Genomic DNA, 72,089 nt, shown 5'->3' with positions numbered 1-72,089 from the left:
CGTAAGCGGCTGCTCGTTCGCTCCGAGCGATGTTCGCACATCTGCGCATGCGTATGGGTTGTAATGCGCATGCGCCAACCAGTCAGTGCGGTCGGAAATCATGTGCTCGCAAAATAGCGAATGCCTGCTAATTTGAGTGACAGGATGAGGCGTTTGTGGGTGGTAACAGGGGAAGGTGCTTGAAAACAGGGAGTGGAGATCCGAACGCAGGCGTGCCAAACGGTCAAAACGGGCGTTTTAAGGGTGTGCATAATTAACAAAGCAGCGTCATCGATCACGTCACTTGGTTGTCTTTTAGCCTGAACTGCTCGCATGATTGCAGTAGGAAAATGCTACCACAAGCACTGCGAGCAGTTCATACGCCTTTCAATGTACTCGATGAATGATGCGAGCGGCCAGGGGGCGTCTTTACAAAATAGCGAGCGCATGTTTCGTTCGCTCGTTCAGACATAGAGGCGTCAACAGACTGCAAAGAGCGAGCGCTCAATTTAAATATCCGGCCCCTTTTTCAGAATGACCGTCCGCAAATAGCATCCGGCTCTGAATCAGGCCCTATATGTCCTGCAGTCTTGCAGCACCTCGGCAGCTATCATTAAACGGGAAAAACACTTCACTTGGAGAGTGATATGTAACAAGTTAGCGTAAAGACATACTATGATTTAAAAGACACATGTCCCGCAGTCTTGCAGCACCTCGGTGGCTATCATTGCACAGGACAAGCACTTCACTTGGAAAGTGATATGTAACAAGTTAACGTGGAGACATAATATGATTTAAAAGACAGAGAGCACGCTATGCATCGCGTGTCTGTGTATTCCTGCGTTTCGCCCGTCGGCTTAATCATAGTACTCAAACTCGGTCCTTAGGACCCCACACAGCGCATGTTTTCCAGGTCTATTCACAGAATCAAAAGTGAAATAATTATAAACAACTGTGGACCTTTTAAAATGTGTCAGTGAGTAATGAATACACCTGTGCACCTGCTGAGTGACCTGGAAAACGTGACCTGTGTGGGGTCCTGAGGACCGATTTTGAGAACCACTGTTTTAGACTAATAAGAATGTGTAGTAGCTTGATGTAGTTAGAATTCACAGGCTTTATCTGTACGAGCAGATGGCTGAATAGGTAAGGTGACTGACTGTGGAGCACAGAGGTGCTAAGTTTGATTCCCAACTATGGGACGCATTCAGTTAGTTTCGTACCCATGTTAAAGTATTATGTATTTTAGGCATGGAAACTTATCATGCGCGCCCCCGTTATTCACCGTATTCAATTCCAAAAGACGCAAAAACAGACACGCAAAGTCAGAACAGGCGAAAAGTGGTGTCAGAATCGGGTAAATTAGCTTGTACCCCCCAAAAAAGATGCAGAAATATTGGGGATCAATGTAGTAGTGCCCGATTATCCCTAATGAAACTGTTTGGGGTACTTAAGTTTGCACAATTGCCACTAATTACTGTATTTGCACAAGTGGTGAAGAATGGCATAAAGCAGTATTTTTAGGAGAAAATAAGTAGTCCTGGCAAATTTGGGGTACCTGAAAATGGGTGCTAGCATATTTTAATGTCTCTAAAGTGAACTTTTAAATAAAGTGAAATTCTACCCCCAAAAATGCACCTGCAATCCCCAAAACTCTTGACCCCCTTCTTAGAGCACCCCCAGAACCTTATTTCGCTAGTTTGCGAACTTGTCCCCCCACTTTGCACTTTCACCCCCAAATTCAAAGTACTTTTTTGGGGTGTTCTTAAGTTTTTTTTAGGAAGTTTTTGACGCAGCCGTCCCAAACCAAAATGTTGCACTTCTTTTCTCAACCTATTCAGAGGCAAATCTTTTTCACCTATTACATTCCATTGAGTTTTCGCGTACGTTTTTCGCGGATCTCGGCTTTTTACGGCTAATTGAATATGGGCCTATGTCTGTATTTTAGATTACTAAGAATGTGTAGTAGCTGGATATAGTTAGAACTCACAAGCGTTCTTTATAGTAGTAGGTGGCTCAATTAGTAAGGTGACTGACTGCAATGCATGAAGTGATGGGTTCAAATCCCAACTATGACTATATTTTAAATTAAGGCGAATGTAAATTAGCTTGATTTATTTAGAAGAGGCTTCCCATGTAACAGCAGATAGTTCAATGGTAAGCTGTCTGATTACAAAGCATAAGTGTACAGGTTTGATTCCCAGGTATGACTGTATTTTAAAATGTGAATATGACCGAAGGGGAGCAGGAGGCTAGAGGGGACACGGGGCGCATTTCTGGTTGAACTTCTGTTGTATGATGATGACATTGATTATATTCCTACACAAACAGGCATCTTCCGGACCATGTGATCTTCAACGTGAATAGTGACTACTGATTGAAGACACATAAGGATCATTCAGATCCAGTCGCAAGCACCGATGTGCTCGCAACCGGGTCGATGGGTAGCCCTGTGCAGCGACTGCACGTGCGCAAGCCCCGGAGCGCTACAAAAGGGGTGGCTGTCGATCTTGATCGACAGCTCGCCCCGTTTTGTAGGCGGGACGGGAGGTGGTTTCCAAAACGGAGGCGTTCCTAAGGAACGCCTACCGTTTTGTGGGCAGCCGCACTGACATCATCATCATCAGTGCTGTCAGTGAGGAGCTTCCTGCTTGATCAGAGCAGGAAGCTCCCTGGGGCTTGCGAGTGTCCAGACCTTAGGGTCTGGTCGCAAGCCCCGATGGTCGCGATGGTCTTGACCATCGCGACCATCACCCTGGTCGCTAGCTAAGCTGTGGGTGGTAACCCACAGCTTAGCTTGTGACCAGGAAGCCGCACAAAAAAAAAGAAGCGCCCGTCCTCATTCAGAGAGAGCGATCGCTTCTTGTGACCGCCTCAGAATGAGGTCCACTGTCTGCCCACGGAGGATTAATTTCTTCAGACGTTCCCCATTGCCGAGAAACCACCATATAGGTAAGGTGAGTTTTTATTTAGTACACACAAAAACAGTATTGATTTTTTTGACCTTTTCAGTTGGGCTCCAAAGGAATTTTCACCCTGGGTTCTACTTGGTCTAGAACCGGCCCTGATATGACACTCAAGGTCCCCCTCCTACAGGTGACTAAATCCGGATTAATGAGAAGTCTGAGGACATTGATGATGGACGGATCGCCGACGCGGTGGCAAGCACATCCTTGCCACCACTGCACATACACACACACCGCCCCCCTTAAAGCAAGAGTCTAGATCTGCCCCTGCATTGTAGGCCATCAGGACCTTCTTAAGTGTCACAGTTGGTCACTGTACTTAAGGCGGAATGGCAAAACATAGTCCAGGAACTTGTGGACAATTTGCCAAGAAGGGTGTCTGCAGTAATCACTGCACGTGGTGGACCTACAAAGTACTGACGTCAATATAATCTCGTTCAATGGCGTCCCTTCTCCCTTCCCTCGGTGACACCTGTTGCGGGGAGGGACAGAGCCGCGCACTGACAAAAAAGTGGCATGGCCACGTGTGCAGCGCTGCAGGCTCCCTCACTGTGACAGGAGGTGAGTGCTGCACTTAATGATACAGTGCAGCACCCGGCTCGTGTCACTGAGAGGAGTCTGCATCTTGGTGTCACCCCTCGGCGGGTGACACCACTGATCTAATTGATCTAGTTTCAGTCAGTGTCCAATCACTTTTGTCTACATAGTGTAATAATAAGCATTTTAGACCTAATTTTTTATTCTATAGATCTTGTATTTTTGGATGTTTACTTATGTCTATAATCATCTCCCTTAAAACACCCATGAGGGGTTATGCCAGAGGCGTATCTATAATGGGTTCACACGAGCCCGCATTGCACACTCCGTGTACCCATTTTTTTCAATACCGCGTCAGCGGTGCAAAAGTCACCAAATAAATGGTGCAGTGGCCATTTTCCTGGCATATTGCGCATTGCCAGATAAATGGCCGCCATGCAATTTCCCCAAAGATATGCGCATGTACAGTAGACTCTGGCACAGCGCTCACTTGCGCTGCAGTTGCGGACAGAGTGGAGGGGGCTGGACAGAGAATCTGCACACTGGCACCCTGCTCTCTTAATACGCCACTGGGTTATGTTATCTATTTTTCAAAAGCACAAAATATGCATGTTAGTAATATGATGATGTATCTTTTTTGTGCCCATATATTGTTGTAAGTGCATTGTTTCACAGAGGGTGGGTTCTCCATTTGAAGCAATGCAGAATTTGCATGCATTTGTTGTAACTAGCAAAACCTTTTATTGAAACTTTTTTGCTGGTGTTGGCATTTTGCAATATTTTTGGATTGGATTCTTGATATTTATTAATATTAATAAAATATTAACAATATCACAGTTTGTTATATTACTTCGGAACAGAGGTGTACTAGATGGATTTATAGAAAACTAACCTGCCATCTTGTGAGCATAAAAGGTACTGCAGATAATGTCCTGGTTTTCCTACCCGTCTGTCGTATGAAAAGACAGATGGCGACAAAAAGGAGATTTTCTTTCCTGAATGAAACTATGGGATTGTTGGTACAATGTGACAGAAAATATTAATAGAAAAATAATTACGACATGCTGTAGGATGGGATAGTCAGCACAGCTATAAAAAATATGAATCTAAATGTAATAATACCCAAAGAAATTAGTTGCACACTGAAAACAAATAGGAGAGGGAGAGAGGGAGGCCTTGTTTATACACTGATAATGGAACCACCTTTTCCATCCCCATCATTCTGGTCCAATACACTGTTTGTTCCAAATTCCAGTACATGGGATTCCCAACATATGTGATTTTACATGACCATTCGGCACTTACTTTGATATCAGGATAAAAGATAGACAATGAATAGGTTCATAGTCAATAGGTCGACACCAGATGGTCAACATGAAATTGGTCGACATGGACAAAAGGTCGTTAGGTACAAAATGTCAACTGAGAAAAGGTCGACAGTGTAAAAGATCGACTTTGTTAAAAGGTCGACAGGTTCAAATGTTCAACACATTTTTATGGTTAGGGTTAGGCACTGGGGGAGGGTTAGTGTTAGGATGCCAGAGGGGACGGTTAGGATTAGGCACCAGGGGGAGAGTTAGGGTTAGGCTAGGGTTAGGTACTATGGGGAGGGTAAGGGTTAGGCACTAGTGGGAGGGTTAGGGTGAGTATTAGGCTTAAATTACAAATAAAACATGTTGTTGACAATTTGTGTGTCAACTGTTTGTGTGTTGACTATTTGGACCTGGTGACCTTTTAACACTGTTGACCTTTTGCACCTGTCGACCTTTTTCCCTGTCGACCTATTGCATGTCAACCATTTAGTTCCAACCTATTGACTCTGCCGACTATTATATTGTCGATCTTTTATACAACAACCTTTGCTTTATATGTGAGGAAGTGTTGGGACAGATACAGCACCAAATATTTTTCATTTATATACTGCTGATCTAATAACTTATTTTTTTATATAATTCTTCAACTGCACAAACACTATTAATAGAGTAATTTTCTTAGGGGTATATTTACTAAAGGTTGATTTTAATTGATTTTAAATTGATTAAATCGATAAAAATCATCTTTTAGTAAATATACCCATTACTGTAGCTTCCAGATTTGTTCTCGGTGGAACAAGATAAGATTCTTGAATACAAAAACCTTAATCAGGCCACACAAACAAATATCAGTTAAAAAGACATTTATGATCATATACAGCTTCATCGGAAAATATAAAGAATTTACATTGTAGTGACTTAACTGGCCTTAAACCTGCTTATCCACAAAATCACTTACAGGGAAAAAGGAAACATTCCAGGCAAAGAAGTGGGAAACTCAGAAAATTCAAGTACAAGTGTTATATAGGATTCAATATGATTTCACTGCTGCCGGGATGCGACTGAGGCATCCTGGCAGCAGTGAAAATTCTGATCGTCGAGAGGTAAGTATTGACTAACTTATTCTGTCCCCTAACCCTCCCCCTAAGTGCCTAACCTTGGCGGCGGCCATTTTCCCAGTGATCTGCGCATGCGCAAAAAAAGATGTCCCCGGGAAAGTAGGAGCGGGTACCATGTTACCGGAGATCTGCGCATGCGCTGTAGATTCTGGCATGAAGCCAGAATCTACAGTGCTCAGTGCCGCTGAGCTGCCGTCAGAGAGGAGGGGGCCCAAACGGGGGCTGCACACGGGCCCCCACCTCTCTTAAAACACCCCTGTATAGTTATAAATAAAGTTATAAAGTTCAACATAGGAGTAGACATTGTAATACATGTTATGATAGGTAGTTTGAACTCTCAATGTTAAATATGTGAATTAATAAATATTTGCACCGATTACTACAGTTCAAATTTCTTTATACTTTCTTTGAGTAGTAAATTGATTAAATCCTATGATTTTATCTATTTTTTTATCTGAACACAAATATACAATATTTCTTAAAGAAGTTGTAAGTCCTCTGTCAATTAATGATTGAGGGGTCTATTCATTATCACTTAATTTTTACAAAAGCAGGTGAAAATTCACATTTTCACCTGCAATTGTAAAAATTAAGTTATCGGGCCATTCGTCAAGAAGGTAAAGCAGGAGATATCACAGATAACTTCTACTTACCTTCCTTTTGCAGATATCTCCTACAAACCTTCCTTTCACAGATATCTCCTACTTACCTTCCTTTCACAGATATCTCCTACAAACCTTCCTTTCACAGATATCTCCTACTTACTTTCCTTTCACAGATAACTCCTACTTACCTTCCTTTCACAGATAACTCCTACTTACCTTCCTTTCGCAGATATCTCCTACTTACCTTCCTTTCACAGATATCTCCTACTTACCTTCCTTTCACAGATAACTCCTACTTACCTTCCTTTTGCAGATATCTCCTACTTACCTACCTTTCACAGATATCTCCTACTTACCTTCCTTTCACAGATATCTCCTACTTACCTTCCTTTCACAGATATCTCCTACTTACCTTCCTTTCACAGATAACTCCTACTTACCTTCCTTTCACAGATAACTCCTACTTACCTTCCTTTTGCAGATATCTCCTACTTACCTTCCTATTTTCGGAGCTTCAGATGGCGAATGCTCATGCTTCGGACTCGCAACCCGCTCCTTCCCAATGGGAAGGATGTCCGGGTTGCGATGAGGGATGCTTTCGGATGCCTCCGCCCCTGTCCGGCTACTTTAGCCGGACGTCGGGGCTCTTGTGCGCATCGTTGACCTGTAGGTGGCGCATGCGCAGTCCCGTCACTGCTCCGAAAGGATAAATTTGCTTCTAGAACCAAAAACGTACACAAATTACCAAAGGTAAGGTACAAAATCTCACCAGTCACCGGAGGCAGCACAGCACCTAATTTTTCAAATACTGTACATAGGGTTTGCATCTCAAGCAACAAAAACAAACCTACCTACCGACTGGTATCCATACACTCCAATTGTCCAGAGTTGGATGGGATAGTCCTGCTTCTTGGGCCATGAAAGGAGCGGAGTTTCAGACAAAAATTGGCGCTACTGGTCAGATTGGTGGGGTTTGGATGAATCTGAATGGAATTGGGCATATCAGGGTTGGGCGTATTTTGGGGCTGATTCAATACGGATTGCAATTGCGATCACAATAGTGATTTCACACACAGTCTCACGGCAAAGATATGCTAATGTCTGTGATTGCTATGCCATAAGCAGCCTAACATAAGGACGTCCACTTTACCTTACACACATCCGTAATACTTAGCAAGACTGCGAAACCATCGGTAGCATTGAGTACAATCGCAGCCTCACACACACTTTCACAGGCTGTGACCTTATGTAGGAATTCTAACCTCGTCGCACGCAGTGAGTACACAAGCTGCGTATGGCATTGCAGTGGCTAATCTATGCACGCCCCTGCAATGGCGTTCAAACGCACTGACACGCCTGTGTTTCGCCAACCACCCTCCCATCACCACACCCAAACAGTACTTCCTGTCAATCACTCTGCAATGGGTCTGCGTAGTCACTCGCAGTGGAGTCATACGCATGCGCAGAATGCAAAAATCCTCCGATTGCATGTGTAATCGCAGTTGCGATCGCTGCTGAATCAGCAGTCGATAATCAGGTCCTGTAGACTGTCATGTCATCTACATCCATTCTGTCAACAAGGCAATGACTACATTGAGAAAAGGACTGGATTTAATGGAAGGGTAACCAGGATAGAGAGTTTTCTCTCCATAAACAAAACTAAAGTAAAACTAAAGTAAAGCTTCAGTTTGCATCTGAGTGAAACACAAACTTATGACTTATAGAATAATGTCCACTGGATAGACACCACTTATATAAACTTCTTTGGTCTTAATACACAAAACTATAATAAAAGCTAAATAGCAATCCAGCACCTTTTTACACTGCTGAAGTAGATTTCCCTAGCAATGATAATACTTTGCTCAGAGTCGGGGACAATGGGAGATTTCTATGTGCAAATACCGGGGCTCTCTTTACATACAGTACTGCAGGGGGTGTTGCCATGCCAACTTTGACACCACTTCTCAGAGGCATGATTTGCGACTGAGCCCTGGGAATCAAAACACATTAATAAATGTTTGAACACCTGCCCTGTGTTGGAAATATGTGTGTACATGTGCGGTGGTATGGCAGAGTTATGTACACAACAGTGGATTGCCCCTTGTGCAATGAATAGCCCTTGTTCCTCAACCAGTGGTTTATTTACATACAATGCGGTGCAATCGTACTCACAGTTACACTGGTTGATGGAGCGGAGCTTGATCAGAGATGGAGTGATATACAGTTCTACATATATACAGTGCATAAACTGTAGCTATACGGTAGCACTGCAGGATGCTGGAACAGCGGTATTGCGTATTACACACTGAGTCTCTCTGGAGCCTTTTAGGAGATGTCCGTCTCCCACACAGTGGCAATATTGCGCTGTGTGTCTGCACTAGTTACGTCGGCGGCCATCTTAGTAAGGTAATAAAGCCTCCCCTCAGGAACAAACATGAGTCTGCGCAGCATTGCACTCTATTCTCTACACCCTGGTCCCTCATGTCGCTGCAAATTAGGGCTGTTACATCACTATAGGCATGGCCAAAAGTTCTGAGAATGACAAGTATTGGTTTTCACGAAGTTTGCTGCTTCAGTGTTTTTAGACCTTTTTGTCAGATGTTACTATGGTATACTGAAGGAAAATTACAAGCATTTCATAACTGTCAAAGGCTTTTATTGACAATTACATTAAGTTTATGCAGAGAGTCAATATTTGCAGTGTTGACCATTCTTTTTCAAGACCTCTGTAATTCGCCCTGGCATGCTGTCAATCAACTTCTGGGCCACATACTGACTGATGGCCGCCCATTCTTACCTAATCAATGCCTGGAGTTTGTCAGAACTTGTGGGTTTTTGTTTGTCCATCCGCCTCTTGAGGATTGACCACAAGTTCTCAATGGGATAAAGGTCTGGGGAATTTCGTGGCCATGGACTAAAAATTTCAATGTTTTGTTCCTTGAGACAGTTATCACTTTTGCCTTATTGCAAGGTGCTCCATCATGCTGGAAAAGGCATTGTTCATCACCAAACTGTTCTTGGATGGTTGGGAAATTGCTCTTGGAGGATGTTTTAGTACCATTCTTTATTCAAGGCAAAATTGTGAGTGATCCCACTTCCTTGGCTGAGAAGCAACCCCACACATGATAGGTCTCAGGATGCTTTACTGTTGACATGACACAGGAAGAAGACTTTTGGAGGATGGCTTGGTGCCAAGAAGGGCAGCAAAGATGCCACGTCTCTGCAGGAAAGACATCAGGGACAGACTGATATTCTGCAAAAGGTACAGGGAATGGACTGCAGAGCTGAGGCAGGGCCGCAACTAGGGGGGGGGCTAGAGGTGCACGTGCACCGGGTGCCAGAATGCAGGCGGTGAAAAAGGGCTGACTCGCGGTGGCTTGGGGGCTACAGATTCAGAAAATGGCCATCCAAAAATGGCCACCGCCAAGGAGGAGACAGATGCTAGAGGTCCTTACTGGACTGGTGTCAGGTTAATATGTAAGTGGCACTTTGGTAATAGGCATTACAGTGTGTGGCATAATGTGTAATGGGCATTATGGTGTATGGAATAATGTAAGTCACTATACCAGGGACGTCTGACTAGTGCACTGCCTTATGGAGGAGCAAGGACAAAATCCAGGTACGGGAAGGGAGGGGGCGCAAAATTACTGCTTTGCACCAGGTGACAGATATCCTAGTTTCGGCCCTGGCTGAGGACTGGGGTAAAGTTATTTTCTCTGATGAATCCCCTTTAAGATTGTTTGGGTCATGCAGAAAGGATCATACTGACACACTGTGATTCGTAGACAGACAGCACGGAAACCACGGGAATAGTCCTAATATATGTGTACAAGTAGTGGTGTAATCGTGATAATTGCCCCAAGATATGTGTGCATGTATAACAGTGTAATTGTGTGGGAATAGCACTTTGGAATGAGAAAGATTAAGAAACTAATGTGATTTCTATGTCTAGAAGAAGAGACTGATTAGTGTGTGTGACATATATCCACCAATTTAGAGCTTACCCAAGCTAAGCAAAAACAGCAGGGTGAAGTCAACTAATTAACATACAGGGAGCTATGCAAATATCGTTTTCCCTGGCTGCAGGATAAGTGCATTCATGCATACATAAAACCGCACATGTAGTTTCTCTTACGGAGAACTGCTATTCTTTAGCTTAACTACGTATGTACTAAACAAATGACTTGTTAACCCAGGAACAATCTAACTCTGTTGATGTCATAAACTGTCTGTGTTAAACATATGGGAATCATTAACTGAACGGACACCACGAAGAACCCTATGAACATAGCTCCTTTTTAAAGCTGCTTTCAAAGACAATGTGTTATGCCTAGAAAGGACTAAATATTCTGATTACGGTTTTCAGGATAAATGTGTCTAGCAACATAGGCCCTGATTCAGAGCCGGACGCAAGTGGCTGCTCGTTCGCTCCGAGCGATGTTTGCCCAACTGCGCATGCGTACGGATCGTAATACGCATGCGCGAACCACTCAGTGCGGCCGAAATTCATGTGCTCGCAAAATAGCGAATGCCTGATAATTTGAGTGACAGAAAGAGGCGTATGTGGGTGGTAACAGGGGAAGGTGCTTGAAAACGGGGAGTGGAGATCCGATCGCAGGCGTGCTTAAAGGTCAAAACGGGCGTTTTATGGGTGTGCATAATTAAAACAGCAGCGTCATTGACCACGTCACTGGGTTATTTTAGAGCCAGAACTGCTCGCAAAATTGTGGTAGCAAAAACCAACCACAAGAATAGCGAGCAGCTCATACCCTGGTCGATGTACTCGATTAATCTAATAAATAGCGGACATGACGTAGGATGCGAGCGGCCAGGGGGCGTAGTTTCCCAAAAAATGACCGCAAGTTTTGTACGCTCATTCAGACCTAGAGGCGTGAACAGACCGCAAACAGCGAACGGTTCATTTGAATAGCCACCCCTATTTTCTTGACGAGCGAGCGCAAATAGCGTCCAGCTCTGAATCAGGCCCTTAGTCGTATCATATATACAATAAAAAATATTTTCAAATATAGACACATTAGCGGGTGCAGCAGTTAACATATGGATATGCATTAAGTGAAAGTATATTGTCATTACTTCAAGCTTTTGGATCATACACACTCGAGCAGCAATATATCTAATAAGGAGATATACAGTCAGGTGCATAAATATTGGGACATTGGGCCTGATTCAGACCCACTCGCGAGCGGCTGTACGCTCGCAAGTGGGTCGATGGTCTGCACTGAGCATGCGCACGACGGAGGGAGCTCCGTCGTGCGCATGCGCCAGACACGACGAGCGAAGGACTTTCCTTCGCTCGTTGTGTCCGATCAAAGGGGGCGTGCTGTCAATGTTGATTGACAGCACGCCCCCTTTGGTGGGCGTGCCGGGGGCGTGCCTCCCTGACGGGGGCGTTCCCACGGGAACGCCTCCCGTCAGAAGCCGGCCCACTGACATCACTAGTGATGTCAGTGGGAGTGATTTTGGCTCTGATAGAGCCAAAATCACTCCGGAGCTTGCGGTTGAAAACCTCAACCGCAGGCTCCGGCTCGCAATTTCGATGGTCGCGATGGTCACGACCATCGCGGCCATCAAAATGCACGCTCGTATAGCCTGTGGGTGGTGACCCACAGCTATACGAGCGTCCAGGAGGACGCTCCATGAAAAAGGAGCCCGGCCCTCATGCAGAGCGTGCGCTCTGCTCAGAGCGTACGGCTCTGAATGAGGGCCTTTGACAGAATTGTCATATTTTGGCCTCTATTCACCACCACAATGGCTTTGAAGTGAAACAAACAAGATGTGCTTTAACTGCAGACTTTCAGATTTAATTTGAGGGTAATTACATCCAAATCAGGTGAACGGTGTAGGAATTACAACGGTTTCTATATGTGCCTCCCACTTTTTAAGGGGCCAAAAGTAATGGGACTATCAACTCAAAAGCTATTTCATGGACAGGTGTGGGCTATTCCCTTATTATTTCATTATCAATTAAGCAGGTAAAAGGTCTGGAGTTGATTCTAGGAGTGACATTTGCATTTGGAATCAGTTGCTGTCGACTCTCAATATGAGATCCAAAGAGCTGTCACTATCAGTGAAGCAAGCCATCATTAGGCTGAAAAATCAAAACAAACCCATCAGAGAGATAGCAAAAACATTAGGTGTGGCCAAATCAACTGTTTGGAACATTCTTAAAAAGAAAGAACGCACGGGAGAGCTCAGCAACACCAAAAGACCCGGAAGACCACGGAAAACAACTGTGGTGGATGACAGAAGAATTATTTCCCTGGTGAAGAAAAACCCCTTCACAACAGTTGGCCAAATCAAGAACACTCTCCAGGAGGTAGGTGTATATGTGTCAAAGTCAACAATCAAGAGAAGACTTCAGAAGAGTGAATATAGAGGGTTCACCACAAGATGTAAACCATTGGTGAGCCACAAAAACAGGAAGACCAGATTAGAGTTTGCCAAACAACATCTAAAAAAGCCATTACAGTTCTGGAACAACATCCTATGGACAGATGAGACAAAGATCAACTTGTACCAGAGTGATGGGAAGAGAAGAGTATGGAGAAGGAAAGGAACTGCTCATGATCCAAAACATACCACCTCATCAGTGAAGCATGGTGGTGGTAGTGTCATGGCGTGGGCATGTATGGCTGCCAATGGAACTGGTTCCCTTGCATTTATTGATGATGTGACTGCTGACAAAAGCAGCAGAATGAATTCTGAAGTGTTTCGGGCAATATTATATGCTCATATTCAGTCAAATACTTCAGAACTCATTGGACGGCGCTTCACAGTGCAGATGGACAATGACCCGAAGCATACTGCAAAAGCAACCAAAGAGTTTTTTAAGGCTAAAAAGTGGAATGTTATGCAATGGCCAAGTCAATCCCCTGACCTGAATCCGATTGAGCATGCATTTCACTTGATGAAGACAAAACTGAAGGGAAAATGCCCCAAGAACAAGCAAGAACTGAAGACATTTGCAGTAGAGGCCTGGCAGAGCATCACCAGGGATGAAACCCAGCGTCTGGTGATGTCTATGCATTCCAGACTTCAGGCTGTAATTGCCTGCAAAGGATTTGCAACAAAGTATTAAAAAGTGAAAGTTAGATTTAGGATTGTTTAGTTTGTCCCATAACTTTTGGCCCCTTAAAAAGTGGGAGGCACATATAGAAACCGTTGTAATTCCTACACCATTCACCTGATTTGGATGTAATTACCCTCAAATTAAATCTGAAAGTCTGCAGTTAAAGCACATCTTGTTTGTTTCATTTCAAAGCCATTGTGGTGGTGAATAGAGGCCAAAATATGAAAATTCTGTCAATGTCCCAATATTTATGCACCTGACTGTATCTACTACATAAAAGCGAAAATTTGTACCTCTGTCTTTCTATACAAATCCAGTTTACAAGTCAAGATCGTGAAATTTTACATACGAGTGTATTAAAACTAGGAGTGTGCATTGGCCACTTTTCGTGTTTTGGTTTTGGATCTGGATCTTTCTTCATGTTTTGGATCTGGATTGGTTTTGCCAAAACCACCCTTCCGTGTTTTGGGTTCTGGGTTTTGTGTTTTGGATCTGTATTTTTTTGAAAAAAAGCATATAAACAGCTAAAATCACATAATTTGTGGGTTTTTCTGCTCCTATGCTATTATTAACCTCAATATCCTTAATTTCCACTCATTTCCAGTCTATTCTGAACACCTCACACCTCACAAAAGTGTTTTTATGTCCAAAAGGTTGCACCAAGGTAGCTGATGCTAAGCGGCATGAGTGGGCGGCACAAACACGTGGCCCATCTAGGAGTGACACTGCAGTGGCAGACAGGATGGCAGTTTGAAAAACTAGGCCCCAAACAGTACATAATGCAAAGAAAAAAAAAAGAGGTGCAAGATGGAATTGTTCTTGGGCCCTCCCACCCACCCTTATGTTGTATAAATAGGACATGCACACTTTAACAAACCAATCATTTCAGCGCCAGGGTCTGCCACACGACTGTGGCTGAAATGATTGGTTCGTTTGGGCCCCCACAAAACAAGCTGGCAATTAATCTGTCCCAGCACAAACTGGCTCTACGGAGGCAAGATGTCGTCCTCATCCACCGATTCCTCACCCTCTTCAGTGTTGTGTTCATCCTCATCCTCACAGAGTATTAATTCGTCCCCGCTGGAAACCACCACCACAGGTCCCTCTGTATGTTCTGGAGGCTGGTCTCCCTGGAAGAGTTGATAATTCATTTTTATGAACATCATATTCTCCACGTTTTGTGGAAGCAAACTCCTACGCCTTTCGCTGTCAAGGTTCCCGGCTGCACTAAACACTCTTTCGGAGTACACACTGGAGGGGTGGCAACTCAGGTAAAATAGAGCCAGTTTGTACAGGGGCCTACAAATTGCCTCTTTTTCCTGCCAGTACAGGTACGGACTGTCTGACATCCCTACTTGGATGCTGTCACCAATGTAATCCTCCACCATTTTGTCAATGGTGACAGTATCATATGCAGTGACAGTAGACATGTCAGAAATTGTTGGCACGTCCTTCAGTCCAGACTAGATGTCCAAACCGGCCCTTGACTTATGACACAGGTGCACGCTTGGCGCTGCTGCTGTGTTGATGCACGTGCGGCTACTGCGCATACATTTCGCACACAAACACAGATAAAAGAATTGTTTATTTTTTGTGGAGCGCACTTTGGGGGTTACACCACCCTTTAACAGACTTATGGGACACAGGCGCACACTAGGCGCTGCTCCTTTGTTGATGCACGTACAGTACATACAATTGACAAACACAGAAGAAAATCTTTTATTTTTGTTGGAGCACACTTTGGGGGTTACACCACCCTTTAACAGACAGACGCACGCTTGGCGCTGCTGCTTTGAGGATGCAGGTGCGGCTACTGCGCATACATTTCACACACAAACACAGAAAAAAAGTAGATTATTTTATTTTGTTGGAGCACACTTTGGGGGTTACACCACCCTTTAACAGACAGACACACGCTGGGCGCTGCTGCTTTGTGGATGCAGGGGCGGCTACTGCGCATACATTTCACACACAAACAGAAAAAAAGTAGATTATTTTATTTTGTTGGCGCACACTTTGGGGCTTACACCACCCTTTAATAGACAGACACACATTTGGCGCTGCTACTTTGAGGATGCAGGTGCGGCTACTGCGCATAAATTTCACACACAAACACAGAAAAAAAGAAGATTATTTTATTTTGTTGGAGCACACTTTGGGGGTTACACCACCCTTTAATAGACAGATGCACGCTTGGCGTTGCTGCTTTGAGGATGCACGTGCGGCTACTGCGCATATATTTCACATACAAACATAGAAAAAAAGAAGATCATTTTATTTTCTTGGAGCGCACTTTGGGGGTTACACCACCCTTTAACAGACAGATGCACGCTTGGTGCTGCTGCTTTGAGGATGCAGGTGCAGCTACAGCCTATGCAATTCACAAAGACAGAAAAAAAAAGAAGAATTTTTTATTTTTTGTGGAGCGCACTTTAGGGGTTACGCCACCCTTTAACAGACAGACGCACGCTTGGCGCTGCTGCTTTGAGGATGCAGGTGCAGCTACTGCGCATTCATTTCACACACAAACACAGAAAAAGATTATTTTATTTTGTTGGAGTGCACTTCGGGGGTTACACTACCCTTTAACAGACAGAAGCACGCTTAGCGCTGCTGCTTTCAAGTTGCAGGTGCGGCTGCAGCCCACACAATTCACAAAGATAGAAAAAAAAGAAGAATTTTAAATTTTTTGCCGAGCGCACTTTGGGGGTTACACCACCCTTTAACAGACAGGCGCACGCTTGGCACTGCTACTTTGAGGATGCAGGTGCGGCTACTGTGGATACATTTCGCACACAAACACAGAAAAAAATATTTTTTTATTTTTTGTGGAGCGCACTTTGGGGGTTACACCACCCTAAAAACAGACAAAGACACGCTTGGCGCTGCTTCTTTGAGGATGCAGGTGCAGCTACTGCGCATACATTTCACACACAAACACAGAAAAAAGATTATTTTATTTTGTTGGAGCGCACTTTGGGGGTTACACCACCCTTTAACAGACAGACGCACGCTTGGCACTGCTCCTTTGTTGATGCACGTGCAGCCACAGTGCACTCAATTCACAAACACAGAAAAAATTTTTTATTTTGTTTGGAGTGCAGTGTGGGGGTTACAGCACCCTTTAACGGTCAAGCCAGCCGGCCCTTTACTTATGACACAGGCGCACGCTTGGAGTTACTTTGTCGATGCATTTGCGGCTACTGCGCACACAATTCACAAACACAAAAAAAATATATATTTTTTTTTTGGAGTGCACTTTGGGGGTTACAGCACCCTTTAATGGACAAGCCAGCCGGCCCTTGATTTATGACACAGGCGCACGCTTGGCGTTATTTTGTTGATGCACATGCGGCTACTGCGCACACAATTCACAAACAGAAAAAAAAATTCATTTTTTTTGGAGTGCACTTTGGGGGAGCACCCCTGATGCACAGTTCACCCCCTGGACAACACTACAGCACCCCTCTAAGACTACAGCCTTTATGAGATACTGCACAACACAGTCCAGCCAGCCCCTATAGACTTTGGAGTGGACACAGCCCCTATGGACAACTGACTGCACAACACAGCCCAGCCAGCCCCTATGGACAACAGCAGCACAACACAGCCCAGCCAGCCTCTATGGACAACAGCAGCACAACACAGCCCAGTCAGCCCCTATGGACTGAGTGGTCACAGCCCCTATGTACAACAGCAGCACAACACAGCCCATCCAGCCCTAGCTCCCACCCTCCCTCTTCAATGTCCACAGCCGGAGTGAGAAATGGCGCCAACGCGGGGACCTTTTATAGAATCCAAAACCCGCGAGGTCCGGAAGGCGGGATGATGACGTTTTGCCTCGATTTCAGATCCGAGTCAGGCGGGAAAAGTCGAGCCTGACTCGGATACGACTCAGATCGGGGGGCTCGGGGAGGTTCGGATTTCAGAAATCCGAACCCGCTCCTCCCTAATTAAAACACGGCCAAGGCAACAAAAAAAATGTGAAAATCGAAATTAATTACTGTTAATTTTTAATTCATCAAAAACCACAATTTTTGCTGTATGCTCATTGTGGGGCCTTGCACTCAGTACTGCTGTCTGCTGCCTCCAGTGGTGATATTTAAGAACTTTCTTATCTCTACTATTTATACTATTTCTGTCCTTCTGTCTAGGGATGGACATCGGAAGCCCACCATCATATGATGGCAGTGCTTCCACCATTGAATCTTTTGATGCAATGGTAACTAACCATCGCATCAAAAGCATTCAATAGTAAAAACTATTCATATGAATAGAAAAGGGGCGGGTTTGGGGGAGGGGCTCGGACACGAAACAGCAACAACAAAAAAAACCCAGGCAAGGCAGGCAGAGCTGACTGAGGACGAGGAGGAGAATGAGACACACTGTCACTGCCATGCTGCTGCTGCTGTGGGCACTAAAGAAACAAGAAACTGAAGTCTAAAAACATTATTAAATATACTTATAACACACAGAAAACAAAGCTCTTAAAGCACCAGCAGAGAAATCACTCTCCATCTCTGCTGGTGTAAACGTTGTTAGCTGTCACTCTGTGTCTGTGAGTGACTGCTGGTGCTTGGCCAGGGCTGCACACTGATTGGCTCTCACAGTCTCAGAGAGCCAATCAGAGCTAGCAGAGTGTGGAGGGAGGGACAGGTCTGAGGCAGTGAGAGACAGCCTCCAACGATCCCAGCAGCATGAGCCAGAAAGGTTATCAGAGGCAGAGACACAGCACACAGCAGCCAGGGGAGGCAGAGGTTATAGTATTTATAGAAAAGAAGCCACCATCGAAACACCGTTGAATGATTACCATTCGATGGCAGCAAACATAGGAATGCTGCCATCAAATGGTAAAAACACTAACATCGGAAGAAAAACATTGAGGGTCAGTAAACATCGACCATCAATGTCCATCCCTACTTCTGTCCTTCTGTCTTTCTATACAAATTCACAGTTTACAAGCCAAGATTGTGAAATTTTACATACGAGCATATTAAAACACGGCCGAGGCAAGTAAAAAAATTTGAAATTGAAATTAATTACTGTTCATTTTTAATTAATTAAAAACCTTAATTTTTGCTGTACGCTCATTGTGGGGCCTCACGGCATATGGGTAGGGCCTCGGAGCAAGCGTTTTGTGTTGTCATGTTTTGTCATGATCTTAATGTTTATTATGGAAGAGAGCTTTAGCAGGCTTTGCCAGCATTCTCAGCTCTCTGACTAGACCAAATTACGAAACAACATTCACTTCTTTCAAAATATTACACATGGAATGCTTCTCGAAAAGTTTTTATGCGCAGAAAACAGGGAGTCGCTGTAGATGGTCATCCTGGTATCAGAGCAACAGAAGCTCTTGGTCGTGTTTACGCTGTACATCCGACAAATTTTGAATGCTTCTATCTCCGAAGTTTGCTTTACACCATTGCAGATCCTAAGAAGGAAGACCTTAGGACTGTTGATGGGGAAGATTGTCACACTTTTCGTGAGGCCTGCCTAAGGAGAGGTTGGTTGGAGGATGATGTGTAAACAAACATTCTTAAAATCCCAGGCACCGCCCGGTACTCCAGCTAGTAAATATATATATATATATATATTAGGGGTGAGCGGGTTCGGATTTCTGAAATCCGAACCCCCCCGAGCCCCCCCGATCCGAGTCCGATCCGAGTCAGGCTCGACTTTTCCCGCCTGACTCGGATCTGACATCGAGGCAAAACGTCATCATCCCGCCTTCCGAGTCTCGCGGGTTTTGGATCCTATATAAGGTACCCGCGTCGGCGCCATTTTCTCACTCGGCTGTGGACAGTGAAGAGGGAGGGTGGGAGTTAGTGCTGTGTAGTGTAGTGTAGTGTAGTGCTGCTGTTGTCCACTACTTCAAAGTCCATAGGGGCTGGCTGTGTTGTGCTGTGCTGCTGTTGTTAATAGGGGCTGTGTCCACTACTTCAAAGTCCATAGGGGCTGGCTGGACTGTGTTGTGCAGTCAGTTCCAAAGTCCTGTGCAGTGTCCCAGTCCTAAAGGGGTGCTGTAGTGTTGTCCAGGGGGTGCTCTGTCCATCAGGGGTGCTCCCCCCAAGTGCTAAAAAAATAATATATTTTCTGTGTTTGTGAATTGTGTGCGCAGTAGCCGCACGTGCATCAACAAAGTAGTGCCAAGCGTGCGCCTGTGTCATAAGTAAAGGGCCGGCTGGCTTGACCGTTAAGGGTGCTGTAACCCCCGAAAGTACACTCCAGTCCAAACCAAAAAAAAAATTATTTTCTGTGTTTGTGAATTGTGTGCGCAGTAGCCGCACGTGCATCAACAAAGTAGTGCCAAGCGTGCGCCTGTGTCATAAGTAAAGGGCCGGCTGGCTTGACCGTTAAGGGTGCTGTAACCCCCGAAAGTACACTCCAGTCCAAACCTAAAAAAAAATTATTTTCTGTGTTTGTGAATTGTGTGCGCAGTAGCCGCACGTGCATCAACAAAGTAGTGCCAAGCGTGCGCCTGTGTCATAAGTAAAGGGCCGGCTGGCTTGACCGTTAAAGGGTGCTGTAACCCCCGAAAGTACACTCCAGTCCAAACCAAAAAAAAATTATTTTCTGTGTTTGTGAATTGTGTGCGCAGTAGCCGCACGTGCATCAACAAAGTAGTGCCAAGCGTGCGCCTGTGTCATAAGTAAAGGGCCGGCTGGCTTGACCGTTAAGGGTGCTGTAACCCCCGAAAGTACACTCCAGTCCAAACCTAAAAAAAAATTATTTTCTGTGTTTGTGAATTGTGTGCGCAGTAGCCGCACGTGCATCAACAAAGTAGTGCCAAGAGTGCCCCTGTGTCATAAGTAAAGGGCCGGCTGGCTTGACCGTTAAAGGGTGCTGTAACCCCCGAAAGTACACTCCAGTCCAAACCAAAAAAAAATTATTTTCTGTGTTTGTGAATTGTGTGCGCAGTAGCCGCACGTGCATCAACAAAGTAGTGCCAAGCGTGCGCCTGTGTCATAAGTAAAGGGCCGGCTGGCTTGACCGTTAAAGGGTGCTGTAACCCCTGAAAGTACACTCCAGTCCAAACCAAAAAAAAATTATTTTCTGTGTTTGTGAATTGTGTGCGCAGTAGCCGCACGTGCATCAACAAAGTAGTGTCAAGCGTTCACCTGTGTCATAAGTAAAGGGCCGGCTGGCTTGACCGTTAAGGGTGCTGTAACCCCCGAAAGTACACTCCAGTCCAAACCAAAAAAAAATTATTTTCTGTGTTTGTGAATTGTGTGCGCAGTAGCCGCACGTGCATCAACAAAGTAGTGCCAAGCGTGCGCCTGTGTCATAAGTAAAGGGCCGGCTGGCTTGACCGTTAAAGGGTGCTGTAACCCCTGAAAGTACACTCCAGTCCAAACCAAAAAAAAATTATTTTCTGTGTTTGTGAATTGTGTGCGCAGTAGCCGCACGTGCATCAACAAAGTAGTGCCAAGCGTGCGCCTGTGTCATAAGTAAAGGGCCGGCTGGCTTGACCGTTAAGGGTGCTGTAACTCCCGAAAGTACACTCCAGTCCAAACCAAAAAAAAAATTATTTTCTGTGTTTGTGAATTGTGTGCGCAGTAGCCGCACGTGCATCAACAAAGTAGTGCCAAGCGTGCGCCTGTGTCATAAGTAAAGGGCCGGCTGGCTTGACCGTTAAGGGTGCTGTAACCCCCGAAAGTACACTCCAGTCCAAACCAAAAAAAAAATTATTTTCTGTGTTTGTGAATTGTGTGCGCAGTAGCCGCACGTGCATCAACAAAGTAGTGCCAAGCGTGCGCCTGTGTCATAAGTAAAGGGCCGGCTGGCTTGACCGTTAAGGGTGCTGTAACCCCCGAAAGTACACTCCAGTCCAAACCTAAAAAAAAATTATTTTCTGTGTTTGTGAATTGTGTGCGCAGTAGCCGCACGTGCATCAACAAAGTAGTGCCAAGCGTGCGCCTGTGTCATAAGTAAAGGGCCGGCTGGCTTGACCGTTAAAGGGTGCTGTAACCCCCGAAAGTACACTCCAGTCCAAACCAAAAAAAAATTATTTTCTGTGTTTGTGAATTGTGTGCGCAGTAGCCGCACGTGCATCAACAAAGTAGTGCCAAGCGTGCGCCTGTGTCATAAGTAAAGGGCCGGCTGGCTTGACCGTTAAAGGGTGCTGTAACCCCCAAAGTACACTCCAGTCCAAACCAAAAAAAAATTATTTTCTGTGTTTGTGAATTGTGTGCGCAGTAGCCGCACGTGCATCAACAAAGTAGTGCCAAGAGTGCGCCTGTGTCATAAGTAAAGGGCCGGCTGGCTTGACCGTTAAAGGGTGCTGTAACCCACAAAGTACACTCCAGTCCGAACCAAAAAAATTTTTATTTTCTGTGTTTAGCCGCACGTATATATCAAATCGATATAACATAAATGGAGGACCAAACTTTCTCCGATAAAAATAAAATAGAGAAAGATCAAGAACCACTTCCTCCTAGTGCTGAAGCTGCTGCCACTAGTCATGACATAGACGATAACATGCCATCAACGTCGTCTGCCAAGGCCGATGCCCAATGTCATAGTAGAGGGCACATACAATCCCAAATGGCAAAGTTCAGGAAAATGACCTTGAAAAAGACATTTAAATCAGCTGAAGAGAAACGTAAACTTGCCAATATGCCATTTACGACACGGAGTGGCAAGGAACGGCTAAGGTCGATCCCTAGTATGTTCATGACTAGTGGTTCAGCTTCACATGACGATGGAAGCACTCCTCCCACTAAAAAAATCAAAAGAGTTAAGCTGGCAAAAGCACAGCGAAGAACTGTGCTTTCTAAGAAGATATCACAAATCCCCAAAGAGAGTCCAAGTGTGGTGGTGGTTGCGATGCCTGACCTTCCCAGCACTGGACGGGAAGAGGTGGCTCTTTCCACCATTTGCACGCCCCCTGCAAGTGCTGAAAGGAGCACCCACAGTCCACTTGCTGATATGCAAATTGAAGATGTCACTGTTGAAGTACAACAGGATGAGGATACTGGTGTAGCTGGCGCTGAGGAGGAAGTTGGCGAGGAGGATTCTGATGGTGATGTGGTTTGTTTAAATCAGGCTCCGGGGGAGACAGTTGTTGTCCGTGGGATGAAAAAGCCCATCACGGTCATGCCTGGGCAGAAGACCAAACATTCCACCTCTTTGGTCTGGCAATATTTCTATCCAAATCCGGACAACAACTGTCTTGCCATATGTACCATATGTAAAGGTGAAATAAGTAGGGGTAGGGACGTCAACCACCTAGGAACATCCTCCCTTATACGGCACCTGCAGCGCGTTCATAAAAAGTTACTGTCAAGTTCAGAAACTTTGGCTCAGACCGTAAGCAGTCCAGGGACACCTAAATCCCGTTGTCCTGTTGTATCCAAGCGCCTGCAAACCACACCGTCAACTCCCTCCTCGTCAATTTCCTCCTTAGTCAGGATCGGAAGTAGTCCTGCAGGCCATATCACTGGCATGACTGACTCTCCTATCCGGGATTCCTCCGGAGGATCCTGCATTGCTACGCCTACTGCTGCCGCTGCTGCTGTTGCTGCTGCTGCTGGGAGTCGTTCATCATCCCAGAGAGGAAGTAGGAACACCACTACTTTTACTAAACAATTGACCCTCCAACAGTCCTTAGCGAGGAGGATGAAGTACGACAGCAGTCATCCTGAAGCAAAACGTATAACTGAGGCCTTGACTGCTATGTTGGTGTTAGACGTGCGTCCGGTATCCGCCATTAGTGCAGTGGGATTTAGACAATTGATGGAGGTAGTGTGTCCCCGGTTCCAAATCCCGTCTAGATTCCACTTCACTAGGCAGGCGATACCGAGACTGTACAGAAACGTCAGAAAAAGTGTCCTCAGTGTCCTGAAAAATGCCGTTGTACACAATGTCCACTTAACCACGGACATGTGGACAAGTGGAACAGGGCAGACTAAGGACTATATGACTGTGACAGCCCACTGGGTAGATGTATCACCTTACGCAGCAACAGCAGCAGCGTCACCAGTAGCAGCATCTCAGAAACGCCAGCTCGTTACAAGGCAGGCTACGCTGTGTATCACCGGTTTCAGTAAGAGGCACACCGCCGACAACCTCTTAGAGAAACTGAGGGAAATCATCGCCCAGTGGCTTACCCCACTTAGACTCTCCTGGGGATTTGTGATATCTGACAACGCCACCAATATTGTGCGGGCATTACATCTGGGCAAATTCCAGCACGTCCCATGTTTTGCTCACACAATAAACTTGGTGGTGCAGAATTTTCTGAAAAGCGACAGGGGCGTGCAGGAGACGCTTTGGGTGGCCCGAAAAATTTCTGGCCACTTTCGCCATTCAGCGACTGCGTGCCGAAGACTGGAGCGCCAGCAAACACTCTTGAACCTGCCCCGCCATCACCTGAAGCAAGAGGTTGTGACGCGGTGGAACTCAACCCTCTATATGCTTCAGAGGATGGAGGAGCAGCAAAAGGCCATACAAGCCTATACATCCACCTATGACATAGGCAAAGGAGGGGGTATGCACCTGACTCAAGCGCAGTGGAGAATGATTTCCGTGTTGTGCAAGGTTCTCCAGCCCTTCGAACTTGCCACACGTGAAGTCAGTTCAGACACTGCCAGCTTGAGTCAGGTCATTCCCCTCATCAGGCTTTTGCAGAAGCAGCTGGAGAAAGTGAAGGAGGAGCTAAGACGGAGCGATTCCGCTCGGCATGTGGGACTTGTGGATGAAGCCCTTCATTCGCTTTGCCAGGATTCCAGGGTGGTCAATCTGTTGAAATCAGACCACTACGTTTTGGCCACCGTGCTCGATCCTAGGTTTAAAGCCTATGTGGTGTCCCTCTTTCCGGCCGACACAAGCCTGCAGAGGTGCAAAGACCTGCTGGTGAACACACTGTCAGCTGAAGCGGAACGTGACACGTCAACGGCTCCTTCTTCATTTTCTCCTGCAACTGGGGCTGCCAGGAAAAAACTTAGGTATCCTAAGCAACCCGCTGGCGGTGATGCAGGGCAGGCAGGACCAAGTTTGGACATCTGGTCCAGACTGAAGGACCTGGCAACAATTTCTGACATGTCTACTGTCACTGCATATGATACTGTCACCATTGACAGAATGGTGGAGGATTACATCGGTGACAGCATCCAAGTAGGCATGGCAGACAGTCCATACCTGTACTGGCAGGAAAAAGAGGCAATTTGGAGGCCCCTGTACAAACTGGCTCTATTTTACCTGAGTTGCCCCCCCTCCAGTGTGTACTCCGAAAGAGTGTTTAGTGCAGCCGGGAACCTTGTCAGCGAAAGGCGTAGGAGGTTGCTTCCACAGAATGTGGAGAAGATGATGTTCATCAAAATGAATTATCAGCTCTTCCAGGGAGACCAGCCTCCAGAAGGTACAGAGGGACCTGTGGTGGTGGATTCAAGTGGGGACGAGTTAATACTTTGTGAGGATGAGGATGTACACACTGAAGAGGGTGAGGAATCGGTGGATGAGGAGGATGAGGATGACATCTTGCCTCCATAGAGCCAGTTTGTGCAGGGACACATTAATTGCCAGCTTGTTTTGTGGGGGCCCAAACGAACCAATCATTTCAGCCACAGTTGTGTGGCAGACCCTGGCGCTGAAATGATTGGTTTGTTAAAGTGTGCATGTCCTGTTTATACAACATAAGGGTGGGTGGGAGGGCCCAAGGACAATTCCATCTTGCACCTCTTTTTTTTCTTTGCATTATGTACAGTTTGGGGCCTAGTTTTTCAAACTGCCATCCTGTCTGCCACTGCAGTTTCACGCCTAGATGGGTCACGTGTTTGTGCCGCCCACTCGTGTCGCTTAGCATAGTCATCCAGCTACCTCGGTGCAACGTTTTGGACATAAAAAAACTATTGTGAGGTGTGAGGTGTTCAGAATAGACTGGAAATGAGTGGAAATTAAGGTTATTGAGGTTAATAATAGCATAGGAGCAGAAAAACCTACAAATTCTGTGATTTTAGCTGTTTTTATGCTTTTTTAAAAAAAAATACAGATCCAAAACGCAAAACCCAGAACCCAAAACACGGAAGGGTGGTTTTGGCAAAACCAATCCAGATCCAAAACACGAAGAAAGATCCAGATCCAAAACCAAAACACAAAACACGAAAAGTGGCCGGTGCACACCCCTAATATATATATATATATATATATATATATATATTATTATATATGTACTGATTATCCTGGGCAGTTTACAACATAATAAGACACATGACTCTATGAGTTGAATGACCATAATAAACAAATGTCACAAAATATGAGTGCACAGTCTGGACTGAATAAAAACAGCCTGAACTACATTCTGGCTGACAGAGTGAAAATGGAATCCAAAATGACCTTGTAACAAATGTATCGAGCTTGAAATAATAAATTCATTTTTGAACACACACAGTGGAAAGACTACATTATATGTATAAATAAAGACAGCACACATCCGTAGTTTTAAATATCTCTTTATTCACTAAAATTTCTTTTCTTTATCAATCTATGGGGTAAATTTACTAAGATGGGAGTTCTATTAAGAAGTGATGTTGCCCATAGCAACCAATCAGATTCCAGGTATTATCTTCTAGAAGGCGCTAGATAAATGAGTCGAATCTGATTGGTTGCTACTGTATGGGTAACATCACTTATTAAATAGAACTCCCATCTTAGTAAATTTACCACTATGGGCCATATTCAATATGTGACGAAAAGTCTGAATTTATCGCCGATTACGTCATTTTCGCCAGTTTCACTTATCCCCATATTCAATTTCAAAGACTTTTCACAGGCGCAAAAAGTCTTTGTTAAAAAATGGGTATACTGTAAGTTTTCTCCACTGAATAGGTGGCAAAAAAGAGTGCAGAACTGGGGTTTAGGGGTGCAGAATAAAAAAAAATAGCCTGCAGCCTTTGGAATGTCCCCTTAATGTAATCTGTGTAAAAAAAATTCCTTAGGACACCCCAAAAAAGTAACTTTCATTTTCCAGGCTGAAAAAAATGTGGGGGTACAAACTTTAAAACTAGCAAAATTGACTCAGGGGTGGTCCCCAAGTATGCGGCAGGTGTTGTCTAGATTGCGGGTGGTAGCGGCAGGTGGATTTTTGAAGAATTTTTAAAATGACTTTAGGAACTTAAAAATATGCTTACACCCATTTTCATGTACCCCAAATTTGATGGGACTAGTTATTTTTTGCAAAATAAAAACCTAAGTGCTATTCTTTACCCCAACTACCTTCAACAGGCCAAATCGGGGAAACCCATAGTGATTCCCCATGTCAGAACATCTTTTGGGGGGTGACAGCATGATTTGCCCAAAAACTGACAAGACTTTTCGATACTTACCTTTCCACCGGGTCCAGTTTGCGCCGGATACTAAAAGAATACGGGGATAAGCAGGCACGCGCCCGATACTTTATCCCTGAAAAAAATGTCGATGATGTCGAAAACTCCTCTGACTTTTCGCCTCAAATTGAATATGGCCCTATATCTCTACATAATTTTTAACATTATATTTCGCTTGATGACCTTATTTAAGGACATACAGTTATTATAGAAATAAAAAAAAAATTTCAAATACAATAAACAGTGGAACATTAGTACTATTGTCATTACATGTGGACAAGAGGATACTTGTTTTTTAATGCATATCCAATAAAAATTGTTTTTATGCACAGTGCTATTTGAGGATTTGAGTGCACCTAATAAAACTGATTCTCTTTTCTATTGTTAAATCTTGGTCTATATACTTGAATCAATAGGTGGCACCAACAATATTTCAATAGAATTAATACCCTAACTATTGGAAAACATGATATTTAGGATCCTCAATTTGTAATTATTATTTATTTAATAACTTGGTGTGGGAGCACTCTTTCTTTGCAATCTCCAAGCATTGATTAGTTAAGAATGGGCGGCCATCAGTCAGTATGTGGCCCAGAAGTTGATTAACAGCATGCCAGGGCGAATTGCAGAGGTCTTGAAAAAGAAGGGTCAACACTGCAAATATCGACTCTGCATAAACTTAATGTAATTGTCAATAAAAGCCTTTGACACTTATGAAATGCTTGTAATTTTACTTCAGTATACCATAGTAACATCTGACAAAAAGGTCTAAAAACACTGAAGCAGCAAACTTTGTGAAAAACAATACTTGTGTCATTCTCAAAACTTTTGGCCATGGCTGTACACTCACCTGGAAAGCTCTTCCCACTAATACTCTCTCCATTATTCCAAAAGGTGTGCAATCGGGAAGCCGACTGCCTAAATACCGGCAGCCGGCTTCCCGACTGTCATATTCCGGCAAGGGTGAAATGCCGGGCATCTAGATGTAGACGCCCGGCATTTCCCCGACGCCGGGAGACCGATCGTAGTGATGCCGGGCGCCGAGAGCGGACAGCCGCGGGGGGGAGGGTTAGGTTTAGGGCTCCCGAGGGGGACTTAGGGTTAGGCACCGCCCCGGGAGGGTTAGGCTAGGGGGAGGGAGGGTTAGACACCCCCGGGGGGGACTTAGGGTTAGGCACCCCCCGGGGGACTTAGGTTTAGGCAGCGGGGAAGGGGATGGCGCCGAGAGCGGACAGCCGCGGGGGGGAGGGTTAGGTTTAGGGCTCCCGAGGGGGACTTAGTGTTAGGCACCGCCCCGGGAGGGTTAGGCTAGGGGGAGGGAGGGTTAGACACCCCCGGGGGGGACTTAGGGTTAGGCACCCCCCGGGGGACTTAGGTTTAGGCAGCGGGGAAGGGGATGGTTAGGGTTAGGCACTTAGAGGGGGGATTAGGGTTAGGCACTTGGGGAGAGGTTAGGGTTAGGCACCCCTAAGGAGGGTTAGGGTTAGGGGGGTTAGGTTAGTAGATGCTCACCTATCAATGATCGGGATTTCCTGCGCTGTCGGCCTTCCGCTGCTCGGAACTCTGCTGATGTCGGGCTGCCGCTGCCGGAAATTGAACCGCCATGCGGCCAGCGGAATTTCATACCGATTCCATTCCAAAATGTCCAGTGAGACCACCAGATACAGGATGAATATATATATACAGTCAGGTCCATAAATATTGGGACATTGACAGAATTTTCAGATTTTGGCCTCTATTCACCACCACAATGGTTTTGAAATGAAACAAACAAGATGTGATTTAACTGCAGACTTTCAGATTTAATTTGAGGGTAATTACATCCAAATCGGGCGAATGGTGTAGGAATTACAACAGTTTCAATATGTGCCTCCCACTTTTTAAGGGACCAAAAGTAATGGGACTATCAACTCAAAAGCTATTTCATGGACAGGTGTGAGCTATTCCCTCGTTATTTCATTATCAATTAAGCAGGTAAAAGGTCTGGAGTTGATTCTAGGTGTGACATTTGCATTTGGAATCAGTTGCTATCAACTCTCAATATGAGATCCAAAGAGCTGTCACTATCAGTGAAGCAGGCCATCATTAGGCTGAAAAATCAAAACAAACCCACCAGAGAGATAGCAAAAACATTAGGTGTGGCCAAATCAACTGTTTGGAACATTCTTAAAAAGAAAGAATGCACCGGAGAGCTCAGCAACACCAAAAGACCCGGAAGACCATGGAAAACAACTGTGGTGGATGACAAAAGAATTATTTCCCTGGTGAATAAAAAACCCCTTCACAACAGTTGGCCAAATCAAGAACACTCTCCAGGAGGTAGATGTATATGTGTCAAAGTCAACAATCAAGAGAAGATTTCACAAGAGTGAATATAGAGGGTTCACCACAAGATGCAAACCATTGGTGAGCCACAAAAACAGGAAGACCAGATTAGAGTTTGCCAAACAACATCTAAAAAAGCCATTACAGTTCTGGAACAACATCCTATGGACAGATGAGACAAAGATCAACTTGTACCAGAGTGATGGGAAGAGAAGAGAAGGAAAGGAACTGCTCATGATCCAAAACATACCACCTCATCAGTGAAGCATGGTGGTGGTAGTGTCATGGCGTGGGCATGTATGGCTGCCAATGGAACTGGTTCCCTTGTATTTATTGATGATGTGACTGCTGACAAAAGTAGCAGAATGAATTCTGAAGTGTTTCGGGCAATATTATATGCTCATATTCAGTCAAATACTTCAGAACTCATTGGACGGCGCTTCACAGTGCAGATGGACAATGACACGAAGCATACTGCATAAGCAAGCAAGGAGTTTTTTAAGGCTAAAAAGTGGAATGTTATGCAATGGCCAAGTCAATCCCCTGACCTGAATCCGATTGAGCATGCATTTCACTTGATGAAGACAAAACTGAAGGGAAAATGCCCCAAGAACAAGCAGGAACTGAAGACATTTGCAGTAGAGGCCTGGCAGAGCATCACCAGGGATGAAACCCAGCGTCTGGTGATGTCTATGCGTTCCAGGCTTCAGGCTGTAATTGCCTGCAAAGGATTTGCAACAAAGTATTAAAAAGTGAAAGTTAGATTTAGGATTGTTTCGTTTGTCCCATTACTTTTGACCCCTTAAAAAGTGGGAGGCACATATAGAAACCGTTGTAATTCCTACACCGTTCACCTGATTTGGATGTAATTACCCTCAAATTAAATCTGAAAGTCTACAGTTAAAGCACATCTTGTTTGTTTCATTTCAAAGCCATTGTGGTGGTGAATAGAGGCCAAAATATGAAAATTCTGTCAATGTCCCAATATTTATGGACCTGACTGTATATATACCCCACTCTACCTCCCATCAATCCTAGCTGGAGAAAGAGAATACTACATTGAGGTTTCTTTCACAGTTTTATGGTGTTATTTTATATATCATTGGCTCCATCTACTAACATACATGATACTGCTATAGATGGAAAGTGGTAGATATTTGTTAGACTTATGAGTTTCCTCCGTGTAATCATTACTATACGTTATAATTCCATCTGTATAATTTAAGGCACACTTTCAAAGTCTAAAGGGTATAATTATTTGCTAAAGTGTGGGTTTTTAGAAGTGGAGATGTTGCCCATAGCAACCAATCAGATTCTAGCTATTATCTTCTAGAATGTGCTAGATACATGTTAAGTAGAATCTAATTGGTTGCTATGGGCAACATCCCCACTTCTAAAAATCCGCACTTTAGTAAAAATACCCCTAAGCATGGTTTGTTTTTATTGTACAGCAGATGTGCATATCACCTATCACTGCTCATATATGTTAAATTATTTGTTTAGGGAAAGATACTAGTAACAGTGAGATAAGAGTCAAATATAAGTTATAACGTACATACTGTAACCGTGCTGAGTCACAGTGTTGGAAGTAAAACCTGACAGTATATATTCTCAAACTAATTTATTAAATCGGGTGATACAAATATATACTGTGTGTGTGTGAGCTCGGTGTGGGGGGCAAATGTATGCGGTTTTTTTACCTTTGGGCGGACCCTTTTAAGATCTTGATATGTGGCCCCCAAAGTTCTAGTTACGCCCTTGCATGCAAACACAGAGGGCTGACATATATACTGTATATATATATATATATATATGGTCACTAAGACTAAAGCTAGCCACACACTGAACCAACTTACATCCAACCAGCCAACTTGTTGATTGGTTGGATTGAAAATCTGGTAAGGATTGGGAGTAATTGATGATCAGCAATTTGCTTCTAAATGCCAGAAAACAGATGAAAATGGTTGTCAGACAAGTTTGTTAAATCATGCAGTACATCAATTGTAATTATATGACCCAGAGTGGGTGCTACCATTATGTAGCAATAATTATTTTGGGGTGAGCGTTTGGGAGTGGGGCCCACGGGGGGGTTCTGACTGGGCCTTTCTCATGGCATCACCACTTAATTCACATAGAATACTTTTATCACTTCTCTATTTGTTTGTACATTATATATGTCATTTTAATTCTTTATCATTTCATTAACACTTATTGATTTATCTTTACACATCTTTTCTACATACTTCACTATCACCTTTTTCCCTTTTTCGTGTGATGCCCTGGGGATGGCCCTTGGTTGGAATTTTTTTGGGGGTGCCTTGCTTCTCGGACGTGAGCCCCTTAATATTAGGGACGCCAGTATAGAGGAGCCTTGACGATTGGCCTGGCGCTTATTCATATATTTGCAAATATGTGTAACCAATACCTCTAAATCTCTATTATCATGTAGGATTTAAGTATTGTTTTTGCTGCAGTGTGCTGGAGGGCAAATCTCTCTTTTTTTCTGTTCAGTGTAAACCCCGCCTTTTACAAGCACCTGTGTTATGCAATTAAGCTGATCTGAGCAACTACCATTTTTCTTTGTAAGTTTGTTAAATGTTTGATCTAAACAATTTGTTCAAACAACAGTTTTTGTCCATTTTCCGGCGTTTGGGAGCAAATCGCTGATTGTCACTTGCTTTCAAACCTTACCAGATTTTCATTCCAACCAATCATCTAGTTGGCTGGTTGGACAGATAATCTTTAGATGTGTGGCCAGCTTTTCTCTGGATTTAATATGAACTTGCATGAGTCATAATGTTTGACCCGCTCTCAAACTCGGCCCTCAGGACCCCAAACAGTACATGTTTTCCAGGTCTCCTCATAGTATCACAAGTGAAATAATTAGCTCCACCTGTGGATCTTTTAAAATGTATCAGTGAGTCATGAATACACCTGTGCACCTGCTGGGTGACCTGTACAACGTGAACTGTATAGGGTCCTGGGGACCGAGTTTAAGAACCACTGGCCTACACACCCGTGTAGGATCCGAGTCCGGCTGGCGGTTTCCCCACCTAACTCATATCTAGAACGAGGCAAAACATCATCATCCCACTGTTTGATTCTCGTGGGTTTTGGATTGTATAAAGGTCCCAGTGATCAGCGCCATTTTAATTCTGGCTGTGGAGAGTGTACAGAGCAGACGTACTCTGCTCTTCTAGGGTGCAGTCAGAGTTGTTGTCAGTGACTTGTCACTATTTGTTTCAAGGGTGCAGTGTTGTCAGGCTGGGGCTGCAGTACATAAAGTTGGGGGTGGTGCTGTGTCACTCACTGTTGTCCTGTCAATCAAAGGGCAGGGGCTGCAGTACATAAATGGCTACTGCTGTGTTGTCCATAAAAGGGCTTGGGCTGCAGTACATAAAGGGGTGCTGCTGTGTTGTCCTGTCCATCAAGAGGCTAGGGCTGCAGTTCATAAAGGGGTGCTGTGTCGTCCAGGGGTGCTCTTCCCCAGTGTATAAAAAATAAAAGTTAAAATCTTATTTTTTTTGTGTGTGTGCTAGGTAGTTACTAGTTAGTAACTAGTTACGCTATTATTGTTCGGTGACACTGTTGGCCAGACCGCAGTTTATCATCCACGTATTTGTGACTCTGCAGGTGGTCCGTTCGCACTCTGCTACTCCACAGGGGTGCTTTGTTGTCCATAAAGGGGTGCTGTGTTGATAATCAAGGGGCTGCTGCCTTATCCAGGAGTGCTTTACCCCAGCGTTAAAAAAAAAAAGTTAAATAAAATTAACATTCCACATGAGTATATATATATATTTTTTTGTGTGCGCTAGCTACACTATAATTGTTCAGTGACACTGCTGGCCAGACTGCAGTTTATCATCCACGTATTGTGACACTATAAGTTGTAGTGCAGTGTGTTTTTCTTAGTCATAAAAAATATTGTGACAGTGGTAGCAAAGTGTGTTATTTTTTTCTTCTTATTCATAAAAAATATTGTGACACTGTAAGTGGTAGCGCAGTGTTTTACTCATAAAAATTATTGTGACACTGTAAGTGGTAGTGCAGTGTTTTACGCATAAAAAATATTGTGACACTGTAAGTGGTAGCGCAATGTGTTATTACACTGTAGGTCATTGATACCGTATTGTAATATTTAAAATTGGTACAAAATGATGTGTGTGCTGTACCCCACTTCGTTTGTGGTTGTTGATATGGAGAACAATCAGTTGAGAGGAGAGCAGGAAGCACATGCTAGTGCTGGAGCTGCTGCCAGTGCCACCAGTCATGATATTAGTGCGTCTACGACATCTACTAAAGCTGATGCCCAAGGGCATTCAGAGCCTAAGTCAGGGCATCTAAAATCAAAGAAACAATCTTTTACATTGGTAAAGAAAAAACATCAAAAGGGAAAGTTAGCTGCAGAAAGACATTAAATTGGCAATATGCCTTTCACCACACGAAGTGGCAAGGAAAGGCTAAGGCCTTGGCCTTTATTTATGACTGGTGGTTCTGCATCTTATGATGATGTAAGCACAAGTGAACATGCTGACATAGAAATAGAGGATGCTTCTGCGGAAGTGCACCAGGATGAGGAGGATATTTGTAAAGCTGATGCTAATAAGGATGTTGATGATGAGGATGTTGATACTGATGAAGTTGTTCATGAGGATGCTGTTTATGTAAATCAGGCACCAGTGGAAGAAACAGTTGTTGCCCATGATAAGGAAAAGCCCATTGTCATGTCTGGGCATAGGACAAAAAAATCCACTTCTTATGTGTGGAATTATTTCCAAATCCGGACAACAAATGTCAAGCCATCTGTACCCATTGTAAAGCCAGAGTATTAGAGGTAGGGACCTTAACCATCTAGGAACCTCTTTTCTTTTACTTAATTTGCAGCGAGTTCATGGAAAAATCAGAAATTAGTGCTAAAAATATATATAACAGACAGTCCAGCATCAGTTAGCTCCCTTCCCTCAGCTAGATTCCAGCACCTGCAATCTCCACCACCAACACCATCATCAATATCCTCACTAATGATCAGAGGTAGTTCTGCATCCAGGATAAAGCTAGGTGACCCCTCCCTTATCCAGTGTTCCTTAGAAGAATTCTTGAGTGCTAGGCCTGCTGCTGCTGGGGGTGGATCTTTATCCCAGAAAGGGACCGAGAAGACTACAACTAGTAGTAATTTAAAAAAAACAACTTACTATTAGACAATCCTTTGATAGAGGAAGCAATTATAACAGCTATCACCCAGTAGCACAGCGGATTACTGACGCCATGACGGCTGTACTAGTATTAGATGAGGATGATAGTGTGGAGGAAGTGCAAAAGGAGGATGAAGGAGCAATTTGTTTCCTATCTGATGCTAATGAGGATGTTGATGTTGTTGTTTGTGTTATTTAGCCACCAGTGGCAGTAATTCTTACTCATGGTAAAAAGAAAGCCATTGTCATGCCTGGGAATAAGACCAGAAAAGCCACGTCTTGTTTGTGGAATTATTTTAACCCAAAACCTGACAACAGTTGTGAAGGCATCTGTACCATTTGTATAGCCAAAGTTAGTAGCGGTAGGTACGTTAACCATCTCGGCACTTCCTCCCTGTTATGTCACTTGAGTCGAGTTCATGCAGTTTATTTAACAAAATTATAATAATTTGTAAATTAATAACAAACAGTCCAGTATCAGCTATCAGCAGTTTGGACCAGCACATGAAATCTCCACCACCAACACCCTCGTCATCAACCTCCTCCTTAATAATTGGAGGTAGTCCTTCCAAAAAATGTTTTGTGGAGGCCTAAACAAACCAAGGACTTCAGCCACAAAAGTGTCAGTCCTTGTCGCTGAAATCAGGCGTTGATACTAAACCATTGCATAAATATGATATCACAGAGTTTTTTCTATGCGTCACAGCTAGTCAGCCCAGGCCAGACCAAAATAAAGGGGTCCTCCTCTAAAGGGCACCCCTAGCCTAGGCTGATAGCCTGGGGCTATCCCCACCACCCCTGGGCGGTGGGTTGATAGTATAAGTGTTGTGTAAAAATAGATTAGTGTAAACATTTTCTTTACAGTAGAACTGCATGTCCCAGCAAGCCTCCCCCGCACGCTGGTACCAGTATGCGGGGCATTAAGGGCCCGCTGGTACCTGTAGTTCACCTGTAAAGAAATGTTTAAAAAAACCTCAAGACACACACCGTGAAAATACAGTTTTATTATATACATATACACTCACACATACTCACCTACATTACCTGGACTGGTCCCCTTGTCCCTGTAGGCATCTAAGGTCTTCTTAAAATAAAAAAACAAACTGTGCCACGCACTAAGTAACAACCACAAGTCCATGGAGAGCCGCAGGGTTATTAAAGTTTACTCTGCAGTTCCCACCATTGACTTCAATGGAGGCAGCCGTTTATTAGCTGAGGAAGGTGGGGGCTGACCTCTCTCAGCCAATGAACATTCATATACGGCTCTACAAAGGCTAGAGATGCACCTGAGCGTTTCATTTGGGAGATAACAACCATCGTGGTTATCAGTTGCCTGGCTCAGTTTTATTGTTTTTTTTATCTTAAGAAGACCATGGATGCCTACTTTGGATCGAAGAGGACAGATCCACGCATAGGAGAAGGTGAGTATGTTTTTTTTACCACAGGTCCCTATGGATAATCTACTGGAGAAGAGGACCGATGCTACAGGGATACATAGGTGAGTATGAGTACATGTGTGAGTGCATGTATGTTTAATAAAATTATACCTGTGTTTTTAATATTGCTTTTACAGAGGAACTACAGGTACCAGTAGGCCTGTAAGTCCCCCGAATGCTGGTACTTGTGGTACTCCAAGTACCAGCATGTGGGGGAGGCTTGATGGGACCTGCAGTTCCACAGCAAAAAACAATATTTTAAACTAATTCAAACGCACTACACCTACACTATCAACTCACCACCCAGGTGTGGCAGGGATAGCCCTGGGCTATCAGCCTAGGCTAGAGGTGCCCTGGAGAGGGGGACCCCTTTATTGGGGGGTCCCCAACTCCCCAGGGATCCTTGGCCTGGGCTGACCAGTGGTCAGGGCTGATGCTGCAGCTGGGGGGCCCGGTGATAGGGCTCCCCTGGCTGTGGCATCAGCCCCCCACTAGAAAGGGTCTGGTGCTGGTTCTGGTAATTACATGGGGACCCTACACAATTTTTTTCCCCTGCAGTTCCAGAACCAGCACTGGTTCTCAGAGCCCAGTGCTGGTCGTACTAAGTACAGTGGAACCCTACGCAATTTTTTCCCTGTACTTAGACAACCAGCACTGGCTATGAATAGTCTGGGGCTGGTTCTGTTTTGGGGGGGGACCCCACGTAATTTTTTTTACAAAATGTAACTATAAGTTTGTAACAATAAGATACATGCAGGCATCTCACTGATGTCTGCATGTATCTGTGTGAAAACGAACTGCTCATGCTGAAAGTGAAAGCATGAAGCAGTTCTTTTCAGTCGGGGATTTTCACTTTGTTTTGAAGTGGGATTTGCTGTTCGATTCGGGCATGAATATGCTCGCAACAAAACGGGGCGGCTGTCTATGTTGATCGACAGCTCGGCCCGTTTTGTAGGCGGGTTGGCGGGGGTGGCTGCACAAACGGAGGCGTTCCCGAAGGAACGCCTGCCGTTTGTGGGTGGCCCTACCGATATCACACGTGATGTAAGTAGTGAACTTCCTGCTTTATTAGAGCAGGCAGTTCACTGGGGCTTGAGGTGGACGAGACCCTACCACAAGGGTCTCGTCACAAGCCCGATGGTCGCGATAATCGTCACCATCGCCAGGCCACCAGCACTAGCTGTGGGTGGTCACCCACAGCTATGCGAGCAGCCTGGAGGCGGAGTTTTAAAAAAAAAATCCATCTTGGTTCAGAGCGAGCGCTCGCAAATAGCGAGCACCTATGAATCAGGCCCTTTGGCCCAGAAACACTTAGAAACAGATACTGATTACAAGCATTACAAACAGTTTTGATTTATTTCACCAGAACAGGACTAAAGACATCTTCTTGTAACAACACCACCTGGCAAGGAATAGCAAATTCATACACTATATATTATTGATTCTTACCTATCTATACACTCTAAATGTCGCTAAATAGCATTATAGGTCGCACAAGAAATAATTGCTTTCCAGACTTGGATTGTGGTTCCGAAGCACAAAAAGATATTATTCACCAAAAAGCAGATAGTTAATGCTGTGATCTAAATACAATTAGCGCAAAAGATTATACATAAGCAAGGTACAGTCAATACATTACGCAGGAGCTCTCGATCGAGAATTCCAGCATCAAAGGTGAAGCATCCATCAACAGAAAGAATATGATGACTGCCTAGCAGGTTCAGGGAGCTTATAAACCCTTGCAGAGATAGGCAATACAAGTTGGCATAATCCCATTGGTTCATCTTCCTGGTTCTCCTGTTACGATGCAGTTCATAGGTCAGTTTATATTGTAATAGCTCAGCCTCGAACAGCTTCTTTGTTTCCGTTTTAACTAATCAATAGACACTACATACAGAGATACATTCTAACCTATAATTCATATCTTGCGAATGCCTGCTGCGATCTACCTGGTTGATGGAACCGGAAGTCTGCAAATTTTCTCAGACATGTACGCAGAAGCTGTTTCTCATTACTAACTAAACCCTGCATGAATATTGTGTTTATCAGTGTGAGAGTGTTGTATATTATTTGCTATTTAGTGTTGTGCGAATATGTGAATACGTGCACACACTGGGAGCGTGCGCACACAATGGTGTGTCATGGATTGTACCAACATAAATCGGACAGTGGACGACCAAATCGTCCGATAACAGTTGAATTGCGGTCGCATGCAATTATTCGACTTCGACAATATTTAGCCTAAACCAATCATATAATATCATATAACATAGCATGCATTACAGTATTCTTAAATAAAATGCTATACTGAACAATATTAGGTATTTTCCAGGGAACTAAGCAATAAATATTTTTATACTGCAGTATAAATTACTCAAACAGTTTAGTGTCTCTGGAGCCTAGACTCTAAATATGAGCTTGGTGGTGCACAAGGACTCTGGTTATCTACATAAATGTTTCCAGAATGATTTTTGACTGAAGCTAGTGTTATTAGTTAATTTGAGCTTTGTCCCAGTAATGAGAGTTTTGTGAACACTGCTATGACTTCTCCCAATAGGAGAAAGAAGAATTTTCTTGTTGGCTAGCTGTAACTGTTGCTGACAGGCTGAAGTTTGTTGCAAAGCAATGGTTACATTGTGGCTGAAAGTTATCAGGTCTGTGCAGAGAGCAAAATAATCGTTACTGTATGCCATTTACTTAATCTCTTCTCTCTCTTAGTCTGGTTGTCAGCTAGCACTTTTCCTTTTGCAGAATTCTTATTTATCCTAAGTTCCACATCACTTAGATGTGGATCAAATTAAACAAGGCTTAATACTTTCCTCTTCCAGAGTTAATATGATGAAGCTAGGTGAATACTGAATGTGATTTGAGAGTCTGTTTAACTCCCCTAGTACCAGTGGCGGATCAAGGAGGGGGCGGGGGCGATTGGGGCGATCGGGGCGATCGCCCCCTGTAGCACGGTGTAGCTGCAATCAGGTCCCTTGTGTCTGTAATGTCAGTACTTTGCCGGGATCACAGATCGCAGATTGATTAAACTGTCTGCTGCAGTCTGAATCTATCGAGTGCTGAGCTGCTCATTAGCTAGCCGACACTCTGCTAAGACACCCCCTGTGGCAGCCAGCGGCTCCTGTATACTGTATATGTATCACTGCCTGCAGGAAGAAATCTGACAGTGAGTAATGAGCTATTGCACTGCAGAACGTTTCATGACAATGCGGAGCATTGCAAACACAGAGGGCTGACAGGCAAATACAGTATGGTCACTTGAAACAACTGTATGCAATGCATAGGGGAGACAGTGTGATCAGGGCAGCTCATAATCACAACAAATCCCAAACTGTGGCTCACATGGCATGCTGGAATTTGTAGTTGTAGCGGCAGCCATTAGTAGTTATTTCAGATTAATTACTGTATAATAGATGCAATAAAAACCCCATTTAATAAGTGTTAAATTAACTATTAAATAGTCTCATGCTGTGATTTTAGTGTTTTCCTTAATGAACTACCACAAGTTATTACTTAAGGTGCGTACACACACAACGATTTTGTTACCAACAGTTTTATGAACTATTATTTGTCAGATTATCTGTCAGTTTTTTTAATGGTGCATACACACGATCAGATTTTTCCTTCAGATATGAACGATAACGATTTAAAAATCGTTCAGTCGTTCATATCTGAAGGAAAATCGTTCATATCTGACATGCCTGAACGATGGACGATCAACGATGCGCGTTCCCGATGGTCAGATAACGATTTCTGACATCTGATGGGTTTGCAGTCAGACTTGGACGATTCCATTCATTTTAATGCAGTCAAAAATCGTTCAATCGTTCAAATCGTTCAAATCGTTCAAAACTTTGGTAAAATCGTTCAAATCGTTCAGATCGTTTAATCGTTTAATCGTTCATCTGACAAATCTGACAAGTCTGACAAATCTGACCGTGTGTACGCTCCATAAAGGGTAATGAACTATTTTTTGAACTAAAAACAATTTTTGTAACTTCCCTTAATGAAAATCGTTCAGTTGGTCAGTCAGAATGAACTACAACTCAGAAACTGAACGATTTTTTCAATGATTGAACGATAACGACGTCATTATAGTTAAATCATTCAAGATATCCTTACATGTGTATGCACCTTAAAGGTGTGTACACACTGGGCGATTAAAGTGGACCACTGAACGATAAAAATATCGTTATCGTTCATTCGTCCACTTTATCGTCCATTTTTAACATCAAAACGATGAATGATAACGACGACGCGCGTTACCGCGGGTCGTTCATCATTATCGTTCATCAAGTAAACATGCAGGCAAACCTGACCAATATCGTTAATGATATCGTTCAGCGGGTGTGCTCAATGTCATGAACGACATTGAGCACACCCTGCCGGGGACACACCAGACGATATTGCTCAGGGAGCATATCGTCTAGTGTGTACTCTCTATAAAGCTGCATACACACACAACGATTTTGTTACCAACGATTTTCTGAACGACTTTATGAACGATTATCTGTCAGATTATCTGCCAGATTTTGAAAGTGTAATGAACAATTTTTTTGAACTACAAACGATTTTTGCATATTCCCTTAATGAAAATCGTTGAATTGGTCAGTCTGACTAAACTACAAACGTGAACGTGCATGAACGATAATCGTTCATCGTTTTAACTTAGAAAGTGAATGATTTTGTCAACGATTGAATGATAAACTATGTCGTTAACGATAATCATTAAAATACTCGTTGTGTGTGTATGCACCTTTAGAAATGCAGTTTTCAACAGCTCTAAATATACAGCACCTTTACTCCTCTGCACTGCTGACAGTCACAGGTTATATCCATTTGTAGATATAATGAATAGTGTCAGTATTGCTATGAAATGCTGCTACACACTATAAAGGTTCAACTGTGGAAGCCCATTTGGATGAGACTGTCAGACTAGTGCAGCTTTGGCCATTGCAGAAAAGATTCCTGCAACATTAGAGACATTTCATGTTTTCAATCTTTGGTGGTAAACGTGTTATTTATTGCCATAGATAGGCACTGGTGTGGTCTTCTGTCTTGTACAAACAATATCATATAAGCCTGAAGTACCTAAACTGGGTGCCTCAGAGCCTTTGCAGGGGTGCCGTGGAATCCTGTTGCAGGGGTGCCGTGGAATCCTGCTGCAGGGGTGCCATGGAATCCTGCTGCAGTGGTGCCGTGGAATCCTGCTGCAGGGGTGCCGTGGAATCCTGCTGCAGGGGTGCCGTGGAATCCTGCTGCAGGGGTGCCGTGGAATCCTGTTGCAGGGGTGCGATGGATTCCTGTTGCAGGGGTGCAGTGGAATCCTGCTGCAGGGGTGCCGTGGAATCCTGTTGCAAGGGTGCCTCGGGTAGCTGGTCCAGTACCAAATAAGATCATTTTTATTTCGTGTGATAGGCAAAACCAGTGCTAATGGCTGCCAATCAAAACATACTGTATGTGAACAAAAAGAAGCGCAGTCCTGTCACCCACCACATAACTGACCCTAAGGGTAACATATAAGCACAATTTACTTCATTTAATTGTTGCTGAATTGCTCAACAAGAAACTTTTGCTCCAGGGGTGTCATAGAAATGATGCTGATACTCTAGGGCGCCGTGATTCCAAAAAGTTTGGGAACCACTGATATAAGCAATAGTAAACGTGAATACATAGTTATTACTATACTAAATGTAGGCCAGTGACAGGAAGGTGGTCTATAATCTTGGATTTAAGAACTATTCTGAATTGTACATGCTGACGTACACAGAGCACCAGTAATTTGGGGGTTGTTATGGAAGAGGTCAGGACTCGAAGTGGGTGGAGTAATAAGGAGATAAGGGAAGGGTTAGGATTACTTCTTAAACCGCCCCCCCTAAAAGCAAAGTTTAGATCTGCCCCTGTCTAGTGCACAAGTTCTCCTTTGCTCTGTTTGTGCTAATAACTTTCCTTCTCATCTCCTGAACTGTTCTGTCAGCTTTATCTGTTGGGTGGAGACGTATGTGATGTAGGATAGGATTGTGTTTCTATGAAGCAGGTATCAGTAACATCAGCTGTTAGGCTCACCACTCCTGTGCAGGCACGGCTGAAGCATCTACTTGTGTTGAGCAGACATTGACAGGCACTGAAGCCCCGCCCCCTGCTGGTAAGGGATCACCGTGACACAGCTCTCGGCTCCCTGCAGACTGAAGCATTAGTATCTGCGCTGTTCACAGAGGCAGAACTATGGGAGACAATGGAGGCGCCTGCCGCCGGGCTCCAGCACTGAAGGGGCACCTCCTCCATTGTCCACAACATATTCACCCCGCTTAGGGCTGTAACTATGTACCCGGAGTGTACCATCATGGCCGCCCAATACATGGCACCCCTTCCCGGCACCTGAGAAGCCACCATACACTAGTGGAGAGCTCCATGTCAGACCATCAGCTGCTGCTTTTGTCTATCTATAGCCTGTCTGCATGCGAATTGCTACATTACAGTGTCAGTGGCTGTGACAGGCGGGCACCAAATTTTAACTTGCCTCCGGGTGTCTGGAATGAACTTACGCCACTGGCTGTTCAGGTCCTTCCTTGGCAACTCACTGAACTAGGATTGCAGTTCCACCTTCATGATGCCGCATCAGACACACACAGCCGATGTCAGCAGCACCAACAGTCCCTTCAGCGCCGTCCCCGGTGAACTTCCGCAGGGTAGAAGGTAGACACGTGCACAATGAGTTCCCTGCCTGTGTAGCTCCCTCTGATGCTGTCACTGTCAGCTGTAACACTAGCGGCACCTCCGCTTTCTGACTGGCCAGTCCAATAGAGCCGGCTGCCTCCTCACAGGCTGTTCCCTCCGACCACACACTAACGGTCAGAGGCAGAGCACCTCCTTTTATCATTTCCTGCAGCGCGAGCCACTCACCTTCCTGCCAGGGCAACAAGACACCGCACAGCCGGCACGTGGCCATCCAGAACCTTCTCCCCACACACTGGCTACTGCAGCTGCTATCCCAGTGCTTCTCACTGTCACCAATGTTATGCACCAAATACATATATAGAGGGCTGTTGTCAGACCCCCACACCGACATAGGGCCGTATTCAATTTGAGGCGAATTGTCGGAATAGGTGATAATTTATCGCCGATGACGTCATTTTTGCCTATTTGAAATAACCCCGTATTCAATTTCAAAGACTTTTTGCCGGTGCGAAAAGTCTTTGTAAAAAAATGGGGATAACTTTTCACCATGTTTAACATGGCGAAAAAAAGTGCAGAATTGGGGTTTAGGGGTGCAGGCTAAAAAAATTTAGCCTGCACCTCTGGGAGTATCATTTAAAAAAGATCTCTGTCAAAAAAAGTTTTTTTTTAAAAAATCGGGACACCCCAAAAAATTAAATTTGGGGGTGAAAAAAAAAATAGGGGAACAAAATGCCAAACTAATGAAATTAATTCTGGTGGGGTCCCCAAGTATGTGGCAGGTGTTTTCTTCATTGCGCAGAGTGGCGGCAGGTGCATTTTTGAAGAATTTTTATAATTAAATTTAGGGACTTAAAAATATGCTTACCCCCATTTTCCAGTACCCCAAATTTGATAGGAATAACTCATTAAAAAAAAAAAAAATCTAAGTGCTATTCTTCTTCACCACAAAAAAAAACCTGCCATGGCTATTTCAAAACCATAATTACCTTCAGCAGGAAAAAACGGACGTACCCACAGTGATCCCCCATGTCAGGACATCAGTAGGGGGGTCCCAGGATGAATTCCCGAAAATTCCCCTATTTTTCCCGATATTTACCCTTCCGCAGGCTCCTGTTTTCGCCAGCTCCAAATTGAATACAGCAGTGGTTCTCAAACTCGGTCCTCAGGACCCCACACAGTTCATGTTTTCCAGGTCATCTAGCACGTGCACAGGTGTATTAATTACTCACTGACACATTTTAAAAGATCCACAGGTGGAGCTAATTTCACTTGTAGTTCTGTGAGGAGACCTGTAAAACATGCACTGTTTGGGGTCCTGAGGACCGAGATTGAGAACCTGTGGAATACGGGGATAAAGCGGGCACGCGCACGATACTTTATCCCCAGAAAGCTCCGATGTGGAGCAAAAAGTCCAGCACGGACTTTTCGCTCCCTAATTGAATATGGCACATAGTAGCTGTATATACACTCATAGTATATCTTCAGCATAAGTGGGGTACCACACTGTATTTGCAAATGTCTTAACACGGTGTTAATTACATGGCAGATAGAGCAGATATTTGTCAGTTATGCATAGACGACACCATGTTTGTGCTTGATCATTAGTTGGGAGGGGTGGGGTCTGATATAGGCAGAGTTATAGAGGTTGAAGGAAGCTGGCTACTAAGCATACAGTACAGTCCCCCCCCTCCCTCTGGTTTGTAAGGCTGCGGGTTTAGCCCATGTAACATTAATTTCTGTGCTTCTACTGTAACACAGGATACACAGCTGGCAGCAGTCTCCAGAAATGACCGAATCTCAGAGGAGTTTGGGGAAGGGTAAGTGTGTGTTATATGGCTATAGTGCTGAGCTTGTGTGTATGAACAGACCTTCATATAGGAACCTAGTTATTAAACCCCAAAATGCTGCCAAACCTTTTGAAAAGGGTGCCTGATTGCTGTATATTTGATCATTTTAGGTATTTTCAGTGGGTAATGCCGCAGATATCGGAGATCGCATAATAGATTATTATTTTTTTTTAAACTTTGCCGGGTTTTGCCTCCGGTCGGACCCTGCGTCTCGGCATCTGGGGCATGATAATTTTCCCCAAAAAAGGCATTTCAAATCGCCGCGATATGCAATAATGAGGAATATAACTTTTAAAAGGGATTTTTCATAAATGTGAATAAATTGGCCCCATAAAGAGCAAGTGGGATAGGGTGACTGGAGATCCAGGGATAGTGGTATGAGATGCAGCATGACTCAGAAAGTCACAGTCCTTATAGACCTTCAATCAGGTACAAAATGCTCTGCTCCTGGATTTCATACAGTACATCATTTATGATTGCAGCCACCTGTATTGAAGTAGTTAATTGAAACACAGGTGTCTGCAATCATAAATTAGGTGGGAGGTCCGGGAGCAGAGCATTTTGTACCTGATGGAAGGAGTCATGTTGGAGGGTCTGTACTTATGAGGTGCAGGGTTCCTGGTGCCCAGTTGTTTATTAATAAACATAATTTGATGTATTGTCAACACAACGGTGTTTTTTTTTTCACTGCTACATAATTATCTCCTCTGATCACCTAAATAATAGTGGAAATGAAGTCACCATTGCTATGAATAATTTGATCTCTATATTCCCTAGTGCAGTGTTTCTCAAACTCGGTCCTCAGGACCCCACAGTGCATGGTTCCCAGGTCATCCAGCCGGTGCATACGTGTACTCATTACTCTCTGACACTTTTTTAAAAAGAGGTGGAGCTAATTATCTCATTTGCGATTCTGTGAGGAGACCTGGAAAACATGCACTGTTTGGGGTCCTGGACGAAGGTGATACCTTGGATGCCATCCTCTTGTCCATGGCTGCTCTAGGGTGACAACTTCTCAGATATTCTTTTTGACAAGACTTTAGTATAGGGCCAGAGGTTGCCTTTTCAAAATGGTGAAGGGAAACCCCTTCAGTATTTTGCTATGGTGCCCAGCAGTTTCCAGCTATTCATCTGGTGAGAGGGGTATACGGCGAAATTCATCATCACCAGCAGACAATTATACAGTAACTGCTCGCTCATATGACACACTGCTTGTGTACCGCCTAAGAAATGCAACCATTGTAGGGAATACTGATCTATATGGCAACACGTTCTGCATGTTCACACTGAGCAAGGGTAAAACATGCAACTTCTCATCCATGTGGCTAAGCCTTAATAAAAGTAATAAGTACTTTATCGGGGAGATGTATTGAGCAGTGTAAAGAGTAGAGAATTGGACCAGTGGAGAACTTACTCATAGCAACCAAACCGCTTAAGCTGCATACACATGTAAAGATTTTCTGTCCAACCATCCAACTAGCTGATTGGTTGGAATGAAAATCTGGTAAGGTATGAAAGCAAATGATAATCAGCAATTTGCTCCCAAACGCCAGAAAATTGTTTAGATCAAACATTTAACAGACTTGTCTGACGACCATTTTCATCTGTTTTATGGCATTTAGGAGCAATTGCTCATTGCCATTTGCTTTCATACCTTACCAAATTTTCATTCCAACCAATCAACAAGTTGGATGGTTGGACAGAAAATCTTTATGTGAGTACCCAGCTTTACATTTATCATTTTATAGAATGTACTTAATAAATGTTACCTCATAGCTGATTGGTTGCTATAGGCAACTTCTCCACTGGTCCACTTTTTACACTGCTTGATATGCCCCCTGTGTTAACTTTCGTAAGGATATAGATATTTTACTGCAAGTTGACTTCTGCTATATGTCTGTAATGTACATACTGAATAAAGCTCTTATTTCAGGCAGTGATGCCCCGGGGCCAGTACCAGAAGGGGTTATTCGACTTTATAGCATGAGGTTCTGCCCCTATGCCCAGAGAGCTAGGCTTGTCCTCGTTGCCAAGGGTATCAGGTAAGTCATACACTACCTATCTTGTTCAGGGTAACTTCAAACAGTACATGTTTATTTTTTATAAGTACTTTTAATCTGATAACAGAATAGTGAAAGCTGGGAAATCTGTAAATACCATTGTTGGAGGAGGGCTACAGTACAGATGACACCTCATAGGAGAGGCGTTGCAGTTGTCAGGCCCACCAAGTGTGTGTGGCGGAGACAGGTACAATGCACCAGGGCCCAGGCATACCTGTGGGACCCAGGCCTGTCTAAGAGCAGAGGTGCGGCCACATCCCATCACAATTTGGTTACGCCTCCTTTAGCAGCGTATCATTTGTGGATGGGGCCCTGAAAGTCCCAATCTGAACTTTCAAGGACCTGGCATTTCTAATGGCAGCCCTGGCACTTGACCAATTAGCTGGCACTGGCAGATGCAGTGACTTCCCTCCGGCCAATTATTCATATTTCTCCCCACACTATCTACGATGTACTCAGCCCCAAGTATCTCGAGTACTGAGCTGTTGGGGGCAAGGTCCCAACACCAATGAAATTGACATGGGGAGAGGAATGAATATCCACATATCCAGGAATTTATGGGTCGAGATCCTCTGTAAAATGACCAAGATTTTTATTTGCTAAAGTATAAAGCTTTAGCAGTCACTATTTTACATTTCCTGTGTGTGAAGAGTCTTTTATTTATAACCTGTGGTAATATATATCATGGGTAGAATTTAGAGCTTAGGAAGGTTCTAACTACTGTAGGACTTTAGATGAAATCACTGATTACATGAATACATATGTGTGTACTCCGGAAAACCTCATAGGCCCTTTATCTCTGCTATACCTATTCATCAATTGTTTCCTTTGTTTAGTAAATAGCCCTACCCTCCTCCACCCAAATGTGTTGTTACCTGTACCTGATCACTGTCTCCACCAGGTTATCACACACTGCAAGCCACCAATAGTCTTGCTTCCACTGTGTACATTCTGAAGGGTCTATGTACTAAGACTTGGAGCCGTATTCAATTTGAGGCAAAATGTCGTAATCGGCGATAATTTATCACCGACGACGTCATTTTCGCCTATTTCAAATATCCCCGTATTCAATTACATTGATTTTTTTGCCTGTGCGAAAAATCAATTTTAAAAAACGGGGATAATTCTTCGCCTGTCTTTAGCTGGCGAAAAAAAGTGCAGAACTGGGGTTTAGGGGTGCAGGCTTTAAAAAAAATAGCCTGCACCCCTGGGAGTGTCATTTAAAAAAAAAAGCGTCAAAAAAAGTTTAAAAACAATCGGACACCCCCCAAAAAAAATTTAATTTTGGGGGTAAAAAAAATAATTGGGGAACAAAGTGCCAAACTATCTAAGTTAATTCATTAAAAAAGTAAGTGCTATTCTTTACCACGTCTTCATAGCTGCAAAATTGCACCTGGCGCGGCTATTACAAACCCCGACTTCCTTCAGCAGGCAAAAATGGGGGTACCCATAGTGATCCCCCATGTCTGGACATCTTCAGGGGGTCCCAGGCATAATTCCCCTTTTTTTTTTTTTCGTAAATGGGTCGAAGAGTCATTTTAAAACAACAGGGATAATTTTTCAATTACCTATAGCAGGTGAAAAAAGTGCAGGTTTAGGGGTGCAGGCTTAAAAAAAAAATAGCCTGCCCCCTTAAAATGAAATGTGCACAAAAAATTGGGACACCCCAAAACATTTTTTTTTTTCTAAATTTTGGGGTGAAAAAAAATAAAAAATAGGGAAACAAAATGCCAAACTAACGAAATTAATTCTGGTGGGGTTCCCAAGTATGTGGCAGGTGTTTTTTTTTTTTTTTCATTGCGCAAAGTAGCGACAGGTGTATTTTTGATGAATTTTTTAAATTACCTTTAGGGACTTAAAAATATGCTTACCCAAATTTGATGGGACCACTTTAAAAAACTAAAAAAACACCTAAGTGCTCTTCTGCATCACTTCAATGTCGTTAAACACCTGCCGCAGCTATTTAAAAAGCTGACTTTTTTTCTGCAGGCAAAAACGGGGGTACCCATAGCGATCCTCGAGGTCTGGACATCTTTAGGGGGATCCTACAATTATTTCCCGAAAATTCCTGTATTTTTTTGCCGATCCAAGTTTCGCCTGTTCCCGATTTTGCCTACTGTACTTTGGAATTGAATATGGGGAATAGCGGGCACGAGTGTGATACTTTTCTGCCGTGAAAAGTTCAGGCGAAAAGTCTGGACTTTTCGCCTCAAATTGAATACGGGCCTTGGATGGAGATAAAGTAGCAGCCAATCAGCTCTTAACTGCCATGTCACAGGCTATGTTTGAAAAATAACAGTTAGGAGCTGATTGATTGGTATCTCTGTCCACTTTATCTCCATCCAAGGCTTAGTAAATAGACCCCTGAGTCCTTTAACAACGAGAGCCGGGTCTCAATGTCAGATAAGATTGGTTTGAATTAGGGGTGAGCGGGTTCGGATTTCTGAAATCCGAGCCCCCCTGATCCGAGGCCGATCCGAGTCAGGCTCGACTTTTCCCGCCTGACTCGGATCTGAAATCGAGGCAAAACGTCATCATCCCGCCTTCCGGGTCTCGCGGGTTTTGGATCCTATATAAGGTACCCGCGTCGGCGCCATTTTCTCACTCGGCTGTGGACAGTGAAGAGGGAGGGTGGGAGTTAGGGCTGGCTGGGCTGGGCAGTGTAGTGTAGTGCAGTGTAGTGTAGTGCTGCGCTGTGCTGCTGTTGTCCATAGGGGCTGTGTCCACTCCAAAGTCCTGTGCAGTGTTCCAGTCCTAAAGGGGTGCTGTAGTGTTGTCCAGTGGGTGCTCTGACCATCAGGGGTGCTCCCCCCAAGTGCTAAAAAAACTAATAATTTTTCTGTGTTTGTGAATTGTGTGCACTGTGGCTGCACGTGCATCAACAAAGGAGCAGCGCCAAGCGTGCGCCTGTGTCCCATAAGTAAAAGGCCGGCTGGCTTGTCCGTTAAAGGGTGCTGTAACCCCCAAAGTACACTCCAAACAAAATAAAAAATATTTTCTGTGTTTGTGAATTGTGTGCACTGTAGCCGTACGTGCATCAACAAAGGAGCAGCGCCAAGCGTGCGCCTGTGTCCCATAAGTAAAGAGCCGGCTGGCTCATTTCTTAAAGGGTGGTGTAACCCACAAAGTGCACTACTCTCCAGCAAAAATAAAAAAATATTTTCTGTGTTTGTGTGCGCCTTAGCCGCACATATATATCAATATAACATAAATGGAGGACCAAACTTTCTCCGATAAAAATAAAATAGGGAAAGATCAAGAACCACTGCCTCCTAGTGCTGTTGCTGCTGCTGGGAGTTGTTCATCATCCCAGAGAGGAAGTAGGAACACCACTACTTTTACTAAACAATTGACCCTCCAACAGTCCTTAGCGAGGAGGATGAAGTACGACAGCAGTCATCCTGAAGCAAAACGTATAACTCAGGCCTTGACTGCTATGTTGGTGTTATACGTGCGTCCGGTATCCGCCATTAGTGCAGTGGGATTTAGACAATTGATGGAGGTAGTGTGTCTCCGGTTCCAAATCACGTCTAGATTCCACCTGCATCCTCAAAGCAGCAGCGACAAGCGTGCGTGTGTCTGTTAAAGGGTGGTGTAACCCTCAAAGTGCGCTCCACAAACAATAAAAAAATTCTTCTTTTTTTCTGTCTTTGTGAATTGTGTGGGCTGTAGCCGCACTTGCATCCTCAAAGCAGCAGCGACAAGCGTGCGTCTGTCTGTTAAAGGATTACATCGGTGACAGCATCCAAGTAGGCATGTCAGACAGTCCGTACATGTACTGGCAGGAAAAAGAGGCAATTTGGAGGCCCCTGTACAAACTGGCTCTATTTTACCTGAGTTGCCCCCCCTCCAGTGTGCACTCCGAAAGAGTGCTTAGTGCAGCCGGGAACCTTGTCAGCAAAAGGCGTAGGAGGTTGCTTCCACAAAATGTGGAGAAGATGATGTTCATAAAAATGAATTATCAACTTTTCCAGGGAGACCAGCCTCCAGACCGTACAGAGGGACCTGTGGTGGTGGATTCCAGCGGGGACTAATTAATACTCTGTGAGGATGAGGATGTACACAACACTGAAGAGGATGAGGAATCGGTGAATGAGGAGGATGAGGACGACATCTTGCCTCCGTAGAGCCAGTTTGTGCAGGGCCAGATTAATTGCAAGCTTGTTATATGGGGGCCCAAACGAACCAATCATTTCAGCCACAGTCGTGTGGCAGACCCTGGCGCTGAAATGATTGGTTTGTTAAAGTGTGCATGTCCTGTTTATACAACATTCCCAAGGACAATTCCATCTTGCACCTCTTTTTTTTTTCTTTGCATTATGTACTGTTTGGGGCCTAGTTTTTCAAACTGCCATCCTGTCTGCCACTGCAGTGTCACTCCTAGATGGGCCACGTGTTTGTGCCACCCACTCGTGTCGCTTAGCATAGTCATCCATCTACCTCGGTGCAACCTTTTGGACATAAAAACACTATTGTGAGGTGCGAGGTGTTCAGAATAGACTGGAAATGAGTGGAAATTAAGGTTATTGAGGTTAATAATAGCATAGGTGCAGAAAGACCCACAAATTCTGTGATTTTAGCTGTTTTTATGCTTTTTAAAAAAAAAAATACAGATCCAAAACACAAAACCCAGAACCCAAAACACCGAAGGGTGGTTTTGGCAAAACCAATCCAGATCCAAAACACGAAGAAAGATCCTGATCCAAAACCAAAACACAAAACACGAAAAGTGGCCGGTGCACACCCCTAATTTGAATGAGACAGACTTTCCCTTCAAAATACTGACCATTTATCCCACTATCATAGAAGCTTTATCCTGTTCCAGCTATGTAAGTATTATACAAAGTGCTCTACTTGGTCTAAAATCTAGAAATCTTGTGTATTCCCTACCACTTTGGAACACATTTCTAAGTAGACCCTCACATGGGGTTCACCTCCTAGTGCAACATGTTTTATGAAATTGCCAATATCCTCTACAAATACATTATTATTAATATAGTAAAATTGCAACCAGTTTTTATTTTTCTAACCTATCCTCCTGTGGATCCATTGCATATGATTTCTTGGAAGGAAACGTCCTCAGAAGTGAACAATACAGCTAGATGGAGTCAGAGCAGCAGAAACTGTGCATGGGCAAGAAAACACCTATATTCCTATTTCCTTTTATTTTAGGCATGAAATCGTGAACATTAATTTAAAGAACAAGCCTGACTGGTTTTTTGAGAAAAATCCTCTGGGTCTGGTCCCTTCTATTGAGACTTCTGATGGTAAAATAATATATGAATCGCCCATTGTGTGTGACTACCTGGATGAGGCCTTTCCTGGGACTAAGCTGACTGCAGCAGACCCTTATATAAAGGCCCAAGAGAAGATGCAGCTGGAGTATTTCTCCACGGTAGGAGTGACTGGGGGCTTTGTTTATATTTGTTGGGGTGTGGAGATAAGGGGTCATGACACTTCCTACCTCTTATTACAAGCTACAGATGCACTTTTATGCCAGTGCGCTGACAAGTGTTCTGAATGCTTTCTATATTGCACAGACCAATTGCATAGCACAGGTAGATTGGAACCGGCTGTCTGGCCATTGATGCCAGTTTTAGTGCCTTGATCTCAAACAAACACATTATAGGTCAAAGGGCTGATGGCATTTGTGAGAGGTAATGGGGGGAAGGGGGGACTCAAATGCAGGGGTGACGCAACAGTTGCAGAGGAAGTGACTGTCATTGCGACTACAAATTCGTACGCAGTGGTTAAGGCTCTGGCGGCTTACTGCTGATTGACTTTCACAGCGACCATAGCGTTGCTCAGAACATCAATGATGCAACTGATGGTGTGTCTGGGTACGCAAGCGGTGGTTTTGAGACTTCTAGTGGACATTTCCGTACAAATCCCGACTGCTGCGACATTAGCTTTTTTTTTTTTCATACAACCACTGCATACAGGATTTGCCACCTCTGTACCAGGCCTATAATCTATAGGAGGATCGGTGACACAGTGATTTCTCTAAGCCAGTTGGGTGTAAGTAAATAACAAGAGCCATTCAGTGCATGGTGGGAGTATCTCACCCAATCATAAACCAGAAAACCTGATCCGTTAATAAATATTGCAGCAAAGTAGGGGGAGTAAGTATAACATTTCCTAGTTGTAAAGCGCAACTGAATGTGCTGGCGCTGTATAAATAAATGTTAATAAATAATAAAAAATAAAAGTCGAGGAACTGGGTATCTTACTGTTCTAATACATTTTACATAATACATATCACAGCCCTTGTTGACTGGTTTTGCTGCAAAAGTTGCCAAATCAAAATGTTTCCATTTCATCTGATTTGAGGAGCCACATTAACATGTTCATGGACTTAGGGCCTGAATCACTACCGATCGGAACTGCCATTGCAGTAGCTATTACGCATGCAGTTCCACTGCGATAGTATGCTAATCCATTGCGATCATTATGCCGTTGCAGCACAACATAAAAACACACACTTTACCTTACACACATCCGTAATGTTTAGAAAGACTGCAAAACCATCGGTAACATCGCAGCCTCGCACAGAATTGCGCAAGCTCTAACTTTACTCAGAAACTGCTAACTTCAGCGCACGCTATGAGGCCTTTGGCTGTGTATGGCATCGCAGCGGATAATTTATGCATGCCCCTGCAATGGCGTTCAAATGCACTGGCACGCCTCCGTTTCCCCGACCACCCCCCGTCACCACCCACAAACGGCACTTCCTGTCAATCACTCTGCGATGGGTCTGTGTAGTCACTGCGATTGCAATTCCGATCGCAGTGGCTGGTTTGCGCACTGCGATGCATGCGCAGTGCGCAACAAACGGCCGATTGCATGTGTAATTGCATTTGCGAACGGTATTGAATCATTGCTCTTCAGGGTTCGACCTTATAGATAATATTTTGAATATTCACCTGAATTTTTCTCATACCCTACATATATACTTACTTTATTTAAATACACATAGGCACACGCAGGGGGGGTTTCCGGTTGCCTGGAAACCCCCCTCCCCAGCCCATAACCACAATAGAAATTGTAAAATAATAGAATTTTACTGCATGTTCTTCTCAGAATCACAAATTAAATAAATAGCACCCCCTGTTGATCTTGTAATATGTGTCAGCCAGTATTAAATACACCTGTGCACCAACTAGGAGATCTGGAAAACATGCAGTTAGGGGTGCAATGCTATAGACCATCAATAGGGTAAATTATTAATATAATATAATACACTATTCAGTGCATAAGAAGACCAATATGTACATATATGCCCAGGGTAGTGCTAGGTTCTTCTGCTGCACCCCCAGACTCCCAGACTTGCTCCAATGCTCTGGAATGGAGCCGCATCTGAAATAAAAACATTTAGCTCAGGCAGGATGGCCCTACTGCCACATTTAATGGCTTACTGGGATCGCTGGTCTTGGATATGCTGGAATTATGATGCACATTACACTTTGTATGACACATATTAAAGCTGGTTAAGTGCTAATTTTTCATGGACTGGCCACACTCACTCTAAAATCAAGCATTTGGAAACCCCCCTCTAAAAATCCTGCGTTTGCCACTGATACAGTTTTACATTTGTTGCCTTATTTTAATATGGGTTCATATATCTGCATTTTGTGTTTAGTGGCTCATTAATATTATTCAGCAAGTATACCCCTGCATTGTCTACTTCTTATAATACTTTATCTGTTTTTATAGCCTACAATAAAACACTGATATCTATCGCCTACAGGAAGGTTTTCTCTGCAACATCCTAAAACCGTATATTGTTTTTATACAGATTACAGCTGTGCTGTACAAGATTATGTTTGCTAGGAAGAATAATGAGAATACCGCTGAATTGAAGGCACAGTTTGCGGAGAAGTTTGAAAAACTTGAAGAGGTATCAAGAATTTTTTAAACAATTTAAAAATGGATGACTTGTGTGTACATTGGGCCTGATTCAGATGATTGACGCAATGCTGATATTTACGCAGATTGAGCAATCGCTAGCCTTTGCACATTTGCGTAAACCGCACTGCGCTCGAGCAGCAATTGAATTGCGCTCTCACGGAGGATTAATTCGCAAAGTGAGTGACCGGTTGTCAGCGTTTGGGGGTGATAACAGGGTGGTTAGAGAAACGCAGGCATGTCGGACTGTTATAACACCATTTTCCTGGCGTCCATAAATTAGCCACTGCGTCCTTGCTCACAGCAGGAGAGCCCTCTCTGTGTCTGGAGACCCGCTATGTCTGTGTCAGCTGAGACTCACTCAGAAGGCTGATGGCCGCCTGATCTGCTTCTGATGTTTCCAGTTTTGTGTGTTAGCGGCGGATGTGAGATGCTGTCAGTGGGCGTCTTGAAGAACTGGGCGGCGAGTGGCTCATTAGCATATTTTAGCAATTGTGAATCCGTGAGAGATTGCTGCTACGATAGCATTTGTGTCCACATCTGTATCAGGCCTATTGTGTGGAGGCAGCAATAACAAGTGAGAACGGTGTTACAAAATGCCTTTGTGATGCCTTGGTTCCGAGGGATTTGATAAGCTAAATTGCTTCATCTCGCAGTTTAGGTTGTTTTCACCAGATAAATGGCTTTTCTCAACTTTCCTCAATTTACAAACATTTTAACATTCCTTACCGCTTCTTACCTCAATCCACATAAATGTGGGGATGGGGGCTTGCTGCAATTTAGCAATCTTGAGATGGTTTTACCCTATACCCGTCTATGGAAGACTTTCCTTGGACCCATACACACACTGGGCGGGATGCATGACTCATCGTTATGCATTCCGTCACTCTTCGCATGCATACTGGAGTTACTTACGCCGGTATGCTTTAACTAAAACGCAAAGGACAGCTCTCTCGATAAGAGCTGTCCTTTGTGAGTGAGGGTCTTCCAGGTCTATGATCCAGAAGTCCCTCTGACCTTCTACGCAGAAGGACGCGCATGATGCAGGGGGTGCTGGGAGGCATTTGATTGGATCCCTCTCTCATCACTCTGCAAATAGAAGCCCATAGGCTTCTATAGGGTACCCACCGCATCCAAGTCCAGGAATGCATCGCATTACAGTGCTTGGCGCATATTAGAAATGTGATCTGTATTTTCGGGGTTTGACCACATTTCTGCTGTTGCTGCATCCCACTTTCTATGGGCTACTAAGCATGTCCAAGTCACTCTATAGGGAATATTGAATTGCGGGCGAAATTTAGACAACCACTGCAGATGGGGTTTTTCCCGCAGCTGCAAGGTTGTTCCTATTCATTTGAAACAGAGAAAATCGGGCAGATTAATTTCTATAGAAATGAATACAGCTTAATTTCACAGCTTCGGAACAAGCCCAATATGTCCTAAAATCTTTATTTTAAGGAAAAATTTACAGGCCTTGTTTCAGAACCCCTTGAGCACCTCCCTTACCCCTAATGACTAATTAAGCAATTGGTAGTTTCCAATTTATACTGCAAAAACCACACTGCCAATTGGATATGCCCCTATAATAAAGTATGACTATTAGATCCTAGTGTTTACCGCTCTGACATTTTCTGCTGTAAATTAGTTATTGTTAATATATTAAGGGACCTATTCATCAGAGGACGTATAGCCTCCGATGATTGTTATCATCTCACTGCAAGGGCTACTTAAGTACCCAACTTGCAGCGGGGGAAATGTGGCACTTTAGCAAATCATCATTGCTCCTTTGAGGGGACAGCTGCTCCGAAAAACAGCTGTCCACTCGGTTAGTTTTGCAGCTACAGATGTAGCTGCGTTACTTACCTCCTCCCCGTCATCCCGACTACAACCGCAGGGAGGTGGTGAGGAGGAGCAGGGGTACGAGAGCAAGCACCGTCTGAAGATGGCACTTGTTCTCGGAAGCAAACTGAATATCGGGGTCCTTTTCGGACCCCTGATGATGAATGGCCTGGTAACTAAAATATGCGGAAACTAGCATTTAAACATGGTTACCGGGCCATTTTAGTTTTGATGAATAGGCCCCAAATCTGTTGTATTCCTATCATTAACATTTTGTAATATTTAATGGTTACCCTAAATGATCAAAATCCAGCTTCTGTATCAGATTTCTTTCTTTCAGCGGTTTGCTCAAATGAAGACCCCTTACTTCAGTGGGAACGCTGTGTCTATGATTGATTACATGATCTGGCCCTGGTTTGAGCGGTTCAACATTTTTGATGTTAAAGAGTAAGAGGAAAATGTATCTACAATCTTTATAATCGCCACACCTGGTTTATAACTATTTGGATTTTCTCATTTCACTGTGTAATAATAAGTTGTTTATAGATTATGCAGTAACTGCAGGATCTAAGTATTGGGGCTATATGTATGCTTACCATAGGAATGGTATTGAAATCCCCACATAGTCGCCGGTACAAATACCGACTGCAGAAGCCCAATGGAGGAGATCCCGACTGGGGCTGGTAAGTATTCTAACCTCTTCCCCCCCCCCCCCCATTCCCCTAGCCCTTCCTTAGTGGTGCCTAACCCTAACCCCCCCCCCCTTCCCGCACCCTAAACTTAATCCTCCCGGGGGGGTGCCTTGCCCTAACCTCCCCCTTGTGGTGCCTAACCCTAATTTCTCCCCGGTGGTGCCTAAATATAACCCCCCTACCCCCGGGTTAAGAAGTATACTTACACGGCTGTTGACGATCGGGATGGCGGGGGTCTGGCTTCTGGCGTCGGGATTAAGATAGGCGTCGGTATTTCTATGTGAAGTCCTGTGCCGGGTTTGTGCAGTTGGGATATAGACTGGCGGCATCTCGTCCACCAGTCTATTGACTGCATCCCCTTACCATACTATCCCTTTAAACCGGGACACTCATGAATTACACAGGTTCTGTGGCTGATTTAAACCAGGTGAAATGCAAGCTTGAGATCAGCCAGCCTCAGAACCTGTGTAATTCATGAGTGTCCTGGTTTAAGGGATCGTATGGTAAGCCTAGCTATATAGCAACAGCCTACTGCAGGATATCAGTCTTCTGCAAAAGGCTAATTATTGCTTCTCAATGGGGACTGCAATCTGAACCTATGTATAAAGCTTGGAGCTTGGCCACTTAGGTTAAAGTCCTATTCAGAATGGCGTTAACTGATTTATGTGTAGGGAGGCAAGTTTGCAGGAGAGGGATCTTGCGATCCTTGTTTTGTGCCGGGTATCTCGCTATCGCAGTCCCTGAATATATTATTATCATTTATTTATATGGTGCCACAAATGTTCCGCAGTGCCTTACACAGTACATAAACAAATAGCTTGACCAGTGACTTACAGGACAAGGACAAGAATAATATACATTGCTACATTAGTGGCCAGAACACACAGATAAGCAACAGAGCAAAGCAACCAAGTGTTAGGTGCCCTAGTGGGGAGTAAGAAGTAGATGAAAGTAAAGTAAGGAGAAGCACAAGACGGTAGGGGGCTCTGCTCGTAATAACTTACATTCGAAAGGAAATAAACATTTGTGGTTCTAAAGGAAGAATACATTTGTGAAAATTATGTTAAAAACACTAATACCAGCCACGATAAGTATTTATAATGATTGTGCCTTTTAAATACTTTGGAGGGAGGAATATAATTGTGTCTGAGTCAGGGTCGGGTTAAGGTTTGAGGGGGCCCCAGGCAACCAACTTGTGGGGGCCCTTACCAATAAGATTGTCAAAAAGATATACTGGTGATGTTATTAAGAAGTATAATGTGTAATATACATTGTAATGCCTCCAGTTCACATTATGCCTTAGTGCATACTTGCCAACTCTCCCTGAATGTCGGGGAGACTCCCTGAAATAGTAGCAATCTCCCTGATTACACCTTACCCCCATTATGTAGCTGTTATATTAAAAAACAACATGGATATATACATCCAAATGGGATTATTAGCATAATTTCCCTGCATTGGATATAAGGCACAATGATCCCTATGGCTACATGCATTTTCTGAAAAGTATCAGTGTGTTTTCATCAATACGTAGATCTTACGAAGTGCTTTGGGCCTTGTTTACATGTGGATGTAAGTCAGTATTATGACACGTATCTCAGATGTAGCAGGACACGCGCACTTTACCTCCGTGCTCATAGGTGCTGCTTTCACAATCTCCCTGAAATGCTTTTTCAAAAGTGGGCAACTATGCCTCAGTGTCCCCCACACTGGTGATGTAGCTATGTTTGGGCGGCCATGGGTGACCTCCCCAGCAGCCCAGTTGCTAATCCAGCACTGGCCCGACTTTGAAACCAAGAGAAAAATTTGCGCTTTTCAAAGTATGTTTATATACATAATAAAAATATAATTTTTTTTTTTTTGTTTTGCCTAAAGGAAAAAATAAAAGCAAATGCCACTATGCATCAGTGCTGATTTTTTGTGATTTTTGACCATGAGACTTAAAGCCTAATTATTATTATTTTTTTATTTATAGGCAAAATCGTTGCATAAAATCTTGCTAAAAAATAAACTGCACTTTTGCAAACTTGGACCCCCCTTTGTATTTAAACCTAAAGCTTCCAAATCTATTGCCTAGAACATGCTAATTCATTGATCAATGATTGCCTGTTTTCATTTAGCAGAACCAAAAAAAAAAAGTATCAACCACACAAAAAATCATAATAATAAAAAACTCATCCACGCTTCCAGATTTCTTGCTCTACATTGATAACCTGTCATATAATTACTTATATAATTGGTCAATAAATAAAAACAAAATGGAGGCAGTCACTGAAACTTACATTTTTAATTTCCTTCCCTCTGTAGATATTTGGAGAAGACCCCACACCTCAGTGCCTGGTTCAAACTCATGCTGCAGGACCCAGCCGTGAAGGCGACCTTTACTGAACCAGATGTTCTCATAAGCTTTCTCAAACTCTACTCTCAGGACAACCTGGAAGCTGTTGATTATGGCCTTGATTAAGATAACCAGTTCCTAAAATGTGCTCCATATACTTTGTGCATTATTTACAATAGTTTGAATCCAATAAAGTTCTCTGTATTTGAATCCACCCAAAGCACATATTTGTTGACGTTGTGATTTAATAAATACTTTAAAAAAAATTGAAACATCACTTTTTCCAAGTAATTATGCATGTAGGTGTTAATGGCCTGACATCCATTCTACCCAAAATTATTGTGGGCTGAACTCAATTTCAGAATGCAGCCTATCAATTTACTAGGGACCAGTGACTTACTGAGGCATGTGGTATTCTCAATCTACCTCTCATTGTTTGTTTTTCTTGAGTGGAAGCTCCACCTTTTTTTGATTTACAAGTGTAATGCTGGGTACACAATAGACGCTGATTGGAGCGACATTTCGGGCACATCGTCTAGTGTATACCCATGATTTGCCTGTTCAGAGATGTGGCAGGATGACTTCACTGAAAGATATCTATCTTAGATATCTTTCAGTGTGTACACCCAATATCATTTGTCCTGCACTACAGAAAGTTGAAGGGGAATCTTTCAACGATATCGTTCATTGAACAGATCGTACCAAACCTATACATGAATTGACAACAAAAATACATCAGGAGTCATCTCATGTACCAATAAATACAGATAATCATACATAAAATGAAGAGATTATTCCCCGGTGGAAGGGGAGGGGTTGTTTTACTGTAGAATTAACAAATGCCATACTTTCCAATTATATCAGTATCATTTACAGCAGATTTCAAACTTTTAAAAGTGATTTTTTTTTTCTTATTGTATAGCAGATGTATCATACAATCTTATGTTGGATCATGAGAATTCAGCAATTACTGGATTATTACTCACGGTATTATCTGCTCTTACCTCTATTTCAAATGTTTAGCTTGGAAAAACACTACATACAATTGATGGTAAAAATAAATGTACTGTATAGATCAGCTTAAAGTGCATGACTATATGAACAAATAGGAAAGGAAACATATGAATCAGATATTAGTGTAATATAAAAAATGCATATACAGCCTATGGCTGCTCATACAATGTAATAGTCACACTCGCACGCTGTAGGCTAAATGGTTTATTTACAGAATGAAGCCAGTAGCAGTGCAGTTAGACATACATACTGTAAATGTGCTGAGTCATAGTGATGTAAGGAAAAAAATGTATATTCTCAAATGAATGCTGAATATACTGTATGCCATAGCCTCCTATGCTCTACTCAAAGTATTATCATTTATATATTTCTTGATGCAGGAATATGTATCTAAAAATGTACTGTATGTTACCTGATCTAAGCTCTTAAGGCCTCATACTCACCAGTGCTACTAGAATTAACTTTACTCAAAATTAATATAATATTCAAATGGAAAGAGGAGGACAAACAGTGGCCCTGAGATGAAGAGAGTGGTACATTTATTCCCAAAAATAAATAAATACAAATTGGATCGGTATATAAATATTAGGATTTATTTAGACATAGAAAGACTGAAACCCCACAATATTAAAGCCTAGTACCAGACAAAAAGCACATCTAATGGGAGCTCTACACTTGATTGAATTAGGGTAAGTAACTCCCCACATGTAATACTGTAGATTAATGCTGGGTACACACTGAGATGACGAATCGGTCAGAAGACCAATCCTCCATCAGAGCGGCTGACTGGTAAGCTATACACACTTACCAATTGGCCACTCGATATATATAGGCTGACATCACAACTGGGTGGGCACTTAAATTTGCCAGCCAAGTTGATGTCAGTTTCAGCAGTCCATGCAGCAAGTGTGCGGGTGGTCGGCGGGTTGCCTGTACACACAGCCAGATGCACCGATATATTGGCATCGGCTGTGCTTCAGGCATATCGGGTGTACCCACCGGTGCACTCTCGATATATATGGCTCATCAGCAGTGTCTGACGGCATTAATCGGCATGGCACGTTAGTGCATTGCTAAACACATTCCCGATGTTTGAGAATCTGCGCAGGTGCCAGACCTGTTCTGCGCATGTGCAGAACGGGCCTGTGAGGCCGGACGCAAACTGTCAGTGATTGACAGTCTGCTGCCGTTTGTGGGTGGGGAGGGGGTGGTGATGCCCTCCGTTTCCTGAAACTGAGCTGTGTCGCCGCCGTTGCAGCCGTCTATCTCCGGCTGATGGAGATTTACTGGCCTCTTCCCCTAAACTACGGCGGTCGGCTGCGGGACCCCATGGGTCCGACACTTGACACTTCATAAACCTGGAAATCCATCCACCGCAAAGGGCCGCTCTTACCAACAGAGTGGTCATTTGCTGGGATCGTCATGCATGCGATGACCGACGGAATGCATCGCATCACAAGTGCGAGGCGTCATGTATCCCGCCATAGTTGGTCAGCAAAAATCACAGTGAGCTCTACCACAGAAGCAAAGAGGCACCGGGCCTGATTCCGGGATTACGCAATGCCAAGATTTACGCAGATCAGTGATTGTTAGCTAATGCGTGAATTCCGCACTGTGCACGTACAGCGATTGTATTGCGTCATGTTCACATAGAGGATTCACTCGCAAAGTGAGTGATAGGTAGTCAGCGTTTGGGGGAGGTAACGGAGGTGGCTAGACAAATGTAGGCATGTTGGAACAGTTTAAACTCCATTCATGGGCGTGCATAAATTAGCCACTGCGATCTCCTTCGCAGCATGAGAGCTCTTACCATGTCTGGAGAGCTGCAGTGTTTGCGGCTGGTCAGACTTAACTTATAAGCTGCGTGGCTGCCCAATCTGCGTTGATGTGACCGATGTTTATGCTGTTGTACATCGTTGGACTATTATGAGAAGGTGGCACTGGACGTCCCTATGCTCAGCTAAGCTTTGGAAGGCATTAGCATATCCCCTCCCACACCAAACCCACCAACCACCATCAGTGCCCATGATCTTGTTTTACTACTTTAAGGACAAAATTGATAACAACATCACACATGATATGGTATCCACATCCTCAGCCACCAACCAGCTCAATTCCTACCCTGAATCCTCTTGTCAAATTTCATTTGACCCCACAAATGAAGATGAAGTATCTCCACTCTTCTCATTCTCCTGCTCTACTATCTCTCCTCTTGATCCTACATTCTCACAAATCTGTCTGTCCTTGTCTCTTGTACTTATCCCGACCATTAATTAAATCTGTAATCTCTCTCTGTCATCTTGCCATCATTATGCAGACATGAAGTGATTACTGTTACTTTGAAAAAAACTCTCCATCTCTCAAATTCATCAAAATCATATGCTCCTCTCTTACTATACCACATCTCCTGCAAAACTAAACTCATTTAGATTTCAGTATCATCTTTTTGCTGATGATACCCAAATGTACTTATCCTCTTCGGATCTTTTACCCTCCCTATTGGTCTGTGTTACTGACTGTCTTTATGCTATTTCATGTCGTATGCCCTTTCACCACCTCAAATTCAATCTTTGAGAAACGGACAAATGGAAACCTCTATCAGTGTCTCTGTGTTCAACACAACAATTAACACTACCCCACAAGGATGCTGCCTAAATATCATCCTTGACTTGGAGCTGTCCTTGTTCCCCAATACCCACATTTAATCTGTTTCCAAATCCTGTTACTTACTTATAAGAAATATTAGCACATATCTCACACTGCAAAAATGTAATTCATTCACTCATTCTACCATCATTGACTATTGCAATATACACTAACTGTCAACAACATCATCAGGCAGTGGCGGAACTAGAGTGTGGTGGGCAACTGGTGCAAGAATATGCTTTGGCCCCGCCATTCCTGGCACCCTGCACCCCAATTTCCTCTCCTCACATCATGTCACTGCCCAGTGTCGGACTGGGGCATGAAGGGCCCAGAGGAGGAATGTAGTGGTAGGGACCCATGATTTGAAGCTTGGCTAGCCGTTACCGAGTGCATGGTCTGGGCGCCTTGATAAATATATAAAATAAATGCTGCTAGTGCATGATAAAGTACCAGAATAATAACGGCAATACACTGTAGAATATACACTGTAGTCCTGAGCAGTATAATGTCAGATATGTATAATTCAAAGGCACAGTCTGTATCCTGATCCCTAGAGGAGGGAGGTAAGCCCCTAGGCAGTGGGGCACACTGGGGCATTCCCTTGTACCCCTATGGGCCAGGCCGACCCAGTCGCATGCAGCCCTGTCTTCACTTACACATCACTCTTCTCCTGATATACTCTGTGCTGCTGTAAACTCTGCAGGGCGACATCTGTAACATAAATAAATCAAATTATTTATGGTAAATGTAATAGGCAAAACCAGTGCTTGCAGCTTCCAATCAGAAAATCTGTGGACAAACAAAAGTGAAACCTGTCTCACCACATAACATGACATAAGCACAGTTTACTTAATATTTCTCAGAATTTTTCAATAAGAAAATTTCTGCCTACGGGTGATATGAAAAATATTCTGAAGCTCTAGGGTGCAGTGACCAGACAGTCTCTATATAATGCAGCAATGGTCACTGGTCACTGCTGCTGCATCCTAAATAGAACACATATAGTATGCAAAAAAAAACTGCTTTGTTCAACTTTTTGTTTTTGCCTACCAAGTCCTGCTGCTGCGCAGGGAAATGGCTGCCTCTGATCCTCCAGCTCCTTCCACCCACAGTAAGTGGGAGGCACATATAGAAACCGTTGTAATTCCTACATCGTTCACCTGATTTGGATGTAATTACCCTCAGATTAAATCTGAAAGTCTGCAGTTAAAGCACATCTTGTTTGTTTCATTTCAAAGCCATTGTGGTGGTGAATAGAGGCCAAAATATGAAAATTCTGTCAATGTCCCAATATTTATGGACCTGACTGTATGAGGTTATGGTCGCTCACAGTCCCAAAGTGATCCCAGCGCTAATAAGTGGTAAATCAGAAATGTTGCAGCCGGCTGCTTGTAGACATTGCTACCTGCAAGGTAGATAGTAAATACAAAACACTTGTCACTGTGCTAGTTCCAAATTAGAAGTGTTAATCAGCTATGAATGAGTGGAAGAGTAGGCTTCTTGCAACAATAGAACACATATGTATTACTGTCTAGCAAAACAATATAAAATGATACACATACAAGTAACAAATATCAAAGGGACAATAGCTATCTATTTTGATGTGGTGTCCACTTTATTTTGTTGCTTCATTTTTGTATATGTCAATATCAATTTTCATGTCATGGGAGAGTCATTTGTTCCACAATTTTTAGTTTAAACTATAAAGACTGTTGTTATTACTGTATATCATTCTTTCAGACCTCTATTTATTCAGTCAGAGTTTATAGTATAGTAATCTCCCAGGACTAAGCTGTTTGATTACAGCTTTTCCGCTCATTTTGGAGCATATTTATTATAATATTATTATAAAATGCAGAAGGCCCCCAAAATTTAGATTTCTTAGTGGGGCACATCAAGCTAGACGGTAAGGGCGATATTCTGAGAAGCACTGTGCTAGGAGTGTTATGGGAGTGTCACAGGTGTGTCGCACTACTGATTGCAAACTCACGGGGTGATTCAGCATCGGATGGAATTGCAAAGCTGCACGCAGGCATATACTGTAGTGTGTAGTGCATGCAGGCATATACTGTAGTGTGTAGTGCATGCAGGCATATACTGTAGTGTGTAGTGCACACAGGCATATACTGTAGTGTGTAGTGCATGCAGGCATATACTGTAGTGTGTAGTGCACACAGGCATATACTGTAGTGTGTAGTGCACGCAGGCATATACTGTAGTGTGTAGTGCACGCAGGCATATACTGTAGTGTGTAGGGCACGCAGGGATATACTGTAGTGTGTAGTGCACACAGGCATATACTGTAGTGTGTAGTGCACACAGGCATATACTGTAGTGTGTAGTGCACGCAGGCATATACTGTAGTGTGTAGTGCACGCAGGCATATACTGTAGTGTGTAGTGCACGCAGGCATATACTGTAGTGTGTAGTGCACGCAGGCATATACTGTAGTGTGTAGTGCATGCAGGCATATACTGTAGTGTGTAGTGCATGCAGGCATATACTGTAGTGTGTAGTGCATGCAGGCATATACTGTAGTGTGTAGTGCACGCAGGCATATACTGTAGTGTGTAGTGCACGCAGGCATATACTGTAGTGTGTAGTGCACGCAGGCATATACTGTAGTGTGTAGTGCACGCAGGCATATACTGTAGTGTGTAGTGCACGCAGGCATATACTGTAGTGTGTAGTGCACGTAGGCATATTCTGTAGTGTGTAGTGCACACAGGCATATACCGTAGTGTGTAGTGCACGCAGGCATATACTGTAGTGTGTAGTGCACGCAGGCATATACTGTAGTGTGTAGTACACACAGGCAGCTTTGCAATTCCGTCCTTGCAAATATGCAAATGCAGCAGGAGGTGTATGACACCCCCTGTATGACACCCCCTATATGACACCCCTGCTGCATTTGCGATCCCAGCACTGCGACTTAAATGCACCACCCCTTAAATGCCTCTGCCTGTCAATCATACAGAGGCATCAAAGTGGCTGCGTGAGATTATGTAGGACCCATTCTGGACACTTGCAGAATAGGTCCTGCACATGCGCAGATTCCCGATAATCGTGCAATGCTGAATCAGCTCCTCAGACACTTACATTGGAGGCCATACTTTGTCAGAGACTCTGCACCTAGCATGGGGCAGGTGCAAGTTTCGATGGTGCATCTGTTGGTAGCATCTAAAGGGCATGTAGTCACCATCCCGGCGGTTGGGATACCACCGGTCAGGGTATAGGGGAGTGTTAAGTTTAGGCACTAGGGGGAGGATTAGGGTTAGGCTGTAATAGGGGAGCATTAGGGTTAGGCTGCGGGAGGGGAGGGTTAGGGTTAGGCTGCTGGAAAGGTTGGTTAGGGTTAGGGGAGGCTTAGGGATTAGGGGACTTGCCTGCATGTGTAGAGATTCTGACTGTCGATATTCTGAACGCTGGCATCCTGGCCGTCGGCATCCTGTACCCAAACCATCTAAAGTACTTGCACACTTGTACACCAGGTTAAGGACAGTTGCAGACGCAACTATGATAAAAGACGCTTAAGCGATGGCAGCAGCGTGATACTCTGAAACAGCGCCTAATCGCCCGCTGCTGCAGCAAGCACCATACATTAACTTCAAACATTTAGAACAAAAAACATTATGAATAAGAGGTTATGCCAGCACAAACGTAAGATATGCAGTTGATATCTATGACATAGTTTTGCATTGAATGACATCTCATCTAGACCAGATAGTTGCCTGTCAGTGATATTGTGTCAGTGTTGCTTCTGCCAATTCATTGGGAGGGGTCTGATGCAGGAAGAGTTACATAGGCTGTAGTTACAAAACATACAGCTGAGCCTCCTCTCTCTGGTATGTCAGGCTGGTTACAGTGTATACGTGTGCTGCTGTGTACTATCAGTAACGTGTCATTATTCCTGGGCTTCTTCTACTGTAACGCAGGAAATCTAGGTGACAGCAGTGACAGTTTGCAGAAATGACCGGATCACAGAGGAGTTTGGGGAAGGGTAAGTGTGTTATATGGGTGTAGTGCTGAGCTTGTGTGTATGTGACCTTGATATGGAAAACAGAGATCCATGTGCACATTGGTATGACTGAGATACATCATGAGACACCGTCATTATGTGGTGCAGAGTTCTTCCTGGTGACCTGTGTATCATCTAGGGCTGGTGCTACCATTAGGCAGCTGCTTAGGGTGGCAGCATCTGGGGGGCACCACTGAGGCCATCTAGAAAATACTGGGAAAACAACATACTGTATATCATATTGGAGCATATTTAGCAATATCAAATACATTTCCTTTTAGATTATAACAAGTATGAGGTTAATAAGGAGATACATTATCCGAAGGGGGTCACATACACAAAGCCAGAGATGAGCTTTAAAGGGAGGGGATGAAGGGTTGTAGCCTGGAGCTTTTACTTAGGGCTCCCAGAATCATTGCAGCGGTCCTGTGTATATGGCTGCAGAGGTGTAGCATGTGACCAGGGTGCCCGGAGCACGAGCAAGCTACGCCCCCCCTTCCACCCTGAAAAAAAGTGCGTCACACATACATACATACAAACATATACACATAAAGGCACGGTCACGCATACATACAGGCAGGGTCACATACATACATACATACATACAAACATATATGCATATAGACAGGCAGGGTCACACATACATTCATACACATACAGACAGGATCACGGGGGGGGGGGGCGGTGACGAGATTTGAGCTGAATCGCGTCATCGTGGCCCCGTCCCCTGCTTCACCATGCCCTTAATTTCGACTTTGTGAAGAGGGGGCGGGGCCACAGTGGGGCAATCGTGTGGTCACGCCCTTGCTCCGTCTCCACTGCCACATCATCTCCCTCAACACACCCCCTTTATGCCACATCACTCCCCCCGCCAAAGAAGACTGGCTTCCCCCTCCCGGGATGCTGGCCCTGGATGTCGGCAAGTATGGTCCTCCTACATCTATCCTCAATACGCCATGCAGCGCGTTATGCCTGGTATGAGTGAGCCGCCAGGTCCCGTGCTACTCTTCTAATGTCGAGCCTCTCTTTTTGCCAAAAATGCGTCTGTCACAATGTGATACGATCAGGACGCACCAGCAGACTGTGCTGATTAATTTTATATCTGCGTATACCTAAGTTTGTATATGACAGCGGAACTTGGAATGAAAAAAAAGCTGCGTGCGCTACATTATAGCACTTCGTATACAGATTCAAAGAGTGTCACATTTCAAATTAATCAGCACAGTCTCCTGGTGCGTCCCAGTCACATCACATTGTGACATAGGGCCGTATTCAATTAAAAGCGAAAAGTCAGTTTCGGTGATACTTTTTCCTGATGATGTCATTTTCGGTATACGTTTGGGAAGTCGATGGACGCAATGCCGACCGCCGGCTTCCCAACTGCTTAATCCCGGCGAGGGTTAAATGACAGGTGTCTAAATCTAGATGCCTATCATTTTACTGACCCCGGGAGACTGGCGCCCCGGCATCCCGATTGAAGGGATGCCGGGCGCGGGAGGGTTAGGTTTAGTGGTCCCGGGGGGGGGACTTAGGGTTAGGCATCCCCCCCTGGAGGTCAGGCTAGGGGAAGGGGGGGTTAGGGTTAGGCACCCTAAAGGAGGGTTTGGTAAATCATACTGAATGCGTCATTTTCGTCGGTTTCAACTTATCCCCATATTCAATTGTAGCGTCTTTTCGCCGGCGCGATAACGCAATGCAATGTAATGGGCGAAAAAGTTTCGCCTATGATTACCAGTCAGAAAAGGTTGCAGAATTGGGATTTTGGGGTGCAATGTTGCGGGAACCACCCTGCACCCTTTGGACACCCCTCCCTAACGCTAACTGCATCAAAAAAAGCAAAAACCCCCACAAAAAGGACACTCCAAAAAAGCACTTTGAAAAAGTGGGCGAAAAAAATCAAAGCGGGGGTACAAAATCAATAACTAGCAAACTAGCCTTTGGGGGGGTCTGCAAGTATGGGGGAGGTGTATTTTTGATTGCAAGTGATTGCTGAAGGTGCGTTTTTTGGCGCTCTTTAATGCTTTACTTTAGACATTTTAAAATATGCTTGAACCCATTTTCATGTACCCCAAATTTGATGAAAATACTTATTTTCCCCCAAAAAAGTAGCAAAATGCTATTCTTCACCACTTGCTGAAAGACGCTAAAGCACCAATTGAGACCATTTAAAACCCAAAATACCTTTAGCAGACCTATTCGGGGGTACCCATAGTGATCCCCCATGTCAGAGCATCTTTAGGGGGGTGTCAGCCTGATTTCCCCAAAATTGACAGAACTTTTTACTGATTTCAGTTTCGCCGGGTCCCAGTTTTGCACATTTGCAATTGAATATGGGGATACGTGGCCACGTGTGCGATACTTTTTCGCACCTGAAACCAGCGATGACTGCGGAAAGTCCGGCAATTAACTTTTCGCTTCTAATTTAATACGGGCCATAGATGCATTTTCTGCAAAAAAAGACACCCGGCATCAGCAGAGTCTCACAGGACTTGGTGCGCTGAGAGGGTTGTTTTAGCAAAGATGTATAAGGGCACATCTGTAAGTGTATAGTCGACATATTGGTTGTCTGCCTAATGTCCATATTGACATTCAGAACCTGTAGACATTCTGAAAGTTGAACTTCTGATGTCTACTAGCTGACCAGATACCCTTCGGATCAAAGCATGTGAAGAGTACAGTAGTCAGGGTTATTTTTCTGGAAGACTAGGTTCAGGAACTATGGGTGGAGCTATAGAAAAACAATTATATATGTATATTTTTATATTATATATACATATAGTACTTAGTAAAGAAGGCACTCAGAGTGGACTTATCTTATGGAAAATATATTTTGTCCCAGGACATTACGTCATAGTTAATGAGAGGTATCTTGGAATACGATTGCACCGTCCATATCCGCAGAGCACATAATGAGGTCTTCAAGATGGCTCAAATTTTGTAATTCTTTAATTTCCGTGTATGATAAATTAAATGTAAATCTTTTGGGAGCTTGTATATACATCGTCATGCAATAGCCTTACACATGTTTTAATTTAGTTATTACATACAACTGGGTATTCCCTTATTTTCCTTTCATTGACTGCACTCTGCAGAAAATCAGCAAAGAATAAGTGGAGATCACAGCAATCTATCGTTTTGTTTTTTGCTTTGTCCTCCATTGTTTGCAATGGCTTGGGGAATACTTCTGGAGCTCTTGTCCTCTGCCACTCAGGTCAGATTTTATGTGTCAAGGACTGGTTGTTCATCTAAATGTAAGAATGTAAGCTCTCACGAGCAGGGACCTCTTCCCTCATGTGCTTCTCGTTACATTTTCTTCTACTCTTTACTCCCCATAAGGGCACCTAACACGTGACTGCCAACTCCCGGCAGCTTATTGTGAGTGCTTTAATCGCTATTGCAGCAATGTATATAAATCGTGTCCTTGTCCTGCACTGTAATGTACTGTAAGTTACTTGTTTCTTGTTCACCTATTAGTTCTATGTACTATGTAAGGCGCTGTGGAACACTTGTGGTGCCATATAAATAAAGGATAATAATAATAATAAATGTTGCCTTTGATGACGTGGAGTTTGAGCACATCTGGTGTAGTAGCCAGCAGGGAAACCCCACATTCAGAGTCTCTGCATGCTGTAACACCGCAGTCACACCATTGACACATCAGCCCTATGGCAGGCAGGGCCATAACTAGCTATGGGCGAGCGGTGCCATTGCACAAAGCGCAGAGGTCCGCAAGGTGCCCTAGCTCTTGGCTAGCAAAGTGCCTGGAACAACACCCTGCAGCCAGGATTGATGCTGCAGCACCCGCAGAGCATCCTATGGACGCTCCAGTCAGGCACCCTGCACAGTACATGCAGCCGATCGGGTGTGCTAAGGACACACGATCAGTGCTGCACTTACCGGAGAATCCAGTCACGCCCTCTTTTGCGTGATGTAATTACATAATGCGCGTGATGTCATGACGTTGCGTGCTCATTATGCGGGGCCGGCACAGGGTGCAACCGTGCTTTGTTAACGACTCTGATGGCAGGTGCAGTTTCTCTGTCTGAACATGGCCTCTCTGGCTGCGGCTCTGTGTCTAAGAATGCAGCCGCTTCCACTGACACGCCCGCGACACTCCCATAACACGCCCAAGAGACTGTTTTTTTTTTCTGTTCTCTTCTGGCCTCCTAGTCACCACCCAGGAATGTCCATCACTTTGCTGCCACATTTCTGATATCTTTGTGTGTACGCTCTGTGTAACGCATGCGCCAGAGGGGTTTTCAGAACCTATCGTGCATGTGCAGTTGCAATAATCACTCAACTACATGAATATTGGCATTGCGTTAGAAATGCGAGCACCTCTGAATAAGGCCCTTAGGGGGAATGTACAGTAATAGCCTGCGCAATGGGAGCATCGGGGAGTTTTAAAGGGGTAATCACTCAAAAGGCAAAACCAGGTTAGTTTTGCTTTTTTAAATGATTACCCCTTTAAAACATATGGGGAACTCGCTGATTCCTGCATCGCACAGGTAATTACATTTATCCTTAGTGCAGGGGTTACTAAACTCGGTCCTCAAGGCACCCTAACAGTCCAGGTTTTAAGATATCCATGCTTGTGCATTGATGGTATAATCAAACTGACTGAGGTACTAATTAAGTCACCTGGGCTTAAGTATGTATATCCTGAAAATCTGGACTGTTAGGGTGTCTTAAGGGCCGTGTTTGGGTATGGTGTCTTAGGAGCAGGGCCGGTTTAAGGCTTGTGGGGGGGCCCTGGGACAACTAAGTTGTGGGGGCCCCCACCAAGCCACATAGAGCCTACCCCCCCCCCCGCCACACATTGAACATGCACACACACATATAAAATATATGTAGCAAACATATATATTATATATAACATACACACTAACACACAAATATGCAGTATACACACTAACACATATACATACACAGTATACACATAATAGCACATACTTTATATACAATAACACATACATACACACTAACACATACACACACTAACACATACTGTATATACAATAACACACACATATATACACATCACATATATACACACACATTACACAGTATACACACACTAACACATACATATATATACACATAAGCACATACATACACATATATAAATAATAAAACATTACACATACAGTACACTGCTGCTCA

The 72,089-nt window shown here is 43.9% G+C and overlaps 2 protein-coding genes across 2 annotated transcripts in view; both read left to right on the top strand.

Moving 5' to 3' along the window:
- The first annotated feature begins 38,936 nt into the window (after positions 1-38,936).
- On the top strand, positions 38,937-59,487 carry LOC148518916 (glutathione S-transferase omega-1-like). Its single transcript, XM_088477013.1, has 7 exons — positions 38,937-39,055; positions 44,326-44,384; positions 46,348-46,456; positions 51,647-51,869; positions 54,270-54,371; positions 56,559-56,665; positions 59,218-59,487. The coding sequence occupies exons 2-7, from the start codon at positions 44,354-44,356 to the stop codon at positions 59,372-59,374; spliced, it is 729 nt and encodes a 242-aa protein (XP_088333139.1). The 5' UTR covers positions 38,937-39,055; positions 44,326-44,353; the 3' UTR covers positions 59,375-59,487.
- Positions 59,488-66,710: 7,223 nt separating this feature from the next.
- LOC148518915 (glutathione S-transferase omega-1-like) overlaps positions 66,711-72,089 on the top strand; it is a 15,972-nt gene continuing 10,593 nt past the window's right edge. Inside the window, exon 1 of the mRNA XM_088477012.1 lies at positions 66,711-66,908. Within this exon, the coding sequence (XP_088333138.1) occupies positions 66,878-66,908 (31 nt within the window). The 5' untranslated portion in view covers positions 66,711-66,877. The remainder of the gene's footprint in view (positions 66,909-72,089) is intronic.

Source organism: Taudactylus pleione, unplaced genomic scaffold (genome assembly GCF_031769625.1).
Source record: "Taudactylus pleione unplaced genomic scaffold, aTauple2 ptg000198l, whole genome shotgun sequence".
In the NCBI taxonomy this organism is placed as follows: Eukaryota; Metazoa; Chordata; class Amphibia; order Anura; family Myobatrachidae; genus Taudactylus; species Taudactylus pleione.
Note: the sequence above shows the minus strand (reverse complement) of the source record. Positions and strands in the feature narration are given on the sequence as shown.

Excerpts from the sequence above, each read along its gene's own strand:
- LOC148518916 (XM_088477013.1), top strand. The coding sequence starts at position 44,354 with ATGACCGAATCTCAGAGGAGTTTGGGGAAGG. Across the intron at positions 46,457-51,646 it reads CTCGTTGCCAAGGGTATCAG|GCATGAAATCGTGAACATTA; the intron begins GTAAGTCATACA and ends CTTTTATTTTAG. Across the intron at positions 56,666-59,217 it reads AACATTTTTGATGTTAAAGA|ATATTTGGAGAAGACCCCAC; the intron begins GTAAGAGGAAAA and ends TTCCCTCTGTAG.